This window comes from Triticum urartu, chromosome 2 (genome assembly GCF_003073215.2).
Source record: "Triticum urartu cultivar G1812 chromosome 2, Tu2.1, whole genome shotgun sequence".
Lineage (NCBI taxonomy): Eukaryota > Viridiplantae > Streptophyta > Magnoliopsida > Poales > Poaceae > Triticum > Triticum urartu.
The window spans coordinates 561,764,014-561,836,102 of record NC_053023.1 but is presented as its reverse complement, the minus strand read 5'-3'; positions in this window follow the sequence as shown (position 1 = coordinate 561,836,102).

Below are 72,089 nucleotides of genomic sequence, written 5' to 3'. Positions count from 1 at the left end.
AGGGTCCAACAGTACAAAGGCTTGAGGTAAGCCAGAAGAAAGAAAAAAACTATCTACAGAAAAGAAACAAAATTACAGAACAAGGCTGTCAAGCCAAGTACAGAAAGCCCTAGCATAGCTCTTTTTAATTCTGAATCTTAGCAAGTTAAGCTCTTCAAGGAAAATGACTTTCCACCTCTGAATTGTAGGTTGAATTGCTTGAAAGATCAGATTGTTCCTTGCGATCCAGATAGCCCAGGAGGCTAGAATGATGATTTCCATGAAGAATGGTACATGTAGTTTCTGCTTGAGATCAGCAAAAGCTTTAAGCACAGAAGCATTAGCTTGTCTTGAAGGGCATAATAGATCCCAACACTGGGTTGCAAAAGGGCAGGTCCAAAAGAGATGCTGCAAGGTTTCCCTCTGAGGACAGTTATTGACAGCACAGTTGTAGCTTTCCAGATGGAAGGTTTTCCTGCGTAGAAGGTTCCTAGTATTGAGCCTGTCATTAAGTAATCTCCAAAAAACACCTTGTGTTTGGGCTGGCAGGAGCTATTCCAAATCCAGTTAAACTGCTGGGGCACTATTCTAACTCCCATCATTACTTTATAAGCCTTAGCAACTGAAAATTGACCATTACCCCAAATGTAACTCCAGGTGTCAGTGCAATCCAGGGAGGCAGAGGACCTTATGGCAATACAAATGTCTTCCATACTTTCAAATTCCTGGAAGGCTTGCACAGTGAGGGGAAGGTGGAACAGATCCTCCAGAAATTCAGTATGAATAATGGTGTGCACAGTAGTGTTCTTGTTCTTCACAAAGGAGAAAAGGTGTGGGAACAAGTCCTGTAAACAAGCTGAATGCCATAGATCAGACTAGAATAAAGCACTTTTACCATCCCCAATGTGACATCTGGCCAAAGATCTGAAGTTGTCAATGAGCTTGAGATTTGCCTTCCACCAAAAGGATCCAACCCAATTACTGCAAGGCAACAAATCATTGCTATAGTAAGTTTCCCAAATCAGGTTGACCCATGGAATGTTATGCCTATTATAAAACTTGTGTAGGTTCTTGAGAACCAGAGCTTTGTTCTGAACAAATATATCCTTCACCCCCAGACCTCCTTGATCCTTAGGTCTACAAACAGTGCTCCAAGCAACCATAGCAGGCCTGTGGTCCTCTAGGTCAGGGCCTCTCCAGAGACAGCCTCAAAAACTTGATAGCTTGAGTTTTAATGGTTACAGGGACATCAAGGCATCCCATGAGGTAGATCAACAGAGAGTTTAAGACAGATTTTACTAGTAACAATCTGCCAGCCAGTGTCATGAAAGAAGATAAACCCAGAAGCTTCTTCTGCAGTCTTGTGACAAGAGGAAAGCATTGCTCCACAGTTGGTTTATGAAGACCCTAGGGTGCTCCCAAATACTGAATGGGGAAAGATTCTCTTTTGCAATGGAAAGTATTTGTCAAAATTTCCACCTTGTCTTATGGCACATTGATTGGGATGAGGCTTGATTTATTATAGTTCACTTTAAGGCCAGTAGCATCTGCAAAAGTGTTGAGGAGTGCTTTGAGGCAATGAAGTTGCTTTGCATCAGCTTGGAGGAGAACCAGAGTGTCGTCAGCATACTGGACAATGGGAAAGACAGGGCATGACTCCACTTGCAGAGGTGAGGTAAGCAAACTCAGGTGCATGGCCTTATCAAGAATTGACTGGAGCAAGTCAGTAGCAAGCACAAATAAGAGTGGGGACAGAGGGTCTCCTTGCTTGACCCAACTACATCAACGAATGCCTTCATCCTTGGAGTTCTCTCTACACCACCTCCCGAAGACCAAGCCTGAGAGACGCATAGTGAAAGTGCGTTATATCGACTAGAGGGGGGGTGAATAGGCGATTTTTATGAAAGTCTTCAAAACGTGGAAGTTATGAAGACAAACAGTAGAGATATGCCTATTACTATGCAGCGGAAGGTAGACTACACTAGGCAAGCCATGGTCAAGTATTCAATAGAGTGAAAGCACAATGACAAATAGCTGCAGTGTAGTAAGGATCAGGTAGGAAGATATTGTGAAGCCAAACAGAACACACAGTCACTCAGTGAAGACAAAAGATAGAGCAAACATGCAATGACTTCACAACGAGTAACAGTAAGTAAAGGGAAGTGAAGATGAAACCAGTGACTCGTTGAAGACAATGATTTGTTGGACCAGTTCCAGTTGCTGTGACAACTGTACGTCTGGTTGGAGCGACTAGGTATTTGAACCTTAGGACACACAGTCCCGGACACCCAGTCCTGAACACGCAGCTCAAGACACCCAGTCCTCACCGTATTCTCCTTGAGCTAAGGTCACACAGACCTCGCCCAATCACTCTGGTAAGTCTTCAAGGTAGACTCCCAAACCTTCACAGACTTCGTTCACTGGCAATCCACAATGTCTCTTGGATGCTCAGAACGCGACGCCTAACCGGCTGGAGGATGCACAGTCCTCAAGTGTAATAAGTCTTCAGATCACTCAGACAAGAAGACTTAAGTGATGCCCAATTCTCTCTGGCTCTGGGTGGTTAGGGCTTTATCCTCGCTAGGTATTCTCTCTCAAAGGCTTCGAGGTGGGTTGCTCTCAAACGATAAAAGCCGTGCACTGAATCTGAGCAGCCAACCGTTTATGGTTGTAGGGGGTGGGCTATTTATAGCCACTTGGCAACCCGACCTGATTTGTCCGAAATGACCTTGGGTCACTAAGGAACTGACACGTGTTCCAACGGTCAGATTTCAAACTCACACGGCAACTTTGCTTGGGCTACAAGCAAAGCTAACTTGTCCGACTCTGGACAAGATTAGCTCTCATAGTCTTCACTCGAAGACATAAGTTTTTTTTAATTAGGCATCACTTCAGTCATTCTGACTAGTTCTCTTGGACCCCACTTAACAGTACAGTGGTTCCTATGACTCAACACAAAATGAAAGAGAACTATGAAAAATCTAAGTCTTCGAGTTCCATAGGCTTCACGTGGTGTCTTCTCTTGTCATAGTCTTCAATGTGAATATCTTCATATACCACCATTGACTTCAATGTCTTCGTACATTTTTAGGGGTCATCTCTGGTAGGAAAACCGAATCAATGAGGGACTTCTACCTGTGTTATCCTGCAATTCTCACAAACACATTAGTCCCTCAACTAGGTTTGTCGTCAATACTCCAAAACCAACTAGGGGTGGCACTAGATGCACTTACAATCTCCCCTTTTTGGTGATTGATGACAAACTAGTTGAAGTTTTCAACAGGGAATATAATCTGTGAAATTTTAAAGGATAAGGAATTGTCTTCATAAGTTGCAAGGGCTCCCCCTGAAGATGTGCATATAAGTAATTTGCTTTTGGAATGCAAATGCACATGGCAGGTTGTACTTGTGGAGATCCACTTCACTTTATGATGACATTCCACTATGCATGTGAAAGTATATGAAGATAATGACATGCATAATGAAAAATGGACGTCTGCAGAATGATCTAAGTGCGGAATTTATCATCGCAAAACAAGTTGGCAAATAAGTAGCAGACGACCATCGAGTTTAAGTGTTACAACTCAAAGAACCAAATGTAGCAAAACGAGAGTTGTAAGCACGAAGCAAAATATAGCAAAATATAAAGCACCCGCCCATATGGACCCGCTTGAAGACTATCAACCTCATATGCTTCTCCCCCTTTTGTCAGTGAGGACCAAAAAGGTTTGAAGACATGGAGCATCTACTCGGTCCCATGAGTAGGTGAAGTAGCAGGGTCTTCGGTGGTGTGTGGCGGTGCAGACGAACTTGGAACAGTATCGATGTGTGCTGAAGGAGGTGGCACTGAAGTAGCATCATCTTCATCCTCGATAACTCTAGCAGTCACTGTGGCAACAGAGGAAGAAAACTCAAAGTCTTCAAGGGGTGGTGTTCCTCGCAGCACAACCCTTCTAGGAGGTGTGGAGTCAAACTTGAATCGCTCAGTGAAGCCATCCTCTTGAAGATCAGCTCTAGAACACATCATCGTTAGCCCTTTCCATGTACGGCGACAGGTTTCATGGGTAACGAAAGCATTCTTGGTGGCAAGATTTCGAATGCGATTAACATCCACCAAGAGGCTTTTCATCTGACGCTTCAGCCAGTCATGATGCCTATCCTATTTTTGATGAAGGGCCACAAGAACCTCTCGGTCATTGAGAACACGAGTGCGCTTCTTGGGTCTTGGAGCAGTTGTGCCGTCAGTGGCTTTGGTGGAAGCAGGGCGTGGTGCACGTGTAGTGCCAGCCAACGGATACACCCAAGAGACTACTTCAACTCCTTCAATGTTCTGAGTAAAGCTCTGGTGTTCTGCATTCTGAAGACTTAGAGGTTGCTTGGCAGGCTCAGGATAGATGGCTTCAGCAGAGGTATCCACATTAGGCAAGAAGATACGATGGTTGCGGGCTGAGGGCTGATACGAGATAGCAAAGTGAAGTTTGATCAGCCGCATTACCCAAGGGGCGTAGAACTTCAAACCAAACAGATCAGAGCCTGATGCAGCAAGTTGGCGTATGAAGAAGTCCTGTGCATTGAAGCATTTTCCATGAAGGATACAGAATATCAAAGTCTTCATTGCTCCCTTGATCTTGGCATTTGGAGAGTGGCCTTTAATGGGCCAGAGAGTCCGCCTGATGATGTGATAGATGGTTCTTGGAAGATACTCAAGGTCTTCAACAAAGAACGCTGTGGGATAAGCAGCATCTTGGGGCAATGGTTTCAGCATGCTGAGCATCTGACTCATATCAGGTTCAGGCCTCTAAAAGATGCTCTCAATAGCTTCAATATGCAGCTGACAGCCTTGCTCGAAGAGATCGCCAGGAGTGGGCAAGCCAGTGAGCTCAATGATGTCAAATGCATTGGCTTCGTGATGAACATTGCCGGTCATCCACTCCAGGACCCAAGTCTTCAGATCTCTGTTGTACCCACGGATGTGGAGTGTGGCATAGAATTGGAGCAGCAGCTCTTCATTCCAATGCTCTTGGTCAGTTATGAATGGCAGCAGTCCAACTTGCTTGAAGCAATCCAAAGCTTCTTCTAGGCAGGGCAAACCAGCTATAGCTTCAACGTCAAGGCGCTTGTGTGGGAAGATGCGACCTTGGTTGTATAGTATGCATGAGTAGTAGCTTCGCTTAGGATAGCTCCAGAACCGATCTGATGAAATCCTTTCCCTTGAGTAGGGGTTCTTGGAGCTATTGAAGAATGTATTGTCTGCCCTGAAGCCATTGATGTCGAAGGAGCCAGGTGCTGCAGGACCTGGGAACCTTGGCAGTCTTGGGATTGGCTTCTGTACCTGAGGCCTGTGCTCAACCTGATAGTCGAACTAGGGACCGGCAGCAGACTCAGGAACAGAAGTGTCAGGATCAGTGGCTTCGCTTTCTTCTGATGCTTTTGGTGGGGAGGGCTCCACATTAGCTTCACTGTTAGTTGTGGCAGCCTCACGATTTTCATCCTCCACTTGACGAGCTGGAGGGTCGGACACAGGCACGTTCTCCGTAAGAACTGCTTCTTGGTGAGACGAGGGGACTTGTGGTACTTCTTCGTCTTCGACTGATGCAGCCGGAATGTTTTCAGCAGAGACTTGAGGCCTTGGACCTTTGCGAAGCCTGCGCAACGCGGGCGACGCCTGTGGAGATTGAGTGGGCTGGGCCTCATTGTCTTCTTCCTCTTGTGGGCGATCCGCCCATGAGGCATCCTGGGCAATTGGCGTCAATGGACGACCAATGCTGACGAGTTCGCTATTGTCTTGCTGAGGAAGGACTGCATCATCTTCTACATTGTCATGTTGACCAATGTCTTCAGCAGTGATGGGATCAGCTGCTGGAATGTCTTCAGCTTCATGAGCCTCTGTGGAAGCAGGCTCATGGACAGTCAGTTGGCGTAAGGACCGATGACATTGGGTTCTGCTTCTCGTGTGCCATCTGCCCTTGGTGCTGAGGGACCAGGGTTGAAGTCTAACCCAAATTTCTTCTTGTTCTGCTTCGCTGAGTTTTGGACAAACTGGAAGTTGCGCTTGAACAGATGGTCGTCACGACACCAGAGTAGTGACGACGGATGTGCATCATCAGGCTGTGGCCCACGGACCATGCATGGATAGAAGCTTTGGGCAATGACTTCATCTCTGGACCTGGGTAGAACATTCTTGTATAGAATGTCTCCCCATGGTCTTTTGATGGCACTTTTCTCAGAGTACTCTTGGGTTACGAAGCGGTATTTGAACCATTGTTCTGCCCAATATCGTCGAATCCATTGGATTCGGGTCTTGCGCTGACTGTAATCCTCTTCAGGATCTGTCTTGTACATTTCTGCAAGTTCATCTGGCAGATCTCTGGATGTTCCACCACGACGCTGTCTGCCCCTCTTCCTTGCTACTTTCTCTGAAGCCATAAACTTTAACTTGAAAGGCTTCAAGACGTTCAAAGGCTTCAAAGGCTTTCTCTTGCTGGACCAACAGGAACTGGCTTCAGGAGAATTTATGTGATGCTGTAGAATTCTGCAAATGAATGCAGACTATGAGAACCAAAGGATTCTCCCACAGACATGTACCTGTGACAGCATTAAGGTGCGAGGGAAGGGGAAGAGGTCATATGCATTCTCAGAAGATTTTGAAGATAAATCAGTTTAGAAGACATTGACCTCATCGTGCAAAGACATTCCCTCATAGGTAAGAAGTTGGTTCCAGATTTGTACGAACCCACAGATCAGTACAAGTGAGGAATCTAACTACTTTGTGAAGCACAAGTGAATATACTAGGCATGTTATGAGATGCAGTATGAGGGAGATCTAACTTATCTAACTTGTGTGAATAGAAACTTCTTATGGTAGAAGGTGACAAAGCCATAGGATCAAAAGGGGCCGTAAAAAGAAGTTTTATTTACCACACTGGGAACTGCTAGACGGAGTGGGAGATGAGGCCGAGCAGTTTAATCTTCTGTGCCCTAACTTGGCGACGGAGGACACCTACGGCGACGGCGGAGAGGACGATGCCCGCGATCGGCGTGAAGACGATGTTTTGATGTTTTTCCAAAAGCAACTTTGATGTTAGACGAGGCAAGTTTAGTTCTAAGCATGAGCAATTTTGATGCTAGAAGAATTGCACCAATGTATAAGTGAATTTCGCCGAGTAGCCTCCTACTTAGTTGTGTGCAATAGTGTAATAGGTGGTTACCATGGTTGCTAAGTTGCATACATCAAAAACTAAGTTGTACATATTTCAGTCGCCTACCATAATGTGAAAGTTGCTCACTGTAAAGTGGGAAGTTTTCTAACATGGTTTTCAAATTGTCTACCTCAGAAACCAAGTTGCCTACGTCGCTACGAAGTTGTCTACGGGTGATCCCTAATTGCCTAATATACTATGAAAGTTTTCCATCAGAGGACCTAAGATGCCAACACTACTGAGTGCGCGGTTGTTGGCTAGCCAGGTCACGGGTGTTAGATAAGAAGTTGCATAGGGGGTAACCAGAAGTTGGTAGATCAGACAATTGCCCACAAACCTATGTAAATTCTTAATTTTTAGTTGAGTTGCCTGTAAAAATCATTGAAATCTTCAGATATAATGATGAAAACACACATGAGTTGGCTAGCCAGGTCACGAAAAGCTCTTCAAAACGAAACCACATGGATACGTTTCTTTAAAAAAAATCCAAAGCAACTTTTATGCTAGATGATGCAACTTTAATGCCAAATAGAAGCAACTTCACTCCATTAAAAATAACTAATTACCAAGAATAAGCAACTAACTAATAATGCATAAAAACTTTGAAATAGAGGTAGATAATATCACATCACCGTCATATCAACTTTCCTTCTACAAGAGGCAACTTTAGAGCTAAAAGCAGGCAACTTCACTACATTTTGTGTCCTAGTTAATTTTGTCCATAATTTGGCTGTGTGCATCAAGATGCAGAGGTCGGGTGTATTCCTCCTTTTCAAAAAAGTCAATCCTAACTTCCTCACTGGTACTTCTAACTTGCCTATTGATCATGCTCGTATGCCGTTGTTTCTAAATTGCTATTATACTATGAAGTCATCTACCAGTGATGCTCCCGTGTCTGCTATTGCTAGTTATGGTAGACCAACATGATGGTGAATGTAAACCACTTCAGAGTGTTTTAGGCAACTTATAAAAACAATGATAAATAACTTCATAATATTGTAAGCAACTAATTTGTGTTGTTTCTAAATTGCTATTATACTATGAAGTCATCTACTAGTGATGCTCCTGTGTCTGCTATTGCTAGTTATGGTAGACCAACATGATGGTGAATCTAAACCACTTCAGAGTGTTTGTAGGCAACTTATAAAAACAATGATAAATAACTTCATAATATTGTAAGCAACTAATTTTGTAAAGTTAGGCAACAGAGCAGCAATTGTAGGCAACTAATTACCAATAGCAGTAACTAGGCATCAATAGTAGGCAATTTATAGCATTTATAGGCAATTGAATATCAACTGTAGGCAACTGACCATCAACAATAGGCAATTGAGCAGCCATGACACGCAAATTGGGTCAATCATAGCAAAATTCATAGATACACATAGTGTACCGATGTTGCTTTATATATAGCACTAAAGAAGCCTTAAGTTTTTTTATGATTTTCTCGTTTTTACACAAACCAACCTAATAGTTAGTCCTACTTGGCCAAAAAGAAGAAGTTGCTTTCATATAAAACTATAGTTGCCTACATTGCACCCAAAGTTGCTCTAAGAAAAGTTTGACGAAACCTACTGATATGGGATCTAGTTTTGAAGAACTCGTCGTGAGAAACCTGATAGTGAAAACAGAATTTAATTTCGATGTTTGAATCAAAAGTTATGGCTTTTACTACTTTTTAAACCCCAAATAAATGCACGTGGGGACAAGATCTAGGCTGATTCTAGCAGTATCCATGTGCGCGATGTGGCTAAGCAATTTCCTTTTCTAGTCTAGCAGCTGGACACAAGGACACATACTTACTATATATGGCAGTGTGCTCTAAACAACGAACGAGCGCAGCGGCGCTCCCTAGCCACGTCCAAAATATTAATAACTTCCTGATCAGAGGAGGCAAATAGTATCCTCGCACCTGGTGACATTGTGGAATTTATTTGGTTGGCACCTTTTTCCTACAAATCACAACCGTTGCTTTGGTTCTTTTCCTATTGTTGTATCTCAACCGTTATTTTTTTATCGTTTTAATAATATAATAGTATCTCAACTGTTCGTTTTCTATCATTTTAATAATATAATAGATCCCAATTTACCTCAAATAAATACAGAAATTTGATTATTAATAATTATTAAAAACTCATGATATCAATCTGATGTAGTTTAACAGAAAAATCTAAGAAAAAATACAGCACTATCAATTTTTTAGTTGTACAACCAAATTTGTTGATGCATTATATCTGGCTTGAATATCACATATTTTCTGATAGAACATGGTGCATGGGTCTGCTCATTATCACCAGTAAACACATGGATATTTGCATCTACTCCACACAAAAAATGCATTTATGTTTTATGTAAATAGTAATGAATGCTCACAAAAAATAGTAATGAATTATTCAATTCTAAATAATCGTAACACCTAAAATATAGTTTAAAATGTACGAAACTCCCATTGCAGGAAAAGCTTTTATGCCGAGTGTGCAAACCACTCGGCGAAGTCTAGATTCATCTCGGCAACGGCAACGACGACTGTGACACTTGGCGACTCGCCGCCAGCATGTACCCAGTCGATGTATGGACATAAGCCGTGGGTACTTTTTCGAGGACTCGACAACACTACAAGTCGACCTAAAACGAGTAGCCCGCAGAAAAATAAGGCACCTGACGGCCAGCCCACGTTAACGACACTTCATAAATCAAGTGGGGAGCTCTCGGCCTACATCTGGGTCACGGGTCGAGCTGAGAGTGCCACGTGGCAACCCTATAAGCCGAGCCCGGTTGTAGTTGTCGGCGGACACATACGCCGAGCGCAAATGTAAACCGAGTGGCAGGTTGTTGTTGTGAGCAAAGACGTGACGAGCACGACTGTAACCCGAGCATGTTATCTGTTGAGCGTGACTATAAGCTGAACATCTTATTTCTGTGAAAAGAACGACACAACATACATTCACCGAATTTTGAATTTCCACCAGTATAACCCACGAATACATCCACAAGCTTTTGAAAATTAATATATTACATATTTTATATAAGTTTGCGGTTCTCAGGCATGACACAAAATGAATATCACACATTTGTGACACAATCGACTATTCAAAAAGTGTATGCATGCAAACAATACAAAGAAATGAACCAGAGCTATTAAAGTCAATCATTTTTCCTAATAGCTAACCACAATGTTTAACACTAATCATTCAAACTAGGACTGTGCTAACGACCAGTCGACTGGTCGTTAGGCGACAGATCCGCACGACTCGCTATCTTCCCACGCTCGTTTTCCACTGATTTTTTTCCTTCTCTCAAAAACCGTGGTAAATCGCTAGTGGTTTTTTCTGGTTTTTCACCGCATAATATGAAAATAAAATAAAAGTGCTTGAAAGAGGATTCGAACCTAGGTCTATGCAATACCTATTGAGCCTAATAACCAACTAAGGCACCTTTTGTTGTTGTCTATTGTAGATAAACAATGTTATTTGAACGTTTCTTATTTCTGCCATATCAGGAAAAAAAGTTTGGCTTGGTAACTTTGGCATGACCAGCGTGATACTATGGTATGAGCAACATGATAAGTATACCATGATAAGGCTGATAACTACAGTACGAGAAGGTTAAGGCAAGAGGAAGTAAGGTAATTTAACACATAAATTACCGATGAAAATGTTTAAAAAACTTTTTTCCCTTGGATGAAAGATACCATGGTGTTTAAAATGTAAGATATTAGTTATCAAATCTGTGATGTATACATTATCATGTTTTTTACATAGAAATTACCAGGTGTATATTTTTCAACAAAAAAAATTCAGGTCAAAAAATTATAATGACATTTGTATGTGAGTTATTAGCTTAGTATGTGTCTATTAACAAGCTATTTACACATAAATTACCAGGGTTGCCCCCCCCCTCGCCACAGTCGCCACATTTACCAGGGTCGGGTACATAAATTATCAAGTATGCGATGTGTGAGCTATCATGTTATTTGCATAAGAGTTATCGTGGTATGATTCAACAACTCCTCCCACCCTACCCCCGCCGATAAACTTATCAGGATTGGGTACATAATTTATCATTTCTACGATGTGTGACTTATCATGTTATTTGCATACAAGTTACCGTGGTATGTTTCAATGACCCCCCCCCCAACCCCAACCCCACCGACAAAGTTACCAGGACTGGGTACATAATTTAATGTCTATGATGTGTGAGTTATCATATTATTTGCATAGAAATTGTCGTGGTATGTTTGTTTCAACGACTCCCCCACGCCGACCCCTCCGACAAAGTTACCAGGACTGGTACATAATTTATCATGTTTATGATGTGTGAGTTATCATGTTATTTGCATAGAAGTTACCGTCATACGTTTCAACGACACCCCCACCCCGACCCCTCCGACAAAGTTATCAGGTCTACCATGTACGAGTTATCATGTTATTTGCACATAAGTTACCGTGGCATGTTTCAGCGACTTGCCCCACCCCATCCTCGCCGACCAAGTTATCAGGACCGGGGTACATAAGTTATCAGGTCCGCCATATTTGAGTTATCTTGTGATTTGCACAGAAGTGACCATGGCATGTTTCAGCGACTTGCCCCACCCCCACCCTCGCCGACCAAGTTATCAAGACCGGGGTACATAAGTTATCAGGTCCGCCGTGTTTGAGTTATCATGTCATTTGCACAGAAGTTACCGTGGTATGTTTCAACAACTCCACCACCCCCACCCTCGCCGACAAAGTTTTTAGGACCGGGGTACATAAGTTATCAGGTCTATGAATTTTGAGTTAAATAGCCCATTTACTTTCTTTTGTTCAAGAAAGGGATTGTAGGTCAGGTGGTGGCTAGTTGAGTTGGCTCACTAGTGGTGTAAGGATTGAATCCTCTCTTGTTCACGCCAATTTTTGCGTGAAAAAATCTCGAACAAAAAAAGATCTGGAGAGGGAAAAATGGATCGGGAGGAGAGCAAGAAAATTGGATCTGCCGAACAAAAGGATCTGGAGAGGGAAAAAGATGATAAATTATGTTTGCCAGATTTGCACTATAGATGGAGAGCTGCACTATAGCAGTGGCCTACTCGCGGTAATCAAGTATCTACAAAATTATCCCACCTCCAAACATAAACATGCGGCTGGCTGAGATGGTCACCAGGTATAGTCAAAGTCTGTAGCGAGTTTGTAGGTGTGGGGTTCGATTCCTATTGCTGCTACTTTTTTGAAAAAAATGAGACAACAACCGACGATAATGGAAGCGTGCGTGCCTGTCGCTAACCACCAGTCGGCAGGTACTTAGCTTTCTCGTTCAAAATATTATCATATGTGTGCCCTGAATTTGAACACACATTTTTTCTAGTCCTTGTAGGCACACGGGTTTGATGACTAGTTTTCTATAAACTTGATCAAACATTGTAAAATTTGACTTACCACAAAGCTAATAGGCAGAAGAAGTAAAAATAAAAAAGGCAGCGGCGGCGCCAGGGGTATTCACCTGTATTCATGTGAATACCCAAGATTTGGCCCAAACAAATTAGTAGATGTCTTCATTCAATGGCCCACAAGCCGACAGCCCACACAGCATGCCGGCTACAGGCCTATAGGCCTACAGCCCAGCCGACCACCTCGTTACATTGATTCGTTCAACCCCAATCCATTCCCCAACCTAACCTAGCGCGAGCGGCGGCGGCGTTGGCGGTGTGGCCAGTACTGCAAGCAGCGGCCAAGGGCCAACGGAGTCGGCGACGGGCGACCAGGTTCCATTCTCCTTGTCGATGTCTTCTCTTAGTTCTCTAATTCTCTTCCCCTAAGGCCCTAGGTCCCAGTCAGTTCCTAACTTCCTATGGCATACAGATTAGAACGATCCAAACACTAGTTTGCTAGATTACAATTTTGGTATTTTAATGTAGTTTGCTGGAACAATCAGGTTGCTACTTGCTAGTACATCTAGTTTGCTAGAACGACTAGGTTGCTAGCAGTACTAGTTTGCTAGATTGCAATTTTGGTATTTTAATCTATCAATTTTCAGAGGGTATAACAGTTTTGGTAGATTGCTGATCTATTTTTTTCTGACCTTGTATCATAGATGAAGAAGGGTGTTAGCATATTTGCATTGTGGGAAAGAGCTTCGAAGGCAAAGAAAACAGGTTCCACATCTACTGATCTACATCAAATCCTTTGCTGGTTTGTAATCTTTCTTAAATGCTAGAGATATTGCCGCAATGCCATTTTGTTACTATTATGCATATATGGCAGCAGTACTGGCATATGGTCATTGGCTCGTTGTCGTCGGTATTGATTCTGCCAGTAGCTACTGCTAGTGTTGAAAGTGTTGTGTTGTTTGGTTCATATACTACATTTAGAGCAAAAAAAAATATTTGGATGAATACCCAGTCTTCATTTCCTGGCGCCGCCACTGAAAAAAGGGTGTCTTGGAAGTTAGAGCTTTTTAAAGAGAGAGCTAGAGAGAGGCTCCTTGCGACCAAGGCACGTACCCAACCCAAGTGACAGACACTTTAGGAACACTAGAAGAACGCCCGTGCGTTGCAACGGGGCCACATTAACTTTAAGAGTTCAATATTAATCATGTTAATAATACATTTAATATTCTCATACATATCAAGTGACATATGAAAATATGGTAAGAGTTCAATATTAATCATGTTAACTTTAAGAGTTCAATATTAATCATGTTAATATTCTCATACATTTAATAATCATGTTAATAATACATTTAATATTCTCATACAACTACAAACATGAAAAATGATAGCACCCTATGAAATATGGTAAGATTATGTGTTTTTGCACGCAATTGTTGTGATTTATGTGTGATTTTTTTAATGTGATTTCGTACAAACAATTATAGTGAATATATACTACTACCACTACCAACTACAACTTGTGACCAATCACATAAAGATATATATTTAGAAAGATGTGCATTGCTACGACTTCTAAATTGATTTATCATACTGTATTTTGTCTCTTTTCACTTCTTTCCTCTCCTCATCTCGTTGGCTAGTCTTCTCTGATTATTTGTTGTCAATCCTTTTATCAAGGTTATGCAAAAAGAAAGTTCAAAATGTTCAGATCAAAGATAAATCTCTATGAAAACTAATTATTCAAGAGCGACGATGCAAATTAAAAGATGAGACAACACCTTGATGAAAAAATGCAGATCCACTTGTATGGCGTCCAAATATGTTACCCAGTGGGTTTCTTGTTCACTGAGCAAATTTCAGCACTTTCATGGAATTAATTAGTAGAATTATTGTAACACCAAGCATGTACAAGTATCCCAAGATGACCACGAGTGAAATTTCTACTGTAGTGCATACTAAACATACCTGACCTTTTTCTTCTTGAATCCATCAAATTTTCATTTCATTTAGAGCATCATGATGTCGTGAATACAACTTCAAAACTATTTAGAGCATCATGACCTCAACACTACTAAGTCTGAAATCATCTCTATAAATGATCTATGGAGCAATTCATAAACTGCAGTCAGTAGACAAATTAATTAGATTGTGCATGCATGAGACGATGGATTGTGTAGATGATCCCTAAGCTGTGGAACAGTACAACCAGAGAAAATAGCAGTCAAAGGGAGGAATTAGCTAGTTAGATTGTAGATGCATGCATGAGTTAGCCGGCGCAAGGGAAGTCGCGCGGAGCGCCATGACGAACTCGGAGTCTGGGCCCGAGCCGTTACACCTCGGCAGCAAACAGCGGCCAGCACAGCCGCTGCCCGCTGGGTCGCTACTCGCTAGTGCCCACCGCGCTGTTGAATCCACCGCCGATTGTAGCCACTGCATACAGTGTTCGCGCCGCCACGATGGTGCCCGACGAGGACGGCACAGGGCGGCGGAGTCGTGCATATCCAGCGGTGAGATCGAACAGCGAGGCGAGGTGACCGGCAGTGAACGGGCAGGGCCTGCGGCGTCGGCTGCAGATCTCTTGGAACAGAGAAAAGGAGAGAGAGGTAGAGACTGAGGAAGGAGAGGTAGGGCGCAGGAAGAGGAGAGGGATACTGGTGTCCATGGCGAGGCCTCCGTTGTCCACCGGCAAACCTCCATGGCTAAGGTAAGGTGCACCTACACCCGTAACACACCAGCATGACCTGACGGTGAACAGGTTCACGTGACGAGCGCGGGACTGGCAATCAACGTTTCCTGGTCTCCTCGCTGATGCATAACGGGCACCTATCGCTGCCTGGGTCGCTCACCATGAAGAAGAAGATAGGGTGGAGGAATTGAGCGAGGGAGGAGGAATCAAGCGGCTTGTACGACGGGGGGCCAAACCATGATAAAAATCAGTACAACCCGTGCGAGGTGGAGAACGAAATGACTTACCTATAGCTCATGATTCGATTGAGATGATAGGGAAGGAAGGAAAATTGTGATTTAGTCAGACAAAGTTTTATAAAGTTCTGATTCAGCTGAGAAATAGATGGAAATAATGCCTCAGGATGAGGAGGTCACGATTAGGGTATGGCAAGAAGAACTTTTTTGGAAAGCTTTGATTCTGGTGATAATTACCATATTCGAAATTTCCTTAGTTATAGCCTTACCATACATGGATTGATTTATTACTATAATTATCATATTTGAGATTTCTAAGTTTATAGCCTTACCATACATGGGTTAATTGTGATTGATTACCATAAATACGTTGGGTATTGTCGGCCAGACGAGAAAGAGAAAAACCGGTGGGAGGGGGGTGGTGGGAGGTGGGACGAAGAAAAACCGGTTGAAAATAAACCGGTTGAAAGTGGGGGGACTATTCAACCAAGTCGTCCATTAGGAGTAGAGATTAATTAATAACCATGCAAAATAATGGGTACGTACGGTGTCCTCTCACACATCATACACATGCATGAGTCATTACCAACTGCATTAGTTGCACTCAAATAATTACTCAAATATACAACTTCATCTCAGGACACACATCCTCGTACAATCATCGGCATAATTCTTGAGAGAGTTGAATCTAGTTTTTGTACTCTATCTTTTGTCATATTTTATGAGAGTTCCTCCATTTAAGATGTTTTATTTGTTTTATCTCATTTAATTAAACATGCATCACAAATTACCCTTTTTTAATTATTTCCGAGTGCATTTTGTCAAGCCGGTCTAACCTGTAAACACTACAGGAATTAAACCCTACACCGAGTGCCAGAAATACTCAGTAAAGGGCCTAAAACACTTGACAAAGTCTTTGTCGAGAATTGTTCTCGGCAAAGACCACCCGACGAACACCTCTCAAACAAACAAAACTTTGCCGAGAACCAAACGCCGGGTACTTGACAAACAATACCCATCGGCAAAATAAAGCTGACTTACGGACAACAGACAGAGATGGCGGCTGCCACATGGCGCAACTTTGCCGAGAGCCGCTCTCAAACCTAACGAATAGAAAACTGGCATGTGTGATGTGTCGACCACCTGATAGGCGGGTCCCATGACCTAAGCCGAGCCTATGTGTTGCCGAGATACACTCTCAGCAAAGCTAACGAATAGCAAACAACCATGTGTCGATCACCTGTCAGGCTGGTCCCACCCCCTATGTCGAGTGCCATTCTTTTCCGAGCGCAGTTGTGTCTCTGTAAAAGTACCACTGCCATGTGGGACACATGGGCCCACAGGTCAGGTTTGAAATGTTTTAGTCAATGGTGGGATGCCGAGCAGTACTAGATAGCTCTCGGTAAAGAAAACGTGCCATATTATTCTTTTTAAAAATTCAACAAACAATTTGAATGATTCACTGACAGGTGGCCTAAGGTCAGAATGTTTCGATGGCAGGTGGTTTGCCGAGTGGTCTTTCATGTCTCTCGGTATAGATAACAACAAGTCACGGAACCGTCAGTTGCAAACGGAGATGCCACGTGGCTAGTCTTTGCCGTGTGGAGCTCTCGGCGTCTGTTGCGTTTGCCGACTATGCTTTGTTCACCGTGATGCATTGTCGGCAACATTACCTTGTTGCCGTGAACCCGTGGTTTTTCGAGAGTTGCTCTCAGCATATATGCGTTTGCCGAGTGCCCGTGGTTTGGCGCTCGGCGAAGAGCCAGACACACGGAGTATAAGGAAATTCCAATAGTGAAGGGTATATGTCGTGTGCCATGTTAATTGGTTTTTGTCAGCAGTTGGTTTCTGCTCAGCGCTCGTGCGTGGTTTGCAAGCATTCTTCGTGCTTCACTTTAGCTCTACACGCGTCCGGTCCCGACCGATGTGTGACATTGAGGATATGTTGGGACCGGTTGGTCAACCAATGAACCCTGGGGTTCAGCTGGACAGGCCTCATCAAATTTTGTTTTCTCCGTTTCACGGCGTTTCCTATGGCAATCCTACTGAATTCGGTGTGCGTGTGTGCGCATTGCTATCGATAAAAATGTTGTCTTTCACTCAAAGAATATTCTGACCTTATGAGACACAGGTGTCAAGCCCAAGGTTCGACCGCTAATGGACGGTGGGTATAACCACTCTCCTAACTATTCAAACTATAGGGTGGTTTTAGGGTGTGTTGTATTTTCGGCCCATCGCAGAATCAATTAACCAAGCTATGTACTCCCTTTGTTCCGATTTACTCGTCGTTATTTGAACTAAAACCACAATGAGTAAATCGAAACGGAGGGAGTACGTGCATGTGAACCAATCATGGCCAAGATAAATCTATGCACGTGCTTCGCGCAGGGTTGCATCCACAAGTAGTGGGATGTCGTTGGCTTCTCTTCTTCAGGCTTTTGTTCGATACAATTACTGAACTCATCCACAAGTAGTGAGATGGCACTTGAAAACTTGTACAGATATCTATCAGTTGGATAGTTCAGGCTATGGAAGAAGACATGAAGCCATTTCTCTTATCAATACAGGAAAATGAGCTATTAGTAGAAACTACCTGATCTCACCAGAAGCCTTGGTGCCGACCGTTTGTTGTCGTAGTCCATGTCATGGCCGGCGTCGTCGCCATGGGCACCAGAGAATTGCGTCTATTAGAGCATCTCCAGCCGCGCCACCAACAAGCCCTCCAGACGACTTTTTGCGCACCGTCGCCGAAAAAACGCCCCAGTCGCATCTCCAGGACGCCGAAATCTGCCGGCTCGGCCTGTTTTTGGGCCGGGCGATCGCAGGCCAAACCTGGCGCACTGTGTGGGGGGGGGGGGGGTGGTTCTCGGGGGCTCCGACGCAAACGAAAAGTATGTCTGGCCCACACCGTCAGGCGAAAAGTCAAGCCTTTTTTCCAGATTCGCCTCCCACCCCCCGCACGCTCAGCCGCCAACCGGCTGATCCCGGCGCCGCCCACCGCCCACCACCGCTAGATTGCCCATTCCCCGCTGAAAAAAGAGCAGAGGTTTCGCCGAGGCAGCCTCCCCACCATCGGCTCGGCGATTTTTCCAGCGTTCCGGCCACGGAGAGGCAGTGTAGCGGCCGGTGCGCTCCCACTACGCCCGCAAGGTGTTCGGTGATTTGCCTGCCTCGGCAATGGACTCGGACGACGAGGAGGCACTCGTCGCGCTGCTGGAGGAGGAAGCCGAGGCTGACGTCCAGCAAGAGGAACATCTGATGGTCCTCGCCGCCCTCGCCGGTCTGCTGGCGAGCACTGAAAAGCCGCGGCGAGGTGGCTCGGCGCCGAGGCGGATCAAAGCAAAGAACCGGCATCGTCTCGAAGGCTACTGCATGCTCTACTCTGACTACTTCGCCGACGCTCCACTGCATGGCGACAAAGTATTTCGGTGCCGTTATCGGATGAGCCGAAAAATTTTCCTCGGGATTGTGAATTTCATCCGGGAATTCGACAGCTACTTCATGTGCAAGAAGGATTGCACCGCCAAACTTGGATTCACCTCAATCCAGAAGTGCACGACAGCGATGAGGATGCTTGCATACGGAGCTCCCGGTGATTCACTCGACGATTATGGGCGCATGGCCGTGTCCACCATCATTGAGTATTTCTAAAATTTCTGTCGGGCAGTGGTGGCAGTGTTTGGACTGCAATACTTGCGAACACCCAATGCGGCAGACACTGCTCGGATCCTAGCACAGAATGCAGCAAGAGGATTTTCTGGGATGCTTGGAAGCATCAACTGCATGCATTGAAAATGGAAGAACTGCCCATTTGCTTGGCAGGGGATGTACAATACAACCAAAGGCGGTTTCAGTGTGGTACTTGAGGCGGTGGCCACATAGGACCTCTGGATTTGGCACTCCTTCTTTGGTATGCCAGGAACTCACAATGACATCAACGTGCTGCAGTGCTCCCCTGTCTTTGCCAAGCTTGTTGAAGGTCATTCTCCTCCGGTGAACTTCGAGGTCAATGGGCGGCAGTACAACAAGAGGTACTACCTAGCTGATGGCATCTATCCGAGATGGTCGACATTTGTGAAGACTATCTCAAACGCTGTGCCGGGAGGCAAGAAGTCCCACTTTGCGAAGGTGCAGGAGGCTTGCAGGAAGGATGCCGAGCGGGCATTTGGTGTGCTCCAATCTTGATTTGCTATAGTCCGGTACCCTGCTCAGACCTGGTCGAAAGATCAAATGTGGGAGATCATGACTTGCTGTGTCATCTTGCACACCATGATCATCGAGAGCGAGCAGGAAGAGCCAGTGTTTGACACTAAACCATATTACAGGCAGGGTCCTCTAGCCGAAGTTGATCACCAGCTACCGGCAACCGGACTGCCTACCTCAGTATGCGTCAGGAGATCCGAGACCCACAGGTGCATCATCAACTACAGCAGGATCTGGTGGAGCACCTATGGAGGATCAAGGGCGACGCCTAGCTCGACGTGTGATGAAATATGAGTTTTTATTTTTTGAACTATATAATTTCTATTGAATTATTTTTTGTTGCACTATTTTGTTGAACTATTTGATTCTCTGTGATGAACAATGTGATAAAAAATTTATCTTGAGAATTCAACGCCGAACACACCGAACCACGCTGAATATGGGCCGTTCCTCGCCGAGATCAGGCAATTTTTTGCCGAAATTTGGCCGAAAAGCGGCCAGGAGTGGGCCGATATCGGCGTCTGGGGGCAACCTGGGAGCGACGGCTAGATGCCCAACCGCCCCAGCGCCGATACTACCACCGGCTCGCCCCCAAACGTCAATTTTTATGCCTTTTGAGGGGCCAACGGCAGGAAATGCTCTTAGGGGCTGAGTGCGCCAGGTTGACGAGGGCGTTAGCGAATTTACTGGAATATAGGACAAAGCGGTCGGTGCTCTCGGACCGTGTCCCTTTGTCGTCGGGCCGGAGGAGACCAACGGGGTTCGGCACGTGAAGCCAAACCGTAGGACCGACTAAGGAGGTGTTTGGTTCCAGGGATTTTTTGGTGTTGGGACTAAAAAAAGTCCCTAGCAAACCAAACAGAATGGGACTTTTTTGGAACTTTTTGCTAAAAGTTCTTAAAAGTACCTCCTTGAGAGTCTTTTTTCAAAAAGTCCTAGGGACTAGAAAAAGTCATAGGACTAGATAACCAAACACCACCTAAGCGTGCAATCCAGTAGGTGGAGAAACCAGCCGCAGGACAAAAGTCCTTGACTTCCCGGCCACAAGTGCAATGAGCCAATGACGGGTGGGTTCAGTTACCGTGCTAAAAAATTAAGTTCCGTCCGTCCCAAAATTCTTATCTTAGATTTGTCTAGATATGGATGTATCTAACACTAAACCGTAACTAGATACATCCGTATTTAGACAAATCTAAGACACGAATTTTGGGACAGAGGGAGTACAAGGGTAAGATATACTGAAAATTGCTTTTGGAGGCTGAGCTCCATAAAGGCCTCCAAATGCAAAAATTCGAAAATTTTCAAAATTAATATTTTTTACATTTCAAAAAATTCTGAAAAAATACAGAGATAGACGAAGGCATAGTGCACAAGTATGTAAATTGTCAGGATGAAACACGTTGAAACGAGGGTTGTGCAAATAAGACAAATCTGGTTTTTTTAACACGTGATACTATTCATCATCTCAGACCATGAATTTGTCTTTTTTTGTACAGGTCGCATTTTAACGCATTTCATCCTGAAATTTTTCACACATAAGCCACACATCATTGTTTACTTCTACAAAAAAAAATCAGATTATTTTGAAACTGAAGTTTTTGAATTAAAAAGAAAAGGCCTCCATCGAGGCCGTGAGCCAGAACGCCATTCTCAAGATATGCATCAAGTTAAATTTAATAGAGTAAAAGGGATTGAATTATGTTCAATGGGATAGTCATTGTCGAAAATGATAAAAGAGGGGGTGAAAACGGAACTAACTGAAAAGTCATCTTGCTCGCGAGCTCCAAGCACACTAAGATAAATAGAAAATAAAAAATGCTCAAAAAACCCTGAACTTTTTTGGTGCAAATATTGACAAAATTTTTATGTCTCACATGTGGAAAAAAAATCAAAACTCCAAAATGCTTTCGAAAATAACACTTTTGGAGCATCAATTGTTTTTTGCCACGACTTCCAAAAATATGATTTCAGGATGAAATTTTATGAGAAGGTAAAACTTTTGTCAATGTTTTCACAAAGAACAATTAAGAATTTTTTTTTATTTTTTTCGTTTTTTCTGGTTTTACTGTCCACCGAGCTCATTTGAGGTAATAGGCCAGCATATAACCGGGTTGTTGCTCGACGTGTCTCTGCCCCCGCCGACGCTGCTTGAGGTAATTGGTCAACGTGTAGCTGGGACGCTGCACGTCGTGTCTCAGTCACCACATTGGTCAAATAAAACAACAATGATGTTGAATTAACTTGACACGTGTTGTTAAAGAATGCAAAATTGACATGTCCTTTTCATGCCGATAGCGCTATGCGCATCGATGGCGATTTTGCTATGTGCATTATGAGAAAGTATCTAGTGCTTTCAGGCCTAGGGTGCTTTCGGTGCTCCGATGCGAAAATCATTTTTTAAAATGCTTAAAAAATAATGAAAAAATGCAGCGCATCGACGGAACATCGATGTCTCTTGTCATAAAATTTCAAATCAAAATTTGAAACATTGCTCGAGATACAAAAATGACAAATTTGACATCAATGTGATAATGGGCCAAAACTAAATCCCAACTTATGTTATGTACAAAAGTTAGTCATTTTTGTATCTCGAGCAATGTTTCGAATTTTGATTTGAAATTTTATGACAAGAGACATATTTTTTTCAGAATTTTTTGAACATTTTAAAAATGTTTTCGGACATTTGGAGCACCGGAAGCATCCAAAGCCTGGGAGCACTAGATACTTTCCCTGTGCATTACACTGATGCAGAGGCAAGAGGTACAGATTGATTGTACGAAAGCTGTAACGATACTATCATCTAGCAACATGGATTTTCGAACCGGGACACATTGTGGAGGACGTGAAGGACTTGGTGAGAGGAGACCGGGAACATAGGGTCCGTTCGGATTTTGTCCAGCTTCATGAAATAGCCAGCTTCCTGAGAAGCCAGCCGCCGCCGGCTTCTGACTGGAGAAGAATGCGTTCGCCCCACCACCAGCTCCTCCTCTCCGTCATCATGGGCTGGCAGCCCAGGAGTCGAGTTTGTCGCCCAGTTTGGTTGCTCGTAACAAGGAAAACAGTTTGAGCGAAAGAAAACGGTTCGAACCGAGGCACCTCGGAAGGGCATTTCCCAGTAATTCCTAGCAACTTCTCCTCCTCCTTTACGTTTTTTTTTGAGACAAACTGCAAAGCTTTATTAGATCGTCACAATGTTTACAGGGACGAAATCAAGTTCATTGGGCTGGCCTAACCAAGCATGGCGGCCAGTCCCGAGAGATAAAGCGTGCTTTGCCAGTTTGTAAGTCTCGATATTCGAGCTCCTAAACTCATGAATAATATTACACGTTTCAAAAGACGATCTATATTGCAAAATCTCCTGCACAATTGCACCGTAGCTCCCTTTGTAATGCTGATGGATATCGTCGACGACCACCTTGCAATCCGATGCCACATGGATCCTTCGAACGTAGAGATCATCAGATAAAGCCAGTGCCTCCCAGATGGCAAGCGTCTCCAGAATGCCAGGATCTGGTAAGTTGGGAAAAACCACCGCCGATGCTCCCAAGAAAACACCATCACGATCTCTGCAAACGGCTGCCACGACTCCACGCGATCGTCCCACTACTGCGTCTACATTGAGTTTAACTAGCCCATCCGGAGATGCAATCCAATGGTTTGGGCGGCGTTGGGGCGGCCCCCTTCCGACCACTCCAGGCTGCTGTAGAGATTTTAGTTCTGCTATGTATGATGTAACAAAGCTGTTGATGGTAAAGGGTGTCTGAAAAATATCCTCGTACATGGCCTTTCTTCGTGAACTCCACAACGCCCATAGGGTCACCATAAAAGCAAGGAAATCCTCCTGGTTGAGAGCTTCATACATTACGAACAACCACCTCTTTGGATTTTCCTCTCTGCAAGTACTCAATTTATCCAAAACAGTTTCCTTTGAGAGTGCCCAAGTGCTCCTCGAGACCGAGCAGTCCACCAAGGCATGTCGCCAAGTATCGACCGCCCCGCAAAGGCAACAAGCCCTGGAAGATGACATGTTTCTATGGTGGAGAAGTGCAGCTGTGGGAATAGAGTTTCTAGTGAGCCTCCACAGGAAAAACTTCAGCTTGGAGGGAACCCTGATCCGCCAAAGATCAGTCCAGCCTTGGTCGGCACCCTGGGAATCGGAGGAGCCTCCTTGCTCGTACAGCCCTGCCTCCTGGCCCAGCTTTGTCCGTTGAATCATCCGATACGCCGAACGCACAGAAAAAATACCCTTTCGATCCTCGGACCAAGCCCAAAAGTCATCTATCTGTCTTGTGCATAGAGGAATTTGTAAGATGGCCTCAGCGTCTATCGGTATAAACACCGAGCGCACCAAGTTCTCGTTCCAGGTGGACGAGGTATGGTCGATCAGCTCTGCCACCTTCCTCGATGGATCAGGGATCAAGGAAGCAATCGGCCTTCTCGCTTGTGATCTCAGCAGCCAGTTGTCCTCCCAGATATTGGTTGATTCCCCATCTCCGATCCTGCGCACCAAGCCCTGGACCATAATGTCCCGGCCATCCAGAATGGCTCGCCAAATCTGCGAGGGGTGTGATCCCAAGGCTGCACCGAAGATATCTGTATCAGGATGGTACACTGCTTTCAGGATCCTCGCGCTCAAAGACAAGGGGTTTTGCAACATGCGCCAGGACTGCCGAGCTAAGAGGGCCAAGTTAAAGATCTCCATGTCTCGAAAACCAAGGCCTCCAAGGTTCTTTGGTAATGTCATCACGTCCCAAGCCACCCAGCTAGGTTTCCTCTTGCCCTGTTTGCTCCCCCATCAGAATTGTCTGAATAGCGAAGTAACACTCTCGCATAGGCCTCGAGGAAGATGGAAGCATGCCATAGAATATACTGGAATTGCTTGAGCAACCGCCTTGATTAGTACTTCTTTCCCTGCGGAGGATAAAAGTTTCTCCATCCAACCTTTCACCTTTTCCCAAACACGATCCCGCAAGTACTTAAAACAGGATCCTCCTCCTTTACGTGAAGCTACACTTCTGCTGCTCTAGTCCTGGCCATGAGCAGCCCGGCCCGGCCCGACGCCGCTCCTGGGCCAGGCTCGGGCCTAGATTTTTGAGCCCGAAGGCCGGGCTGGGCCGGGCCCGGGCCCATCGTTTTCATGTTTTTCTGAAGGACGGGCTGGGCCGGCCCGAAGCCCGACGGCCTTTTACGTGTTCGGGCCAGGCTCGGGCCCAGAAAATAGGCCCGACGGCCGGGCCGGGCTCGGGCCTAGGTTTTTTGTGTCGGGCTTGGCTAGGCCCGGCCCGAACCCTGGCCCGGCCAAAGGTATGGCCAGGTATATGCTGCTCCATGGATTTACACTGAGGGCCGCTCGGTCTCCTCGAGCGGGATTCTCGGAGGTGAACCATTCGAGTCGCTTCTCGCTGGCTTCTCGAGAAGCTGGATCGTGGATGAGATCCGAACGGGCCCTTAATCTAGAAGAGATTTGTCGTACTTAAAATAGGGTTGCAGATTTCGTAGCTAAATACTCGAGGAGGGAGCATCAAACCAACTTGTGGTTACATGATGTCCGAAGTGATGTTGCAGTTTTAATAGATGTGGACTGTAACCCTATTCTCTAACTAATAAAATTTATCAGCTTTTTGCGCAAAAAGAGAGAGGCTAAAACCTCATGTTCGAAGAAAAAATCTTCACGAGTTGTGTGACTACTAGCGGACACGGAATATCCGATCCTGAGCTCAAATACAATCTAATGAACTATAAAAAAACAGGCAAAACAGAAAATTCTGATTTTTTTTTTACAAACATATGTTTTAAGAGCTTGCAAATTTATCATGAAATGACATTTGTGGAAGTTATGGTAAAAATAACAAATTCGATGCTCTAAAAATACTTTTTTTGAAAGCATTTTGGAGCGCTGGTTTTTTTTGGCATGACTTCCATGAATGTCATTTCATGGTGAAAATTTCAAGCACTCAAAACATTTGTCAATTTTTGCCAAAAAACCTGAATTTTTAACTTTTTAGCATGCTTAGGCTGCATACTATAGATCCAAAGTGGTCAGACCCTTTTTCAGACCCTGCGCAAGCGGGAGCTACATGCACCGGGCTGCCCTTTTTTTATCTCTTTCAAAAATAAGATTGCTGCATGTACTCGGTGTTTGTATGCGAAATATTTGTACTTTAGTCCCATAATAACTCTAAAAATGTTGTGAAGCTGTCACAAGACTCGGTTTATGTCCAAACAAACAGGCCACAAAGTAGAATCATGAGTTGAGGTACCCGGCTGACAGGCCAGTTTTTTTCTTCTTTTTTTGTTACAAAAATAGCCTTGGTGATAGTTTTGGACGTGTCTTCTTTGCGAAACACCACGTCCACATGAGTGCCTACCTGTAACATTTCCTCATACAGGTTATGGTTATGGGTCATCTCTCCCACACCCCTCTCATGCCGCCACCCGACAATGGCGCCGCGGCCGTGCGAGGGTTGGACCGAGTTCACCAGAGGACAGCGCGACTCGTGGGACAGGAGACATTTTAGAGCGATGCAGCGGAACCTCGTAGTTTTGGCGACAAGCTACCATTGTGCGTGGCTTGTGGCATCCGGGGTGGACGCTGCATAGAGCTGCCATTGCCACGAGAGCAAGAAGCAAAGAGTTACAAGGGGGCATACACAGGGGGAGCGATGCAGCTGGCCGACCGATGGAGGCACCATCAGTGGGGATGCGCAGGTTGGCCCAGAACGGCACGGCGAAGGGGCATCTGCAGATGAGGTATCCGCCGACTCCAACCATGCATGGCAAGCGGGGCACCCAACGGCGGCTGCGTCCACTATCGTGTTTGGAATTGATGGCATCGATTAGCGGGGAGTATAGGGTGTTCTGACGCGATTAACTGGATTGAAACCCACCGGAGCTGCTGGTATTTAACAAATACCAGCGGCGGCCACCTCGAAACGTGTCGCCGTCGACTCCCCGCAATCAGGCCTTGTCCTCATGCGCTCTAGCACCGCCTAGACCTTCTCCTCACGCGCTCCCGGCTTGCCGTACATCATCAGGAGCCACTCCCGCGGCCACGGGGACGAGGCTCTGACGCCGCCGCGGGATGAGTAGACCCGGAGCGCCATGGCGGGTCGCAGCGGTTGCCATGGAGGCTGGCGGCGGCTCTTCCGCTACAACAATGCGAGATCATGCGCGGCCAGACGGAACAAGCAAGCGTGTAGCAAACTAGCAATGCAGTTCATGAATCAAGGCATAACGACAAGGTAGATTGTAGATCAACCCAAAGATCATCAATCAATCCAGAAACAAGAAGAATGAAGGCTAAGACGAGATCATAAATGAAACCCAAGACCGGTAGCTCTATCATATCACATCTCCGTCGCATCACAGCGCAGCGCGGGTAGCAGTATCATAACAAGAACAAAGCCAAACCAAAGATGGATCCATCGGCATCATCACCCGAGCGCATAATTCCCGTGCGTCGTGGAGCGCAAGTCGTGCCAGCGGCCCTGGTCTTCTAGCTATTTATACTAAACTTTTTTACTTTGGCATAGCTAATGTTATAATTAAATATAGTCTAAAGTTTTTTTTGATACATCTTTTGTTATACTATCTTAAATATTGTTTTAGGTATAATTAGTAAAAGTAATAATGCAGTCATGTTTTTTATATAAACATACATATTTTTAATGCATTTGTAATATTTATCCATAAAAATGCATTTTTATGGTAAATTAAAAGTGCATTTTGTCACAACAGCTATTTTTATTTTATTAATTCAGTTTAAGTTGTTTAATAAAGTATTTTTGGCAATGAACTTTATTATAAACCTAATCTAATCAACCAAATGAATCAAATTGATTCACAATAATTATAGTGTGTTTATACATTTCCTTATCTATGGTTTTGTTAAATATCAACATAACTTGATGGAGTGTTCTAGAGTGCTTAGACCTTTATAAAAAATCTTAGATGATTGCAATAAGATTGGAACATCGGCGCAACAACGGAAGTTCATTATTACAACATCGAAAGGTGTGCTCTTGCAAATGCAGCAAAATCAGAAAAAAAAAGGTGTTTGCAAAAAATGTAAAAATGCAACATACAATATTTATGATTTCTACTGGATTTTTCGTGGTCACACGACTTAAAATTATCAGTAGGCAAACACATATGATTGCCATGGGTCCCAACAAAATCCACATCTTCTAGCAAGAAAACACATGTTTTAATTTTCTAAGAAGAAAACACTTCTGAATTTCTATCTAGTTAAACTCCAAGGAATGTGTTGAAATTTTTATTTTTGGGGAAAATAAACTTGTTTTACACAATAAGGCTTTGTTTCGTGACCGGGGGGAGAACGCCCAGGTTAATTACTAAATCCCGTCAGGGGAATTTCAAGAGCATATATGATTCCCTGTCTTCAACAGGGGAGGTCTCCTCCTTGCTGATGCTCATTTGGTGGTATAGGGAAGGGGAAGAGGTCAAGAGGAGTGGGACGGACGACAACAGGCGAGGCAGGGAGCGCAAGGCAGCCGAGTTCAAATTGTGCGAGGGAAACGATGGTAAGATTTTCCACGAGAGTCGAGGCGTGGGACCTCTTCCCGGGGAAAGAGCAGGTTTCGGACAAGCACATTCCGTTGAATGGGTCGTCCAAATGACGCGCTAGTTTTCCCCGGCAAGCATCTCCACGTAGGTTTCAGACCCTGGAAAAAACATAGGGATCCAAGAGAGGGAGGGGGGAGCCTGGCAACCAAATGACCCCTAAGGCCTTGTACAATGGGAGATACTTAGGAGAGGTGCTTAGAAAAATAAATCAAGATTTTTTAAGCACCGGTGCTTATTTGTACAGGGTAGACGCTTAACTAAGCGTCTCTTCTATAGAAATAGGCACCGGTGCTTCAAGAAAATCCGATTTATTTTTCTAAGCACCTTCCTAAGCATCTCCCATTGTATAAAGCCTAAAAAGGATTAGAAAGAACCACCTGAACGTGTGGTTAGCAAACTCAAAGTTCACAAGAAGATTAGAATCTAGTTGACATAGCTCAATACACACGGTTCGTTTGGGCTTCTATTAAGGGCAATGCTAGCCGCCGGTCGACCAACGCGTCACACAAATCGGTCACCTGCCGTTAGATCTTGTTTTCCCTTCGTCCACCACCTAATATATGAGGGGCACATCACTCAATCCCCGCTTTCACAGAAATTACCAAGGAATTAACTACACCATCAGTGCTTAAACTTGGCAAGAGAAGTCACTTTAATGCCAAAACTTGTGGCATATATTGAATTAGTGTCACAACTTGGCTAGAAAGTGCAAATACGGTGCAAAACTCGTTTGAATACGCATGCGACGCCGACGAAGCGTGACAGTGTGGCGTGGGGCCCATTGTCAGTGACCTCCCAGTGTAGAGTAGGCGCGTGTGGGATGTTGTTTTTGCAAAAACAACCTCGGAATTTTATTTCTTTGCACGAGAAAGCCTCTGATAGGTGCGAAACCCAGCTGTAGCACAAATTTTATATTGAAATGAAAAAATAACATAAATTAAGACGAAGAAACGAACTGGCCATTTGGACCATCCAGTCGCTCGGCTAGCCACCCAATGGCTACACCATTTGACGGCTTGGTGGATACACATATCTTATATCTTTTGCTTAAACAACATAAATTGATAATTTTATTAATTCAGAAAATATGCTGCCGTGGGGTTCGAACCTTCAACTTAGGGCAAAATTTAAGACGAGTCGGTCACTGCATCGACATTCATTTGGTCTCTACTGGGAATGTTATCCTTTTTGTCAAATGAGCTACGACATATTGTGCTTTTTTTCATTTTTTACAATTTGTGAAAAATATGTAAATCCTAATTATAAACAATATATTTATACATACAATAAATTACACAAAAAGATGCTCATCTAATTCAAAAAATGGCCACCTATTAATTTTAAAGAATCCATAAAATTAGATTAAGAATTATACAAATGTTTGTATAATTTTGAAAATTGTTTGCATATTAAATAGAATATTAAATTAATTTTATAATATACATGGAAATAAATTTACTTACAAGTTCAAACTTTCACAAGTTTGTAAATAAAATATTAATGTAGGATATAAAAGAGTTCATGCTTGAATTGTTTTAATGTTGCTTTACAAGTTTTTTATGTGTTTTGATAAAGTTTATGTGTGTTAAAAAATAAAATAAATTAATACAAATATATTTATGGAAAAAATATATGAGCTAAATGTGTCACCTGCAGATCCTCAAAGGAATATGCATCTACAATTATATGTATAATATTTATAACCAGGTTTCACATATATTTTTTACAATTTTAAAAATGAAAATAAAAACAAAACACATGTTAAAAATAGGCCGCACTAACTGCAGTCCATTTTTCGCCATGACCGCGGTTGGTTGTAAAAATAAAATGTAACAATCGTATGCAAAGAAAAAATGCCTGCCTTTGTTGGGGTGGCATGCCCGTCAGATTGTGTCCCGCAGGTCCCGTGTTCTAACTCTCATGTCCACATCTTTTTGTTGGAATTAAAATTCTTAGTTTATGTTGTTAAAAGCAACGATATAATGACAGGGTAACCTTGTAGGACATGAAGTGTATCCTTGTGTGTTTGTTAGCTGCGCGGTTAGGTTAGCGGGCGGTCGCAGTTTGATTCCTCGAGCATGCAATATTTTTTTAGGGTGCTTGCAATATTTTTAATCTAACATAATTTGTGATTTTCGCTGACAATGGGTCCCGCACATATAAGGTTTTTTATGCGAAAAAAATAAAATTCGAGGGTGTTTTGGCAAAAATTACATGCCACACGCTTGGTCTACTGCCTGGTCACTGACAATGGGCCTTGACGCCATGTTGGCATGCTTCATCAGCGTCGCATGTGTATACAAACGAGTTATGCATCGTATTTGCACGATGAGCCAAGTTGTGACACCATCTTTTTGTTGGAATTAAAATTCTTAGTTTATGTTGTTAGAAGCAACGATATAATGACAGGGTATCCTTGTAGGACATGAAGTGTATCCTTGTGTGTTTGTTAGCTGCGCGGTTAGGTTAGCGGGCGGTCGCGGTTTGATTCCTCGAGCTTGCAATATTTTTTTAGGGTGCTTGCAATATTTTTAATCTAACATAATTTGTGATTTTTCGCTGACAATGGGTCCCGCACATATAAGGTTTTTTATGCGAAAAAAATAAAATTCGAGGGTGTTTTGGCAAAAATTACATGCCACACGCTTGGTCTACTGCCTGGTCACTGACAATGGGCCTTGACGCCATGTTGGCATGCTTCATCAGCGTCGCATGTGTATACAAACGAGTTATGCATCGTATTTGCACGATGAGCCAAGTTGTGACACCATCTTTTTGTTGGAATTAAAATTCTTAGTTTATGTTGTTAGAAGCAACGATATAATGACAGGGTATCCTTGTAGGACATGAAGTGTATCCTTGTGTGTTTGTTAGCTGCGCGGTTAGGTTAGCGGGCGGTCGCGGTTTGATTCCTCGAGCTTGCAATATTTTTTTAGGGTGCTTGCAATATTTTTAATCTAACATAATTTGTGATTTTTCGCTGACAATGGGTCCCGCACATATAAGGTTTTTTATGCGAAAAAATAAAATTCGAGGGTGTTTTGGCAAAAATTACATGCCACACGCCTGGTCTACTGCCTGGTCACTGACAATGGGCCCCGACGCTATGTTGTCATGCTTCATCAGCGTCGCATGCGTATACAAACGAGTTATGCACCGTATTTGCACGATGAGCCAAGTTGTGACACCAGTTCAATGTATGCCGCAAGTTTTGATACTAAAGTTATTTTTCTCGCCAAGTTTAAGTACCGATGGTGTAATTGACTCATTACCGAGCCACAGGTCCGCGCGCGTCTCCTTCTCTTGCACCCTATGCTCTGGAAGTGACGCTTTGACGTATTCTTTTTCAGGTCCATAAATTCCTGCAAAGATAAAGACATAAACATACAACCAAACTTTTGGACACTTCGTCAATAGTTTAGTCCAGATAAATTAAAAACCTTGCATATTTGGACAAAAATATTCCATGAAAACTTCCAATATTATAGACTATAAGAAATATCATGGTAAGATAGTCATCCTCTGCAACGTTATATCAGAAACATATTGAAGTTCTACCTAATAGATTGATACTCCATTGATTCGTTTTGTTGAAATTTAAATCTTATGAGAAAGATAGATTTTTTTTTGAAAAGTAGGATATCATCCGGCCTCTGCATCAGAGTGATGCATGCAGCCAATTTATTAAAAAAAGTACGGAAATAAGGTCTCAAGTTTGGTACTGGCTCATAAAAAGAGCCCAGAAATAATAAAAAGTAAAAAAGATGTCACGGCTGGCAAAAAATATAGGCTACGATGACTAACCACCTAACCTATTATTAGCTCGCCATCCAAATCGGTTGAAGACCCGTGCTACCGTCTCCCACCTTTTGCACCCAATAACTAAAAGCTCCCTGGAGTCTGCATGAGTGAGTAACGACCACGTACGGATCCAAGGAGTGGTTCTGTAGATAACCTGTAGTTAATTCGACATCTCGAAGCTTGACTGCCCTCATAGCACACCCTAGTTGCAGGTCGTCTGCATCAGGTTGGGCCTGATTCCGGTGACTAATGCGCCTATCACCAGACCTCGAGTCCTGGATCCCCTCGAAGGTGGTCACATCCTTGGTGGTGATCTTAGCCGGTGTATGGCCTCCTGCCATACTCCCAGCTGTAGTAGAAGGTGGGGGGGCCACGCCAAGTGCTCAGGCCGACCCCCAGCTACGCCATCCACATCAACTAGCGGTGAAGCGAACCCCACCATCATCTGGGAGGAAACCTCCTGCTGAGGTGATGACTGTCGAGCAGGCAGAGAGTGTGGTGAAGATGAAGAAGATCGGCGGGCCTCCTGCCCACATTTCCCCACTGCCTCAACCTATGAAGAAGAGCACACCCTCCGTGGTGCGGCCGGAGAAGCTGACCCAAAGACCTCCTGTCCCTGGGGCTTCTCCAACCGTCCCTCCTCAGAGCTCGGTCCTCTCAACTCGGTCAAGAGAGCTGGTGGAGTCAGTTATCCATCCATGTCCTTAGTATCAACCCGGTCTCCCCAAAGACGGCTCGGCGTAGACGCCGCCTGGAAAGAACCAAATCTAAGAGAAGCCATCAGGGCGGACGAAGGGGCTGTCTCCTTATGTGTCGGCACCACTGCGGTCTGAGTAGTCTGTCCCATAGGTACTGATGTTTTATCACGAGCCTCACGAGACCCATCGTGCTCCTGGTTCCTATCCCCATCTCCGCCCTCGGTCATATCAGCATCCTTCATCGTGGCAGTGACATCCTCATAAGGGTAGTCCTCTATCTCCACCTCGAGATCATAAGTGATGCCCTCATAAGTCCATTGCATAAAATCTAGCACAAGATCCACATCAAGCACACTGACAAACAACCTGGCAATACCATGAGTGTGTGTGAAAGGCATATCCAATTTCTCTGTTTTCCCTACCAGAGATCCCAGACTCCATACTATGAGGAACTCATTATGCGATATCTCTGGTACCCCTGAGAATCTGATCCAGGCCTTTTGTAGAGGCTTTCCCTTCGGCACTGGTTTTTTACACTCGACATACTCAAGCACATTAACTACCAGTAACCTTGTTGAAGCCAAATTTTAGGAGGCGGTCAAGATCTTCCCTCCTAGGGAATGAAGGAAATATGCCCTAGAGGCAATAAAGTAGTTATTATTTATTTCCTTATATCATGATAAATATTTATTATTCATGCTAGAATTGTATTAACCGGAAACATAATACATGTGTGAATACATCGACAAACAGTATTTCACTAGTATGCCTCTACTTGACTAGCTCATTGAATCAAAGATGGTTAAGTTTCCTAGCCATAGGCATAAGTTGTCATTTGATTAACGGGGTCACATCATTAGAAAATGATGTGATTGACATGACCCATTCCGTTAGCATAGCACTTGATCGTTTAGTTTGTTGCCATTGCTTTCTTCATGACTTATATATGTTCCTATGACTATGAGATTATGCAACTCCCGTTTACCGGAGGAACACTTTGTGTGCTACCAAACGTCACAACGTAACTGGGTGATTATAAAGGTGCTCTACAGGTGTCTCTGAAGGTACTTGTTGGGTTGGCGTATTTCGAGATTAGGATTTGTCACTCCGATTGTCGGAGAGGTATCTCTGGGCCCACTCGGTAATGCACATCACTATAAGCCCTGCAAGCATTGCAACTAATGAGTTAGTTGCGGGATGATGTGTTACGGAACGAGTAAAGAGACTTGTCGGTAACGAGATTGAACTAGGTATTGAGATACCGACGATCGAATCTCGGGCAAGTAACATACCGATGACAAAGGGAACAACGTATGTTGTTATGCGGTTTGACCGATAAAGATCTTCGTGGAATATGTAGCAGCCAATATGAGCATCCAGGTTCCGCTATTGGTTATTGATAGGAGAGTGTCTCGGTCATGTCTACATAGTTCTCGAACCCATAGGGTCCGCACGCTTAAAGTTCGATGACGGTTATATTATGAGTTTATGTGTTTTGATGTACCGAAGGAGTTCGGAGTCCCGGATGAGATCGGGGACATGACGAGGAGTCTCGAAATGGTCGAGAGGTAAAGATCGATATATTGGATGACTATATTCGGACATCGGAAAGGTTCCGAGTGATTCAGATATTTTCGGGAGTACCGGGGAGTTACGGGAATTCGTATTGGGCCTTAACGGGCCATACGGGAAAGGAGAGAAAGGCCTCAAAGGGTGGCCGCACCCCTCCCCATGGGCTGGTCCGAATTGGACTAGGGAGGGGGGGCGCCCCCTTCCTTCCTTCTTATTTTCCCTTCCCTTTCCTTCCCTCCAACTCCTACTACATGGAAGGGCTCCTAGTTCTACTAGGAAAGGGGGAATCCTACTCCCGGTGGGAGTAGGACTCCCCTAGGGCGCGCCATAGAGAGGGCCGGCCCTCCCCCTCCTCCACTCCCTTATATACGGAGGCAGGGGCACCCCAAAGACACAACAATTGATCTCTTGATCTCTTAGCCGTGTGCGGTGCCCTCCTCCACCATAATCCACCTCGATCATATCATGGCGGTGCTTAGGCGAAGCCCTGCGTCGGTAGAACATCATCATCGTCACCACGCTGTCGTGCTGACGAAACTCTCCCTCAACACTTGGCTGGATCGGAGTTCGAGGGACGTCATCGAGTTGAACGTGTGCAGAACTCGGAGGTGCCGTGCGTTCGGTACTTGATCGGTCGGATCGTGAAGACGTACGACTACATCAACCGCGTTGTGCTAACGCTTCCGCTTTCGTTCTACGAGGGTACGTGGACAACACTCTCCCCTCTCGTTGCTATGCATCACCATGATCTTGCATGTGTGTAGGATTTTTTTTGAAATTACTACGTTCCCCAACAGTGGCATCCGAGCCTAGGTTTTATGCGTTGATGTAATATGCACGAGTAGAACACAAGTGAGTTGTGGGCGATATAAGTCATACTGCTTACCAGCATGTCACACTTTGGTTCGGCGGTATTGTTAGATGAAGCGGCCCGGACCGACATTACGCATACGCTTACGCGAGACTGGTTTTACCGCCGTGCTATGCACACAGGTGACTAGCGGGTGTCAGTTTCTCCAACTTTAGTTGAACCGAGTGTGGCTACGCCCGGTCCTTGCGAAGGTTAAAACAACACCAACTTGACAAACTATCGTTGTGGTTTTGATGCGTAGGTAAGAACGGTTCTTGCTAAGCCCAGTAGCAGCCACGTAAAACTTGCAACAACAAAGTAGAGGACGTCTAACTTGTTTTTGCAGGGCATGTTGTGATGTGATATGGTCAAGACATGATGCTAAATTTTATTGTATGAGATGATCATGTTTTGTAACCGAGTTATCGGCAACTTGCAGGAGCCATATGGTTGTCGATTTATTGTATGCAATGCAATCGCCCTGTCATGCTTTACTTTATCACTAAGCGGTAGCGATAGTCGTGGAAGCATAAGATTGGCGAGACGACAACGATGCTACGATGGAGATCAAGGTGTCGCGCCGGTGACGATGGTGATCATGACGGTGCTTCGGAGATGGAAATCACAAGCACAAGATGATGATGGCCATATCATATCACTTATATTGATTGCATGTGATGTTTATCTTTTATGCATCTTATCTTGCTTTGGTTGACGGTAGCATTATAAGATGATCTCTCACTAAATTTTAAGATAAAAGTGTTCTCCCTGAGTATGCACCGTTGCCAAAGTTTGTCGTGCCCAGACACCACGTGATGATCGGGTGTGATAAGCTCTACGTCCATCTACAACGGGTGCAAGCCAGTTTTGCACATGCAGAATACTCAGGTTAAACTTGACGAGCCTAGCATATGCAGATATGGCCTCGGAACACTGAGACCGAAAGGTCGAGCATGAATCATATAGTAGATATGATCAACATAATGATGTTCACCATTGAAAGCTACTCCATTTCACGTGATGATCGATTATGGTTTAGTTGATTTGGATCACGTGATCACTTAGATGATTAGAGGGATGTCTATCTAAGTGGGAGTGAAAGTGCGTTATATCGACTAGAGGGGGGGTGAATAGGCGATTTTTATGAAAGTCTTCAAAACGTGGAAGTTATGAAGACAAACAGTGAAGATATGCCTATCACTATGCAGCGGAAGTTAGATTACACAAGCAAGCTATGGTCAAGTATTCAATAGAGTGAAAGCACAGTAACAATAGCTTCAGTGTAATGAGGATCAGATGGGAAGAAGTTATGAAGCCAAACAGATTATGTAGTCACGTTGTGAAGACAGAAGATATAGCAAGCATGCAATGACTTCACAATGAGTACAATAAGTAAAAGGAGGTGAAGATGAAACCAGTGACACGTTGAAGACAATGATTTGTTGGACCAGTTCCAGTTGCTGTGACAACTGTACGTCTGGTTGGAGCGGCTAGGTATTTAAACCAAAGGACACACAGTCCCGGACACCCAGTCAACGACACTTAGTCCAAGACACCCAGTCCTCACCGTATTCTCCTTGAGCTAAGGTCACACAGACCTCGCCCAATCACTCTGGTAAGTCTTCAAGGTAGACTCCCAAACCTTCACAGACTTCGTTCACGGCAATCCACAATTTCTCTTGGATGCTCAGAACGCGACGCCTAACCGTCTGGAGGATGCACAGTCCTCAAGTGTAATAAGTCTTCAGATCACACAGAAGAAGACTTAAGTGATGCCCAATTTACTCTGGCTCTGGGTGGTTAGGGCTTTTCTCCTCGCTAGGGATTTTCTCTCAAAGGCTTCGAGGTGGGTTGCTCTCAAACGACAAAAGCCGTGCACTGAAATCTGAGCAGCCAACCGTTTATGGTTGTGGGTGGACTATTTATAGCCACATGGCAACCCGACCTGATTTGTCCGAAATGACCCTGGGGTCACTAAGGAACTTACACGTGTACCAACGGTCGGATTTCGAACTCACACGGCAACTTTACTTGGGCTACAAGTAAAGCTGACTTGTCTGACTCTGGACAAGATTTTCTCTCATAGTCTTCGCTCGAAGACATAGGATTTGAATTAGGCATCACTTCAGTCATCCTGACTGGTTCTCTTGGACCCCACTTAACAGTACGGTGGTTCCTATGACACAACATAAATAAGATAAAACTATGAAGGATCTAAGTCTTCGAGTTCCATCAGCTTCATAGGGAGTCTTCTTATGTCATTGTCTTCAATATGAATATCTTCATACACCACCATTGTCTTCAATGTCTTCGTACATTTTTAGGGGTCATCTCTGGTAGTGAAACCGAATCAATGAGGGACTTCTACCTGTGTTATCCTGCAATTCTCACAAACACATTAGTCCCTCAACTAGGTTTGTCGTCAATACTCCAAAACCAACTAGGGGTGGCACTAGATGCACTTACAATCTCCCCCTTTTTGGTGATTGATGACAAACTAGTCGAAGTTTTCAACGGGGAACATAAATTGTGAAATTGTATGTGAATTGTCTTCATAAGCTGCAAGGGCTCCCCCTGAAGATGTGCATATAAGTAATTTGCTTCTTGAATGCAAATGCACATGGCAGGCTGTACTTGTGGAGATCCACTTCAACTTATGATGACAATCCACTATGCATGTTAGAATATACGAAGATATGACATGCATAATGAAAATGGACGTCTGCAGAATGATCTAAGTGCGGAATTTATCGTCGCACATGCGGAATTTATCTTCGCATAAAGAGTGATAAACAGGTAGCAGACGACCATCAGGGCGACGTGTTACAACTCAAAGAAGCAAATGTAGCAAAACGGGAGTTGTAAGCACGAAGCAAAATGTAGCAAAAGTTAAGAGGCACCCGCCCATTGTGACCCGCTTGAAGACTATGAACTTCATATGCTTCTCCCCCTTTTGTCAGTGATGACCAAAAAGGTTTGAAGACATAGAGTTTTCTACGCGTTCCCGGGCGCAGCAGGGTCGGTGGAGTCGAGTGGCGGTGCAGACGAGCTTGGTGCAGATTCGACGCGAGCTGATGCGGGTGGAGGTGATGTAGCATCGTCTTCGTCTTCGATAATTCTGGCAGACACGGTGGCAGCTGAGGAAGAGAACTCTGAATCTTCAAGTGATGGTGTGCTTCGCATCACAGCTCTTCTCGGAGGTGTGGAGTCAAACTTGAATCTCTCTTTGAAGCCATCCTCTTGAAGTTCAGCTTCAGTGCACATCTTGGTGAGGCCTTTCCAAGTGCGGCGACAGGTTTCGTGTGCGACGAATGCATTCTTGGTTGCCAGATTTCTGATGCGATTGACGTCTTGCATGATGCTGCTCATCTGCCTCTTGAGCCAGTCGTGATGCCTATCTTGCTTTTGGTGAAGAGCCACAAGAAGTTCTCGGTCATTGAGTGCACAAGCGCGCTTCTTAGGTCTCGGTTCAGCTGTGCTGTCAGTGGCTTCAATTGATGTAGGGGCACATGTGATGCCAGCCATTGGATACACTCTTGAGATGGCTTCAACACCTTCAACATTTTGAGTGAAGCTCTGGTGTTCTGCATTCTGAAGACTTAGGGGTTGCTTGGCAGGCTCTGGATATATTGCTTCAGCTGATGTGTCCACATCTGGCAAAAAGATCCTATGGTTGCGGGCTGAGGGCTGATAGGAGATCGCAGAGTGAAGCTTGATCAGCCTCATAACCCAAGGAGCATAAAACTTCAAACCAAAGAGATCTGAGCCAGACGCTGCAAGTTGGCGTATAAAGAGATCCTGTGCGTTGAAGCATTTGCCATGCATAATACAGAAGATGAGAGTCTTCATTGCACCTTCAACCTTGGCATATCGAGAGTGTCCCTTAATGGGCCAGAGAGTCCGCCTTATGATATGATATATGGTTTTGGGCAGGTACTCTAAGTCTTCAACGAAGAACTCAGTCGGATAAGGTGCATTATGTGCCAATGGCTTCATCATTGAGAGCATCTGACTCATATTTGGCTCAGGACGCTGAAATATGCTCTCAATAGCTTCAGCATGGAGTTGGCAGCCTTCTTCGAAGAATTCGCCAGGAGTGGGAAGGCCGGTAAGCTCAATGATATCGAATGCATTGGCTTCATGATGGACATTTCCGGTCATCCACTCCAGGACCCAAGTCTTCGGATCTCTGTTATGGCCTTTGATATGCAGGGTGGCATAGAACTGGAGCAGAAGCTCTTCATTCCAGTGCTCTTCATCGGTGATAAACGGCAGCAGACCCACTTGCCTGAAGCAATCTAGTGCTTCTTCCAGACCAGGCAGACCAGCAACAGCTTCAACCTCAAGGCGCTGGTGAGGAAAGATGCGGCCTTGGTTGTATAGGATGCATGAATAGTAGCTGCGTTGTGGGTAGCTCCAGAACCTATCTGATGCAATCCGTTCCCTTGAATAAGGGTTCGTGGAGCTGTTGAAGAATGTATTATCTGCCTTGAAGCTATTGATATTGAAGGAGGCAGGAGCTGATACAGGACCTGGGAACCTTGGCAGTCGTGGGATTGGCTTCTGAACCTGAGGCCTGTGCGCAATGTGATAGTTGAATTGTGGACCGGCAGCAGACTCAGGTGCAGAAGGTTCAGGGACAGTAACTTCAGTGTCTTCTGAAGCTGTTCTAGGGGAGGGCTCCACATTTGCTTCATTGTTGTTTGTGGCAGCCGCAATGTTTTCAGCCTCAACACGTGTAGTGAGAGGAACGGATTCAGGTACGTTCTTCTGGGGAACTGCCTCTTGTTGGAGCGGTGGAGTTGGAGCTTGGGGTTCTGGTGGTGCTTCTTCATTGTCTTCGGCTGATGCAGCCGGAATGTCGTCAGCAGCTTGAGCCCTTGGACCTTTGCGAAGCCTACGGAATGTAGGCGACGCCTGTGGAGTTGCAGTGGGCTGGGGCTCATTATCTTCCTCCTGTGGGCGATCTGCCCACGATGCATCTTGTGTGATTGGCGTCAATGGACGACCAATGCTAATCAGTTCGCTTGTCTCAAGCTGAGGAAGGGCTGCATCACCGTGTACATTGTCTTGGAGACCAATGTCTTCAGCAGCGTTGTGGTCGGCTGCTGGAATGTCTTCAGCGTGCGGAGCCTCTGTGAAAGCAGGCTCATACACTGTCAACTGACGATCTTCGTCAGGATAGCGGACGGAGAGGGGTTCAACTATCAAGGGCTCTGTGGGAGCAGCCCGAGATTTCTTGGTCTTGCGCTTCTTGATGGTGGGGTCAGAAGGAGAGGCTTCTGAGTGTTTTCTCTTTCTCGCTTCAGCTTCAGCTTTCCTTGTCTTCTTGAGCTCGGAGGCATTGGACCGGCTCTTTGGCTTCGAGCCAGTTGGAGCAGTCGGGAAGACAATCGGAGCAGCTTCTTGCCTTGGCGCCTCTGGTTCAGCGGTGACAGTCTTCTTCTTTTTCTTGGCGGCCATCTTGGGGTCGATGCCTGGACGCCCAAGTGCCTTGCGCTTTTTGGCCTCATTGTAGGCCTGCACGCAGCGATCAGCCAAAGTCTTCATCCGCTCTCGTGAACCTTGAGCTTCGGCACGCTTCTTCAAAAAGTTTTCTTTCAGCTCGTGCAGCATGATCTTGAAGTTTCTTACTTCTTGCACGCTGAGCTTGGCCACATGCTTCTTGAACTGAGCCTTTTCGAAATCAATTTTCTGCTTCAGTTCCACAATGCACTGGGCTATTGCAAGTTTTGAAGCAATTGCGCCTAGAAAGGCAACACTGAGGCCTATGGGCAGCTGCAGGTCATCGAAGCTGATGTCCGGTGAGGAAAACCATTCATCGATGAAGTTGTGGATGATGGCGACATCAAACAGAGGCAGATTGTTGAAGATTTCAGCCTCCTCCTTGCTCTTGATGAGCTGCTCAAGGGCATCATCTCCAAGATCTTCATCGCTTGAAAGATCAATGGTTTCGCAGCGCAGAATAGCAGCAGCGGTGAGTTCTTTCCCTGTGTCTGGCTGAGGCTTCTTGGCTTCTTGGGGCTTGGAGACTCGTGATAAGTCTTCAGACTGCACACTGGCTTCAGGAGGTGCAGTTGCCAATGGCTTCGCTCTTGAGATTTTGGGAGAGCCGACTGGCTTTGAAGCTTTTGGCTTCTTCGTTTGCTTCGGCTTCAGTGCAGCAGGTGCGTCATCAGACTCAGTGTCTGCTGGAGGGTCGTTCACGGCAGTCCCTTGGACTAGAATGCGGGTGATGAGGCCAGCGAGATTGGCATACGGCCCGATGATATTGGGATCGGCGTCGCGTGTGCCATCCGCCCTTGGCGCAGATGGGCCAGGGTTGAAGTCTAACCCCAGCTCCTTCTTGTTTTGCTTCGCAGAGTTCTGAGCAAACTGAAAGTTGCGCTTGAATAAATTGTCATCGCGACACCAGAGGAGTGATGACGGATGTGCTTCAGCTGGCTGCGGTCCTCGGACCATGCATGGGTAAAAGCCTTTAGCAATGGCTTCGTCTCTGGTCTTGGGTACAAGATTTTTGTACAACACGTCTCCCCAAGGTTGCTTTATGGCGTACTTCTCCGCATACTCCTGGGTGATGAAGCGGTATTGGAACCATTGCTCTGCCCAGTATCTTCGAATCCATTGGATTCGTGTTTTGCGCTGACCATAGTTCTCTTCAGGGTCTGTTTTGTACATCTCTGCCAGTTCATCAGGCAGATCCTTTGAAGTGCCACCACGGTGCTGTCTGCCTCCCTTCCTTGCTGCTGCTTCTGAAGCCATGAATCTTAACTTGGAAGGCTTCAAGATGTTCAAAGGCTTCAAAGGCTTCCTTTTGCTTAACAAACAAGAACTGGCTTCAGGAGAGTTAACGTGATGCTGTAAGAATTCTGCAAATGAATGGAGACTATGAGAACCAAAGGATTCTCCCACGGACATGTACCTGTGACAGCATTAAGGTGCGAGGGAAGGGGAAGAGGTCATATGCATTCTCAGAAGATTTTGAAGATAAATCAGTTTAGAAGACATTGACCTCATCGTGCGAAGATATTCACTTAGAGAAAAGAAGTTGGTTCCAAGTGAGGAATCTAACTACTTCATGAATTACAAGTGAATATACTAGGCATGTTGTGAGATGCAGATTGAAAGAGAACTAGCTTGTGTGAAGAGAAACTTCTTATGGAAGAAAATGACTGAACTATAGGATCAAAAGAGGCTGTAAAAAGGGGTTTTAATTACCACACTTGGAACTGCTAGACGAAGTGGGATTTGAGGCCGAGCAGTTCGATCCTCCGTGCCCTAACTTGGCGACGGAAGACACCTACGGCGACGGCGGAGAGGTTGAAGTCCGCGGTCGGCGTGAAAACGGCGTCGGAGAGGTCGCGGCAGTGAAGCGCTTCGTCGCCGGCGTCGTCGAGGGCTAGCGGTGGCGCTAGGGTTCGTGCGAGCGAGGGTGGAAGAAGAGATAGTGACCGCAGTGAATCGTGTATTTATAGGGATAGAGGCGGCATGGCGCTATTACTCAGGTGCCCCTGGCGGTTCGCATCTGAGCAGCACGTGGCCATCATGCGGTATTTTGGGGGCAGTTCCACATCCCACGCACGCCTTGATTGTCGGGGGTCGTTCCTACTTCTCCGGATTTCTTGTGGATGAATGAGCATTGAACACGGTTTTAAAGTTTGTCTCTGTGTCTTCTGCTAACAAGGATGCAGTGAAGACATTCGACAGTTTCAATAGAATGCATACGACTTGGAGAGATAGAGTTTGAGGTAGAAAGCATAGAGAGGTTAGGGTCCGATCACATTCACTTAGTTCAAAAGATTCAAACAAGAAGACATAGCTATAAGTGAATGCTGTAGAGGACAGAACACTAGTACTTATATATCAATGTAGTGAAGATAATCATGAAGACATATTGAGATTGAAGCCAAACCAAATGTGAAGACATTGCGAGGTAACGCCATGAGTGAAACACTTCAAAATAGAACGTTTGGTGGTGGCGTTACCCACCGTATAGGAAGTATTAGACCCAGACACGGCGCACAATTATCGTGGCGCTCCGAAGTCAATTTCCGCATTAATGTATTCACACTTAGAGTGTATGTCTTCATTGATTGAAGATATACGTTACTTCGTGTGTTGCACACCTAAGTCATCAATATGCATAAGTGTTAGGATGTGTGCCTGATCACAGGACATTTGAGGATTCCAAGATATTTAGCTCACACCGTAACTTGCAAAATCTCTTCTCATCCAAGGGCTTGGTGAAGATATCTGCCAATTGCTCTTCAGTGTTGACGTGTATGATATCAATATCTTCCTTTGCAACATGATCTCTGAGAAAATGATGACGAATTTCAATGTGCTTTGTCTTCGAGTGCTGTACTGGGTTGTTGGCGATCTTGATGGCGCTTTCGTTGTCGCAGTAAAGTGGCACTTGCTTCAGATGAATGCCATAATCCTTGAGGGTTTGCTTCATCCATAGAAGCTGAGCGCAGCAGGATCCAGCAGCAATGTATTCAGATTCAGCAGTGGAGAGGGATACACAGTTCTGCTTCTTTGAAGACCAACATACAAGTGATCGTCCCAGAAAGTGACATGTGCCTGATGTGGACTTTCGATCAACCTTGTCACCAGCATAATCAGCATCCGAGAATCCAACCAGATCAAACTCTGAGCCCTTTGGATACCACAATCCCAAGGTTGGTGTGTGAGCCAAATATCGAAGAATTCGCTTCACAGCTAGGTGATGCGACTCCTTTGGTGCCGCTTGGAATCGAGCACACATGCAAACACTAAGCATAATATCTGGCCTAGATGCACATAAATAAAGCAAAGAACCAATCATGGAGCGGTATACCTTTTGATCGAACTCTTTACCATTGTCGTCGGGACCGAGATGATGTTTGGCTGGCATTGGTGTTGTGAAGCCTTTGCAGTCTTGCATACCGAACTTCTTCAGGCACTCTTTAAGATATTTCTCTTGAGATATGAAAATGCCGTTGCGTTGTTGCCGTATTTGAAGACCGAGGAAGAACTTCAGCTCCCCCATCATGGACATCTGATATTGCTCTTGCATCATATAGCCAAACTCTTCACTGTACTTCTGATTTGTGCAGCCGAAGATAATGTCATCCACATATATTTGGCACACAAACAGTTCACCATCATATGTCTTCGTGAAGAGAGTGGGATCTAGGGAACCAGGTATGAAGCCTTTGCTCTTCAGGAAGTATTTGAGTGTGTCATACCAGGCCCGAGGGGCTTGTTTGAGGCCATACAGTGCCTTATTGAGCTTGTATACCATGTCAGGATGTTTTGGATCTTCAAACCCTGGTGGTTGTGCAACATACACTTCTTCTTCAATCTTGCCATTGAGAAAGGCACTCTTCACATCCATTTGATACAGAATTATGTTGTGATGATTTGCATAGGCCAGCAGTATACGTATGGCTTCAAGTCTGGCCACAGGAGCAAATGTTTCATCGAAGTCAATGCCTTCCACTTGAGTGTATCCTTGAGCAACAAGGCGAGCTTTGTTTCTGATGATCTGTCCATGCTCATCTTGCTTGTTGCGGTATATCCATTTTGTGCCTATTACGTTATGCTTCCGTGGATCAGGACGCTTAACCAGTTCCCATACATTGTTCAGCTCAAACTGTTGAAGCTCTTCTTGCATAGCTTGAATCCATTCAGGTTCCATAAAGGCTTCTTCAACTTTCTTGGGTTCTGAAATTGAGACAAATGCGAAGTGCCCACAGAAATTTGCCAGTTGAGTTGCCCTTGAACGAGTCAGTGGACCAGGTGCATTGATGCTATCAATTATTCTGTCAATCTGCACTTCATTGGCAACACGAGGATGTACAGGGCGAAGACTTTGCTCTTGCTGATCTGTGTTGTCGTTGGGAGGAATGTCTTCAGACTGAGCATTGTCTTCATGTGGATCAGGTGCTGAGATGATAAGTTCTTCTTCAGGATGAGCTTCAGAGGGTATCTCTCCAGTTCCCATAAGCTTGATTGATTCACTAGCTGGAACTTCATCTAGCACATTTGGCAGTTGCTCTCTTTGTGATCCATTGGTTTCATCGAACCTCACATCCACTGTTTCAACCACTTTGTAGTGAAAGAGATTGAAGACTCTGTAGGAGTGCGAATCCTTTCCATATCCAAGCATGAAGCCCTCATGTGCTTTTGGTGCAAACTTAGAGGTATGGTGTGGGTCCTTGATCCAGCATCTTGTGCCAAATACTCTGAAGTAACTGACATTTGGCTTCTTGCCAGTTAGGAGTTCATAAGATGTCTTGTTCAGAAGCTTGTGAAGATAAACACGGTTGATTGTATGGCATGCAGTGTCAATAGCTTCAGTCCTGAATTTTCTTGGAGTCTTGTATTCATCTAGCATTGTTCTGGCCATCTCAATGAGTGTTCTGTTCTTGCGTTCGACGATGCCATTTTGCTGTGGCGTGTACGGAGCTGAGAATTCATGAGTGATGCCCAATGTATCAAGATATGAGTCAAGGCCAGTGTTCTTGAATTCAGTGCCATTGTCACTTCTGATGTGCTTTATCTTGGCGCCATAATTGTTCATGGCTCGATTTGCGAAGCGTCTGAAGACATCCTGCACTTCAGTCTTGAAAAGGATTATGTGCACCCAAGTATATCTAGAATAATCATCAACAATAACGAAGCCATAGAGGCATGCAGTAGTGTTGAAAGTTGAGTAGTGAGTAGGACCAAAAAGATCCATATGAAGCAGTTCGAAGGGTCGAGTAGTGGTCATGATTGTCTTCGAAGGATGTTTTGCCCTTGTCATCTTCCCTGCTTCACAGGCACCGCATAAGTGATCTTTCTTGAACTTGACGCCCTCGATGCCTATGACATGCTTCTTCTTTGCAAGGGTGTGAAGATTCCTCATGCCAGCATGTCCAAGCCTCCGATGCCAAAGCCAGCATTCTGAAGCCTTTGCCAGAAGGCACACTGCAAGTTGTGGCCCTGCTGAGAAATCTACCACATACATATCATCTTTTCGATACCCTTCAAACACTAGAGACTTGTCAGATTCCATTAGTACCAGGCAACGATATTTTCCAAATATTACGACCATATTCAAATCGCAAAGCATTGAAACAGACATTAAGTTGAAGCCAAGGGATTCAACAAGCATGACATTGTCCATGTGTTGATCCTTTGAGATTGCAACTCTACCTAGACCCAATACCTTACTTTTACCAGTGTCAGCAAATGTGATGTGGCTCTTGTTGGCTGGACGTAAGGTTGAGTCCATAAAGAGGCTTCTTTTGCCAGTCATGTGATTTGTACACCCACTGACAATAATCCATTCTGAAGAATCTGAAGACGCTTGTGTCGTACCCTACAGTGCAGTTAGGGGGATAGGCTTCACGAAGAGAATTGTGAAGCAAAAACATTTGACGAACCAGTGGGTTATGAAAACTTAGATCCAGATTCGGACTAATAGGGAGATTAGCATGCGATTCAGGAACGAAATACATAGTGATGCCATTAGGGCATTCTATCTTGCGCCCTGCAAGATTTTTAAGGTCCCCAGCAATAGCGTCAGAAGATTTAGGTTTTCTGCTGGAGACCTTTCCCTGCAAAAGAAAGTTAAGCTTCCTTAACCACCCACATCTTCAAGGGTGGCTTAGAAGCAATAAGTCTGAGTGCAGCATCTGAGAATCTTGGCTTTGGAGCCCTAGCAAACAGTCTAGCAGGAGAACAATAGTACTCATAAGAATAGGCAGAATAGTTCTTGGTCATATGAACATGACAGTTTGATGAACCGCTCTCATATTCATATGCCTGAGTATGGTTTCCCTGCAAAACATTTGCGTTAGTGCGACTCAGATGAGTCCTTTGTCTGTATGAAGCCTTTGGACCGTATGACGCCTTTGGTCTGAGGTTTGTCTTCTTCAAGTGAGGTGTCAAGACATTCACAGGAAGATTCTCCAGACACGTTTTTGGAACCCAGATCCTCTTCGTAGGCGGTCCATTCCTGCAGTTAGTACCAATGTACCTGGCAAACACTTCACCATTCTGATTCTTAAACAGTTTATAGTTTGCATCAAAGGATTCATCAATAATAATGGGGTTAGCACAAGTGAAGCCAGATAAATTGGATGGATCTGCTGAGGATTCCTTTGCTGCAACCCATGTGGTTTTGGGGTACTGCTCAGGTTTCCAGTAAGAGCCATCTGCATTTATTTTCCTTGTGAACCCAACACCCTCTTTCCTAGGGTTTCGGTTCAGAATCTGCTTCTTGAGGACATCACATAATGTCTGATGACCTTTGAGACTTTTGTACATCCCTGTTTCAAGCAATGTCTTCAACCTAGCATTTTCATCAGCAATAGCAGTGGTATCCTCAGCAGAGGGGTTAGTTACCACTTCAACAGTTGAAGATATTGCAACAGCAGTAGCAGTGGAACATTCAGCAACAGAAGTAGCATTATCACGCTCAATGCATTTAAGGCATGGTGGTTCAAATCCTTCCTGAGCGGAACTGATCTGTTCGGTGCGAAGTGACTCGTTTTCCTTTTGAAGATCTTCATGATTTGCTTTCAACTTCTCAAGTTCTTGCTTCCTTTGAAGATAATCATAGGAAAGCTTTTCATGAGTAGTTGAGAGAGTCTCAAGACGATCTTCAAGTTCCTGGTACTTAACGTGAAGATTTTTTATGTCTTCAATTAAGGATTCAGAACGAGTCATTTCAGCACCCAACAGATCATCGCTTCTTTCTAACAGTTTTTGAATATGTTTCATATCCTTTTGTTGTTCAGTTGCAATTTTAGCAAGTGTTTTGTAGCTGGGTTTTGAATCACAATCAGAGTCATCGTCACTGGATGTTTGATAGTGAGTAGTGCGTTTGGTTACCTTGGCACCATGGGCCATGAAGCAGTAGGTAGGAGTGGAGTCGTCCTCGTCATTAGCGTCGTTGTTGGTGATGAAGTCATTGTCTTCAGTGTTGAAGATGGACTTGGCAACATATGCAGTAGCCAGACTCGCAATGCCCGAATCAGATTCCTCCTCAGACTCCACCTCTGCCTCCTCAGATGCAGACTCCTCCTCAGAATCCATTTCCTTGCCAACAAACGCACGTGCCTTGCTAGATGAGCTCTTATTGTGTGATGAAGACTTTGAAGAAGACTTGGAAGAAGACTTCGAATATTTCTTCTTCTTCTTGTCATCAGAGTCATATTCCTTGCTCTTCTTCTTCCTTCTGCTCTCATTATCCCACTGTGGACACTCAGAGATGAAGTGTCCAGTTTTCTTGCACTTGTGGCATGTTTTCTTCTTGTAGTCATGAGCAGAAGCTTCATCATCTCTTGAGCTTGATCGTGAAGATTTTCTGAAGCCTTTCTTCTTGGTGAATTTTTGGAACTTCTTCACTAGCATTGCAAGTTCCCTTCCAATGTCTTCAGGATCATCAGAACTGCTGTCAGATTCTTCTTCAGATGAGGAAACAGCTTTTGCCTTCAAGGCACGAGTTCGCCCATAGTTTGGACCGTAGATCTCTCTTTTCTCAGAAAGCTGAAACTCATGTGTGTTGAGCCTCTCAAGTATGTCAGATGGATCGAGTGTCTTGAAATCAGGACGTTCTTGAATCATCAGGGCTAGGATGTCAAATGAACTGTCAAGTGATCTCAGCAGCGTCTTTGACGATTTCATGTTTGGTGATCTCAGTGGCGCCGAGGGCTTGAAGCTCATTTGTGATGTCAGTGAGTCGGTCAAATGTGTGCTGGACATTCTCATTGTCATTTCGCTTGAAGCGGTTGAAGAGGTTGCAAAGAACACTGATTCTTTGATCTCTCTGGGTTGAGATACCTTCATTGACCTTGGAGAGCCAGTCCCAGACCAGCTTGGATGTCTTCAAGGCACTCACACGGCCGTACTGTCCCTTGGTCAGATGACCACAGATAATATTCTTGGCAGTAGAGTCCAGTTGAGTGAACTTCTTGACATCAGCAGCAGTGACACCTTCTCCAGCCTTGGGAACGCCGTTTTCGACGACATACCATAGGTCAACGTCAATGGCTTCAAGATGCATGCGCGTCTTATTCTTCCAGTAGGGATATTCAGTTCCATCGAAGACGGGGCACGCAGCGGAGACTTTGATTATCCCTGTAGTCGACATAGCTAAAACTCCAGGTGATTAAACCGAATCACACAGAACAAGGGGGCACCTTGCTCTGATACCAATTAAAAGTGCGTTATATCGACTAGAGGGGGGTGAATAGGCGATTTTTATGAAAGTCTTCAAAACGTGGAAGTTATGAAGACAAACAGTGAAGATATGCCTATCACTATGCAGCGGAAGTTAGATTACACAAGCAAGCTATGGTCAAGTATTCAATAGAGTGAAAGCACAGTAACAATAGCTTCAGTGTAATGAGGATCAGATGGGAAGAAGTTATGAAGCCAAACAGATTATGTAGTCACGTTGTGAAGACAGAAGATATAGCAAGCATGCAATGACTTCACAATGAGTACAATAAGTAAAAGGAGGTGAAGATGAAACCAGTGACACGTTGAAGACAATGATTTGTTGGACCAGTTCCAGTTGCTGTGACAACTGTACGTCTGGTTGGAGCGGCTAGGTATTTAAACCAAAGGACACACAGTCCCGGACACCCAGTCAACGACACTTAGTCCAAGACACCCAGTCCTCACCGTATTCTCCTTGAGCTAAGGTCACACAGACCTCGCCCAATCACTCTGGTAAGTCTTCAAGGTAGACTCCCAAACCTTCACAGACTTCGTTCACCGGCAATCCACAATTTCTCTTGGATGCTCAGAACGCGACGCCTAACCGTCTGGAGGATGCACAGTCCTCAAGTGTAATAAGTCTTCAGATCACACAGATAGGAAGACTTAAGTGATGCCCAATTTACTCTGGCTCTGGGTGGTTAGGGCTTTTCTCCTCGCTAGGGATTTTCTCTCAAAGGCTTCGAGGTGGGTTGCTCTCAAACGACAAAAGCCGTGCACTGAAATCTGAGCAGCCAACCGTTTATGGTTGTAGGGGTGGACTATTTATAGCCACATGGCAACCCGACCTGATTTGTCCGAAATGACCCTGGGTCACTAAGGAACTTACACGTGTACCAACGGTCGGATTTCGAACTCACACGGCAACTTTACTTGGGCTACAAGTAAAGCTGACTTGTCTGACTCTGGAAAAGATTTTCTCTCATAGTCTTCGCTCGAAGACATAGGATTTGAATTAGGCATCACTTCAGTCATCCTGACTGGTTCTCTTGGACCCCACTTAACAGTACGGTGGTTCCTATGACACAACATAAATAAGATAAAACTACGAAGGATCTAAGTCTTCGAGTTCCATAAGCTTCATAGGGAGTCTTCTTATGTCATTGTCTTCAATATGAATATCTTCATACACCACCATTGTCTTCAATGTCTTCGTACATTTTTAGGGGTCATCTCTGGTAGTGAAACCGAATCAATGAGGGACTTCTACCTGTGTTATCCTGCAATTCTCACAAACACATTAGTCCCTCAACTAGGTTTGTCGTCAATACTCCAAAACCAACTAGGGGTGGCACTAGATGCACTTACAGGGAGTTCTTAAGTAATATGATTAATTGAACTTTAATTTATCATGAACTTAGTCCTGGTAGTATTAGCATATCTATGTTGTAGATCAATTGCTCGCGTTTAGCTCTCCTGTTTTATTTTGATATGTTCCTAGAGAAAACTAAGTTGAAAGATGATAGTAGCAATGATGCGGACTGGGTCCGTGATCTGTGGTTTATCCTCATTGCTGCACAGAAGAATTATGTCCTTGATGCACCGCTAGGTGACTGACCTATTGCAGCAGCAGATGCAGACGTTATGAATGTTTGGCTAGCTCAATATGATGGCTACTTGATAGTTTAGTGCACCATGCTTAACGGCTTAGAATCGGGGTTTCAAAGACGTTTTGAATGTCATGGAGCATATAAGATGTTCCAAGAGTTGAAATTGGTATTTCATACTCATGCCCGTGTCGAGAGGTATGAGACCTCTAACAGTACTTTGCCTACAAGTTGGAGGAGAATAGCTCAACTAGTGAGCATGTACTCAGATTGTCTGAGTACTACAATTGCTTGAATCAAGTGGGAGTTAATCTTCCAGATAAGATAGTGATTGACAGAATTCTCTAGTCACCATCACCAAGTTAGTAGAACTTCGTGATGAACTATGATATGCAAGGGATAACGGAAACGATTCCCAAGCTCTTCGTAATGCTGAAATCAACGAAGGTAAAAATCAAGAAAAATATCAAGTGTTGATGGTAGACAAGACCACTAGTTTCAAGAAAAGGGCAAAGGGAAGAAGGGGAACTTCAAGAAGAACGGCAAGCAAGTTGCTGCTCAAGTGAAGAAGCCCAAGTCTGGTCCTAAGCCTGAGACTAAGTGCTTCTACTGCAAAGGGACTGGTCAATGGAAGCGGAACTGCCCCAAGTATTTGGCGGATAAGAAGGATGGCAAAGTGAACAAGGGTATATTTGATATACGGATTATTGATGTGTATTTTACTAGTGTTCGTAGCAACCCCCCGGTATTTGATACTGGTTCAGTTGCTAAGAGTAGTAACTCGAAACGGGAGTTGCAGAATGAACAAAGACTAGTTAAGGGTGAAGTGAAGATGTGTATTGGAAATGGTTCCAAGATTGATATGATCATCATCGCACACTCCCTATAATTTTGGGATTAGTGTTAAACCTAAAATAAATGTTATTTAGTGTTTGCGTTGAGCATGAATATGATTGGATCATGTTTATTGCAATACAGTTATTCATGTAAGTTAGAGAATAATTGTTGTTCTGTTTACATGAATAAAACCTTCTATGGTCATACACCCAATGAAAATGGTTTGTTGGATCTCGATCGTGGTGATACACATTTTCATAATATTGAAGCCAAAAGATTCAAAGTTAATAATGATAGTGCAACTTATTTGTGGCACTGCCGTTTAGGTCATATTGGTGTAAAGCGCAGAAGAAACTCCATGCTGATGGACTTTTGGAATCACTTGATTATGAATCAGTTGATGCTTGCGAACCATGCCTCATGGGCAAGATGACTAAGACTCCGTTCTCCGGAACAATGCAGCAAGCAAAAGATTTGTTGGAAATCAGGCATACTGATGTATGTGGTCCGATGAATATTGAAGCTCGCGGCAGGTATCATTATTTTCTGATCTTCACAGATGATTTGAGCAGATATGAGTATATCTACTTGATGAAACACAAGTCTGAAACATTTGAAAAGTTCAAAGAATTTTAGAGTGAAGTGGAGAATCATCATAACAAAATAAAAGTTTCTACGATATGATCGCAGAAGTAAAATATTTGAGTTACGAGTTTGGCCTTCAGTTAAAACAATGTGAAATAGTTTCACTACTCACGCCACCTGGAACACCACAGTGTAATGGTGTGTCCGAACGTCGTAACCGTGCTTTATTAGATATGGTGTGATCTATGACGTCTCTTACTGATTTACCGCTATTGTTTTGGGGTTATGCATTAGAGACAGCTACATTCACGTTAAATAGGGCACCATCTAAATCCGTTGAGACGACACCGTATGAACTATGGTTTGGCAAGAAACCTAAGCTGTCGTTTCTTAAAGTTTGAGGTTGCAATGCTTATGTGAAAAAGTTTCAACCTGATAAGCTCAAACCCAAATCAGAGAAGTGCGTCTTCATAGGATACCCAAAAGAAAATGTTGGGTACACCTTCTATCACGGATCCAAAGGCAAGTTGTTCATTGCTGAGAATGGATCCTTTCTAGAGAAGGAGTTTCTCTCGAAAGAAGTGAGTGGGAGGAAAGTAGAACTTGATGAGGTAACTATACCTGCTCCCTTATTGGAAAGTAGTTCATCACAGAAATCTGTTCCTGTGACTACTACACCAATTAGTGAGGAAGCTAATGATGATGATCATGTAACTTCAGATCAAGTTACTACCGAACCTCATAGGTAAACCAGAGTGAGATCCGTACCAGAGTGGTACGATAATCCTGTTCTGCAGGTCATGTTACTTGACCATGACGAGCCTACGAACTATGAGGAAACGATGATGAGCCCAGATTCCGTGAAATGGCTTGAGGCCATGAAATCTGAGATAAGATCCATGTATAAGAACAAAGTATGGACTTTGATTAACTTGCCCAAAGATCGGCGAGCCATTGAGATTAAATGGATCTTCAAGAGGAAGACGGACGCTGATAGTAATGTTACTATCTACAAAGCTAGAATTGTCGCAAAAAGGTTTTCGACAAGTTCAAGGTGTTGACCATGATGAGAATTTCTCACTCGTATCTATGCTTAAGTCTGTCCGAATCATGTTAGCTATAGCCGCATTTTATGAAATCTGGCAAATGGATAAACAAAACTGCATTCCTTAATATGATTTATTAAGGAAGAGTTGTATATGATGCAACCAGAAGGTTTTGTCGATCCTAAAAGTACTAACAAAATATGCAAGCTCCAACGATGCATCTATGGACTGGTGCAAGCATCTCGCAGTTGGAATATACACTTTGATAAGTTGATCAAAACATATAGTTTTATACAGACTTGCGGTGAAGCCTGTATTTACAAGAAAGTGAGTGGGAGCACTACAGCATTTCTGATAAATATATGTATGACATATTGTTGATCGGAGATGATGTAGAATTATTCTGAAAAGCATAAAGGAATGTTTGAAAGCAGTTTTTTCAAAGAAAGACCTCGGTGAAGCTGATTACATATTGAGCATCAAGATCTATAGAGATAGATCAAGACGCTTGATAAGTTTTTCAATGAGTACATACCTTGACAATATTTTGAAGTAGTTCAAAATGGAACAGTCAAAGAAGGAGTTCTTGCCTGTGTTACAAGGTGTGAAGTTGAGTAAGACTCAAAACCCGACCACGACAGAAGATAGAGAGAGAATGAAAGTCATTCCCTATGCCTTAGCCATAGGTTCTATAAAGTATGCCATGCTGTGTACCAGACCTATTGTATACCCTGCCCTGAGTTTGGCAAGGGAGTACAATAGTGATCTAGGAGTAGATCACTGGACATTGGTCAAAATTATCCTTAGTGGAATAAGGATATGTTTCTCGATTATGGAGGTGACAAAAGGTTCGTCGTAAAGGGTTACGTCAATGCAAGTTTTGACACTGATCCAGATGACTCAAAGTCTCAATCTGGATACATATTTAAAGTGGGAGCAATTAGCTAGAGTAGCTCCGTGCAGAGCATTGTTGACATAGAAATTTGCAAAATACATACGGATCTGAATGTGGCAGACCCGTTGACTAAACTTCCCTCACAAGCAAAACATGATCACACCTTAGTACTCTTTGGGCATTAGTCACATAGCGATGTGAAGTAGATTATTGACTCTAGTAAGCCCTTTGGGTGTTGGTCACATGACGATGTGAACTATGGGTGTTAATCACATGGTAATGTGAACTATTGATGTTAAATCACGTGGCGATGTGAACTAGATTATTGACTCTAGTGCAAGTGGGAGACTGGAGGAAATATGCCCTAGAGGCAATAATAAAGTTATTATTTATTTCCTTATATCATGATAAATGTTTATTATTCATGCTAGAATTGTATTAACCGGAAACATAATACATGTGTGAATACATAGACAAACAGTATGCCACTAGTATGCCTCTACTTGACTAGCTCGTTGAATCAAAGATGGTTAAGTTTCCTAGCCATAGACATGAGTTGTCATTTGATTAATGGGGTCACATCATTAGAGAATGATGTGATTGACTTGACCCATTCCGTTAGCATAGCACTTGATCATTTAGTTTGTTGCTATTGCTTTCTTCATGACTTATACATGTTCCTATGACTATGAGATTATGCAACTCCCATTTACCGGAGGAACACTTTGTGTGCTACCAAACGTCACAACGTAACTGGGTGATTATAAAGGTGCTCTACTGGTGTCTCCGAAGGTACTTGTTGGGTTGGCGTATTTCGATATTAGGATTTGTCACTCCGATTGACGGAGAGGTATCTCTGGGCCCACTCGGTAATGCACATCACTATAAGCCTTGCAAGCATTGCAACTAATGAGTTAGTTGCGGGATGATGTGTTACGGAACGAGTAAAGAGACTTGCCGGTAACGAGATTGAACTAGGTATTGAGATACCGACGATCGAATCTCGGGGAAGTAACATACCGATGACAAAGGGAACAACGTATGTTGTTATGCGGTTTGACCGATAAAGATCTTCGTGGAATATGTAGGAGCCAATATGAGCATCCAGGTTCCGCTATTGGTTATTGACAGGAGAGTGTCTCGGTCATGTCTACATAGTTCTCGAACCCGTAGGGTCCGCACGCTTAAAGTTCGATGACGGTTATATTATGAGTTTATGTGTTTTGATGTACCGAAGGAGTTCGGAGTCCCGGATAAGATCGGGGACATGACGAGGAGTCTCGAAATGGTCAAGACATAAAGATCGATATATTGGACGACTATATTCGGACATCGGAAAGGTTTCGAGTGATTCGGGTATTTTCGAGAGTACCGGGGAGTTACGGGAATTCGTATTGGGCCTTAATGGGCCATACGGGAAAGGAGAGAAAGGCCTCAAAGGGTGGCCGCACCCCTCCCCATGGGCTGGTCCGAATTGGACTAGGGAGGGGGGCGCCCCCTTCCTTCCTTCTCCTTTTCCCTTCCCTTTCCTTCCCTCCAACTCCTACTACATGGAAGGGCTCCTAGTTCTACTAGGAAAGGGGGAATCCTACTCCCGGTGGGAGTAGGACTCCCCTAGGGCGCGCCATAGAGAGGGCCGGCCCTCCCCCTCCTCCACTCCTTTATATACGGGGGCAGGGGACACCCCAAAGACACAACAATTGATCTCTTGATCTTTTAGCCGTGTGCGGTGCCCCCCTCCACCATAATCCACCTCGATCATATTGTAGCGGTGCTTAGGCGAAGCCCTGTGTCGGTAGGACATCATCATCTTCACCACGCCATCGTGCTGATGAAACTCTCCCTCAACACTCAGCTGGATCGGAGTTCGAGGGACGTCATCGAGTTGAACATGTGCAGAACTCGGAGGTGTCGTGCGTTCGGTACTTGATCGGTCGGATCGTGAAGACGTACGACTACATCAACCGCGTTGTGCTAACGCTTCCGCTTTCGGTCTATGAGGGTACATGGACAACACTCTCCCCTCTCGTTCCTATGCATCAGCATGATCTTGCATGTGTGTAGGATTTTTTTTGAAATTACTACGTTCCCCAACAGGGAATTCCACATGGTAAACCTGATCGTCCACTCTTACAGGATCCCAATGGAAAGATTCTGACACAAGCTGCCAGAGCTGTTGAATCACCTGCTCCACAGACAAAGTTCCTTGTGTAACCTTCCCTAAGCGAGTCCTCGAGCCCTCCAAGCGAGGTATCTCCGAAACCGCATGAAGCATCTAAAAGAACATAAGTTTATCACTACTCACTCCGTATACCACCACAACAGACTTAGGCACCGATAGCGACGGACATCCGGCTGAAGGGTGGCCTGGTTTGAGACAATTGTCACACAACTCTGCAGTGCAGTCAATCGCAAAATGACTCGGCTCGCCACACCTATAGCAACACATTTTTTCCTTCTTGCGAGCCCCCTTGTTTGCCCGCACATTATCAGATTTGTCGCTCCCTTTGTCGGAAACCATGTCACCGGTGTCAGCCGAACCAGATGTAGGAACCATCACCGCCGCCAGGGCCTCCACCACCGCAGCTCCAGATAAAGTAACCCTAGACATGGCAATTTTATTGCAGGATCTAACTTGTACTTTTGGATAGTCATCCTCCATGTTACTGTCAGTTGCAGCCTGGTTCTGGTATATTCAGCAACTTATGCATGATCTGGTTTGCTAACTTCCGCAGAGGGCATTCGAGCTGATCTCTTTCCTTTGGTTATGATTACCACTTCTTACACTCTCACTTTTAACAACACCACTAGTGGGAAATTCAGCTAGAAGTGCTAAGAGCTTGTCAGTAAGCATGCATTTAGATCATTTTGCTGCAGTAGCAATTTGGTTATGATCCATGCTTCCTAAAAAGCCACCTATTAGTTTCTGCCACCTTGTATTTGTTGGGGAACGTAGCAGAATTTAAAATTTTCTACGCATCACCAAGATCAATCTATGGAGTTATCTAGCAACGAGGGAAAGGGGAGTGCATCTACATACCCTTGTAGATCGCGAGCGGAAGCGTTCAAGAGAACGGGGTTGATGGTGTCGTACTCGTCATGATCCAAATCACCGATGACCGAGCGCCGAACGGACGGCACCTCCGTGTTCAACACACGTACGGTTGGGGAAGACGTCTCCTCCTTCTTGATCCAGCAAGGGGGAAGGAGAGGTTGATGGAGATCCAGCAGCACGACGGCGTGGTGGTTGAAGCAGCGGTGATCTCGGCAGGGCTTCGCCAAGCTCAGCGAGAGGGAGAGGTGTCACGGGAGGGAGAGGGAGGCGCCAGGGGCTAGGGTGCGCAGTCCTCCCTCACCTCCTCTTTATATAGGGGTCCAGGGGGGCGCCGGCCCCTCTAGATCCCATCTAGATGGGGGAGCGGCGGCCAAGGGGGGTGGCTTGCCCCCCAAGCCAAGTGGGGCGCCCCCTACCCCTAGGGTTTCCAACCCTAGGCGTAGGGGGAGGCCCAAGGGGGGTGCACCAGCCCACCAGGGGCTGGTTCCCCTCCCAATTCAGCCCATGGGGCCCTCCGGGATAGGTGGCCCCACCCGGTGGACCCCCGGGACCCTTCCGGTGGTCCCGGTACAATACCAGTGACCCCCGAAACTTTCCCGATGGCCGAAACTGGACTTCCTATATACAATTCTTCACCTCCGGACCATTCCGGGACTCCTCGTGACGTCCGGGATCTCATCCGGGACTCCGAAAAACTTTCGGGTTACCGCATACTAATATCTCAACAACCCTAGCGTCACCGAACCTTAAGTGTGTAGACCCTACGGGTTCGGGAGACACGCAGACATGACCGAGACGACTCTCCGGTCAATAACCAACAGCGGGATCTGGATACCCATGTTGGCTCCCACATGCTCCTCGATGATCTCATCGGATGAACCACGATGTCGAGGATTCAATCAATCCCGTATACAATTCCCTTTGGCAATCGGTACGTTACTCGCCCGAGACTCGATCGTCGGTATCCCAATACCTCGTTCAATCTCGTTACCGGCAAGTCACTTTACTCGTACCGTAATGCATGATCCCGTGATCAACCACTTGGTCACATTGAGCTCATTATGATGATGCATTACCGAGTGGGCCCAGAGATACCTCTCCGTCATATGGAGTGACAAATCCCAGTCTCGATTCGTACCAACCCAACAGACACTTTCGAAGATACCCGTAGTGCACCTTTATAGTCACCTAGTTACGTTGTGACATTTGGCACACCCAAAGCACTCCTACGGTATCCGGGAGTTGCACAATCTCATGGTCTAAGGAAATGATACTTGACATTCGGAAAAGTTCTAGCAAACGAACTACACGATCTTGTGCTATGCTTAGGATTGGGTCTTGTCCATCACATCATTATCCTAATGATGTGATCCCGTTATCAATGACATCTAATGTCCATAGTCAGGAAACCATGACTATCTTTTGATCAACGAGCTAGTCAACTAGAGGCTCAGTAGGGACGTGTTGTGGTCTATGTATTCACACATGTATTACGATTTCCGGATAACACAATTATAGCATGAACAATAGACAATTATCATGAACGAGGAAATATAATAATAACCATTTTATTATTGCCTCTAGGGCATATTTCCAACAGTATTTTCTGGGGGATCTCTCTAAGTCTCTAGCAACTCGAAGGAGGAGGAGATATACATGCCTCGCACGGCCGCCAGAGGCGCTCACCAGGACGTGTACTACGCTGCACGCCTGTCCACCCACGACGTAAACCATCTTGTTAATCTTTCCTTTTTCCTATGCAAAAATTATTGTACTCCCTCCGATCCAGATTAATTATCAGTGCTTTGGTAAAATATTAATTTGGATCGGAGGGAGTGATTTTTCCTTTTCTTTAAAAGTTGAATTTATTGTATGAACAACAAATATTCTCCAGATTTAGGAGAATGTTTTTACACGCCAAGGCTCCTGACCCGCGTTTCCTTGCTCGGGTGACACGGGGAGAACCAGCGCCGCCACCGCAAGGCCGCCACTCCCCGCTCCCACATCGCCGTCGCCAGAGGGGCCGCCGGCTAAGCCCGCGCGTGCCCTAGAGAAGGTGGTGACAGGGTGTTTTCTGTCCGCGGCAGCAGCGAGCACACAAACAGCTTCAACGCAGCGCTGCTGGCACCCCGGCAAAGCTTCACTGCAGCACAACGCGATGCGATTGTAGCTCCAACACAACACAGACGGCGTGCGACAAAGCTCCATTGCAGCCTCGGTGGAGCTCCAACGCAGCACCACCGGCGTCCATCGAAGCTCCATTGCAGCGCCAGCTATGCTTCCGGTGGCCTGGCGTTGCTCCATTGTAACACCGACAGTGCTTCGGACAGCTTCAAGGCAACATCATGGGAGTTGCAATGCTTCCGTCAGCCACTCGTTGGGTCACCGTCTCAGCTCCCGCACGACGCTCCATTGCAGCTCGCAGAGACGGCCATGGCAGGCGGTGGTCGACATAGTAGCTATTGTCGATTCGTGGTCTCCGGTGCGGCGGTTCTCCATCGCAGCACCGGCTACCTCCTTCACGGATCTATCGCAGACGACCATGGCAGATGCTCCATTGATGCTTCGCTATAGCGCAAACACTCCTCTCTCCTCACGATGGCTTTTGGAGGCTGGGCTTGCAGCATCCCTTAAACGCGACAGGGAAGGGGAGGGGTAGGGGGAGTAAGTCTGCCGTAGTGGCGACGACCGGCTCTGCTTCGCCCTGGCGGTCTGCAGCAGAGGAGAGATGAGAGGGAGACGACCCGCGGCTAGATGAGGGTAAGGTGGAGAGGATTAGGCTGGGAGGATGCATGGAGGGCCCCATGGGGGGCACATGTCGATCGCAGGAGCCGGTTAGAGAGAGAGAGAGTCCAGTTGATTGTAAACATTTTCCATTTAAAAAAAATCAAGAATCTGTTTCACCCGTAGGTTGTATATAAGTTGTAATAGGTCGGGTTCTCTTCGATCTTTCCTCCTGGTTGGCTGCTTCGGCTCCCTCAAACCGTCGGAGGCGCCACGCGCCATGAAGGCACCCCACCTACATTGACTCACTTGAGAAACATAGGGGGTGTTTGGTTAGCTGTGTTGCACCTGGCTCACACATGGCATGCAAATTTCAGCGCGTTTGGTAGCCTGTATGGCCTGCTAAGCCTGGCCCGGCCAATGCAAAAGCAGCCCTCCAGGCTGAGGGAAACGCAAGAATTGGGCGTTTCCGGGAGCCAGGCCCGCGCTTGCACCCGCGCCTTGACTTAAACGAAACGGTATATGAGATCGCTCCTGATGTTTTCTGAAATTACGTTGAAACACCGCAACCTTCCCTGCCTCTCTTTCCTCTCTCTCTCACCATGCATCAGATTTCAGATCAGATCGAGCACACCAGCCCACCGCCGGCGCCGCCGCCGGACGAGCTCCCTCTTGCACCGTCGGTGCGAGCTCCCTCGTTCACAGCTGGTCGAAACTCCCTCGTGGTGCACGGCTGTCCAATAGGGGAAGCTTTGAGACAGCACGGACACAGAGGAGGAGGCAACGAGGGGCTTGGCCGCCGGGCTGGGGAGGCGTCGAGGCCCACGGGAGGGGAGCGTCATCCTGCTATAAGGAAAGGCGTCGACACGCGCGGCCGTCGGGCACGGGAGGCCGACGAGCTTCCATACGTGAGAGCACCACCACAATGCTCGGCCTCGTCAATGGCCTCACGGCCAGCCACCACCTGAACACCGCCACACTGCCTAGTGCCTTGCATGGAAACCTTCCATCCTCCCTCTTCACCAATACGGCTGCACGACGGTGAGACACGGCTGCTGCTGCTTCCTTGCCGGAGCCTGGCATGGTAGGCACGGCTGCTCATGGATTTCTCATACAACCTACCAAACACCATCTCAGGTCAACCTGTCCCACGGCTTACAGGCAACCAAACACACGTCTCAGCCCCTCGTTGCACTAGATCAGCCAGGCCAGACTCAGCCAGCATAGCAGATATGATGCATCTTGTCTTGACCCAAGTAACCAAACACGCCCGTAGTGTACCGGCAGCCAGAGGTGCTGTCGGTGACATGCATGGTGAAGTCAGAGAACCCCACGTTAATTTCTATCACGTATGGTTTTTTAGTAGTACCACTATCAATGGCATTTATTCATTCAGCCATTGTACATATCTTCTGATTGCACCACAACATTCAGAAAGTCAGGGATTACATCGAAGGACACGCTATTAATAACTAAAAATAGTGCATGCTTTTACACATTTGTGGGCTCCATCATTTTCCTGTCTCCCAACAAATCATAGCTCAAACCCCTGAAAGTTTGGGGGATAGGTGCACATCTCTCGAATAATATGCCCACCAACGGCCCAGTCATTCCTTTGATGTCGGTCGTCCTCCAGGACTTTACAATCTGATTCAGTGATGATCTTTCTCCAACGCAGTTCAGCAGCCAACACCATGGCATGCCGGGAGGCCAAGACTTCGCCTTCAAAGGCTAGCACATCCCTTATTTCAATGCACAAGTTTACGTGCAACAATGAACTTAATATTTGTTTCCTCGGTTAGAGAATATCTTTTTAGACCATATAACCGGTGCATATCACCCAAGAAAACTTCAATAACCATGAGCAGTATACTTATACTACAAACAAATAAATGCATAGAGTAAAAGGAGAGTGAAACATTATATTGTGTCTATGTTGTGACTGGACAATACTGTGGCACAACTAGTTCAAATTATGTCACCGCCAGCGCCTGAAAATAAATCTTCGCGTTATAGGCCAGTAGTACTTATCAACATTTGTGTCTTGCAACCCCTAAAATACAACAACAGCCAACATCAGTAACTTATATTTATACTGAAGTTATCTAAAGCTTAAAATTAAATTAAATCCATTGAGGCTTTGTATTATGATATGATAGGAAAGGTTTAATGGAAATATGCAGAGGGCAAATTGAAGGAAATTTCAGAGCGTGTGGTACAAATTGTAAGAAATAGAAATATAATATTTCGTGCATGATCAGACAACCTGAAAAAACATTTAAACACATGAATATAACTGAAACTCAAGAGATATCAAAAGCACAGTAGCAATAGTCTAGAGTCAGAGTACACCACTAACTAGTCCACAAAAAATTCTAGCAAACTAGTAAATCTCTACACCCAGATTGTAACCTCATTCTTAAGACTGTCACACAACGTAACGAGATGGTGGTTAAATTGTTCTCTACGACAAAGGGTCAACCCTGTTTCAAGAAAGAACGGGTGAAGTCTATTCATGCCCCGATGACCTATGTGTTGCCATAAGAAAAGAAAAAAAGATCATCAAGAGTTAATTGGCAGCTGGTGTTTCTTGAACATAGCAGACTTCACCTTCACACTTCATAAAGCGCATAGACAGATCAACTAACAAGATCTAAAATATTCAAAGCACTGATTTTTGTTTTACCATGTGAAGCATGCTGTCTTAATCCTTTTCTTCATATATGACACATGACATCTTATGTTGCAAAGTTAGATATCTACACCCCAGTCGATTCACATCTTTCCCAAATTAGATGGATATGACCACCTAACAAGTGCAGACATCAAAGTGATTGTTTTCATCTTCAGGTAGTATACATATTTGAAGTGTTTTACTGTGATAGTAAAATGGAGTTAAAGATCCATGAAATCCAAATTATATGGAATACTCAAGTTATGAGAAAGAATGGATTTGAATGCAATTTTGAATTAACAAAATAAATGAATGAAGAATATTTTTACCTCTTATCTGATAAGCAATCAAAGCATTTGAACTGCTCAATGACCAATATAGAAAGAGCTAACATCTTGACTAAGAAAGAAATAGCTCCATTTAATCACTACACTAAAAAACGCAATAAGATGAGAAATACATAAATAAACCAAAATCACTGTTATGTTGAGGTACCTTAATTTAGAGCCTTTCGAAGAAAACTTGGTTGTCCATCACGAGCTGCTTCTCGCCTCGCAAAGAACTCATGGTCGACAAGGCTTTCTTTGAACCTATACCCAATAATGCTCAAACCCTGTGACTCAGGATTCCATTGGAATTCGTCTAGCAACTTGCCAGTACTGTCACAATGGAACATGTAACGTGCGTACGTACTGTAGACGAGCACATCTCGCTTGTCGGAGAAAATGAAATGTCGTGTATCTGTCAAGTGGCACAAGCTCTCCACAGGGAGCTTAACATGGTACTTGAATGCCCATACCTCCCTCTCATAGTCCTCAAGCACCCAGGTTCTGATGATTGTCCTCCCATCATCGAAGCAACTGAAGCCGATCAAGCCTTCCATGTCGCACAAGCAAGTGCAGGAACTAGTAGCACCGGGCGGGCAGCACATGGATCTGAATGACTCAGCCAGCGTGTTGAAAACGACTATGTCCCCGACATCATAGCAAAGCCAGCTAGGTTCCCAGTGCAGGCAGTTGCGGAACATGACAGGTGGGGCCACATTAATAGTGGTCATCACGTTCGCAGCTATCATAGATTTCTTCATGGCAGGGATCTCTGAAGGAACTTGGATGCACCTCGGCGAGCCTCTCCGCCGCACCCTAAGGATGTAGCAGGAAGCTTCTTTCACTTGTTGATTCCCTTTCCAGTGTCTCTTTTTCCAGTAGAGGACACAGTACTAGCCTGATGTGTGGTGGAGGTACAACGCGGCTATCACAATGTTGATGTGGCCAACGGTGGTGAGGTTTCGGAGGGGAGCGCACTGACGCGTGGCTGGGTTGCAGATGCTGAAGCTCTCGTCAGATCGGCTGAGCAGGAGGAGGCCGTCACAGGAGGCGTGCAGCTTGAAGCCACTGCGGTTGTTGTTGTAGTCGTCGAACTCGACGATGGGCCGGCCACGGCCGCGGATTGGGAGGACATCCGCTCTACTTGTACAGAGTGCGCGGTAGAGCGCGACCAGGGGGAGCGACGGCTGGCGCCGGTGATGGGCGAGGAGGAAATCAGGGGCAGAGGCGAGGCGGAGCCAGTAGCGGCAAACCGCACGGCAGCGAAGGATGTCCCTGGCCGGAAGGCGGACAAGGATCTCACACGCCACGATCTCCTCCGGGAGGCGGTCGAGGGCGGCGGCAGCGGCGTGTCCGCTTCGATACAGGTTCCCCGGTGGCCTCACGCTCGATCGCAACCATGTCGTCGGTGGCTTGCCCTAGCTCGGCCCCGGCGGTGGATATGGGATCTCGTATCGGGAGAGACACGACAAGTATCCGCCGCGGGAACAGCCGGCGGGCGGGGCCCCTTGTCCTGGCCATCGTGATGCCTAGCCAGAGCAGGAGCGACTGCGGCCGATTGGAGGCTTCTGTTAGGTTTTGTGCAGGTGAGACGCCGATGATATTAAGGTTGGTGAATCCCTTCGCGTAGTTTGGGCCTTCTTTGCATGCAATGCTAATATGGCGAATCCAGAAGCCTTTGGGCCGCACCGAATCTTCCACCTCGCCTCTCAAAAATAATAAAAGAGAGACTCGCCGAATCGACCGCCAACCGCAGCAAGTAAATTTTGCATGTATATTTGGGGGAGTTGCCGACACCGCACTTGACCTACTTCCCAAACACCTGGACTCCCACGACTATTACTCCTCCTAGGACTACAGCCCAAGGTGCTAATGTCTTTCAATCTCACATAGATACTGATGGCTTCCACTATATAAAAAAAGTTAAAGATACTGATGACTACAACACATATTCCCTGTCGTAAGGGTATTGATATGGGGAATGCTACTAGCTATGATGAAATGAGAACGGCTTTTCAACACCCGGGTGTCTAGACACACGGCTATCCATCGTCCAGTCAGTACCCATATCTCGTTGGGATATATGCCGGGTCCTGCACCACAGTTTGGATTAGTAGGCTAGGTGAATAGTAAAAAAATCGATAAAGGGTGTTCAGGTGAATAGTAAATGGATGTGAGAACACAACTTTACCAACTAGGAAACTGTTTCCGCTGGTTGAATTGACATAGGCTGTCGCGAAGGAGAGAGAGAGGCTTTGAAGGGAACGGAGAATTACTGTGCACACGACAAACAGTATGCACGACCATCAGACGATGGTCCATCAAGGGGTGTGCTGCCTTTTGTTGCTATACATCGTCTACGCGCCGCCAGCACCCGCACCGACAATCGCCCGCACATGATGGCGTCCTCGAGATGTAACAGTGAACCGGCATCGTGGGAGAGTGGGTCAGCACACTAGTCGTCTGGATGGACACGACATCCGAGGAGGAGGCTTAGCACCTCGACATCTGGAAGGCGCACTGGCTGGTGGAGGAACGGGCCAACACCGAGCGCCAAATGCAGCGGGAGTGCGACGAGGACGAGCGTCGGCTGCGTTCAGGGCGCAAGGAGGAGGAGTAGCGGTAGCAGGAGGACGAGGCGCACTTGTGGCGTCAGGCAGTGCCGCCGCATCAGATGATGCCAGAGGAGACAGCGCTAGTGGCCTACAAAGATGCCTTCTCTTGGGCTGCGCTGCCAGCGTTCTTCAACCTCAGCAGCTCCAACTCCGCAGACGACGCCTAGGGCTGCGGGCTACGACGGGGCGGTTGTGTTTTTTTAGTTTTATTCGTGTTTAATTATGTTTGAAGTGGACTTTGTCTAGCGTTTTAATATATTTAATTATGTTTTGTTAATATGTGTGTTTTAAATTTAAATGCTTTATATGCCTATTTAGTTTTTTTATGACCAAGCGGACTAATGCGTCAGCCGACAGCCGCGTTGGGCGCACTAACGCTCCCATTGCTAAAACTGGACACACTCGTCCTCTCGGCTGATACAAGCGGACAAAAAACTGACAAAATCCACATCCGTTTGCGTCAGCCTATTGGAGTAGCCATGAGAGCCTTTGAAAAAACCTTAGTTGTGTAGCACCTGGCCTTGGGAAGAAACTGTGCTCGATGAGGTTTTCCTTTAACCTGGGTTCAATAATGTTCAAACCATGTGACTCGATTCCCATTGGACTTCCTCTAGCAACTTGCTGGTACTAACACAGTGAAACATGTAAGCTACACATACTGTAGACCAGCACGTCTCCCTTGTAGGATAAAATGAGATAGCGTGTATCTGTATGGCGACACAAGCTCTCCATAGGGAATTCAACATGGTACTTGAATGAATATATACATCCCTTTCGTAGTCCTCCAGCACCCTGATTCTGGCGATTGTCCTCTCATCGTTCAAGCAACTAAAACTAATCAAACCTTCCATCTCGCACAAATAAGTACTCCCTCCGTTTTTATTTAATCCGCATATTAGCTTTGGTCAAAGTCAAACTTTATAAACTTTGACCAAGTTTATAAACAAAAATATTAACATATACAATAATAAATCAATACTATTAGATTTATTATTGAATGTATTTTCACATCGTATAGATTTGTTACGGTAAATGTTTATATTTTTTTCTATAAACTTGGTCAAACTTTACGAAATTTGACTTCAGTCAACTCTAATATGCAGAGTAAATAAAAACGGAGGGAGTACATCAACTGGTAGCACTAGGAGGGCAACACATGGACCTAAATGACTCGATCACCGTGTCAAAAATGACTATGATGTCCACATTGAAGTCAAGCCAGTCAGGTTCCCAATGAAGGCAACTTCTAAACACGGTGCGTGGACCCGCATTAATATGGGTCACTCCATTCTTAGCAATCATAGTTTCCTTGATGACAGGGTTAGGCTCATAGCGGGAGTAATATAGGTAGTAACATGCATGCCACATAGGCAAAAAATATGACGTGGCAAGTAATTAATAAGGAGAGGTACAAATGGAGTAACATAATATGTTACCATCATATAGCAATGTAAAATGAGTCTACAAAGTAATAAATAAAGCTCTCTATGTTACCACATCTATGACAATACCCACTATGGAGGTAGTAACATAGACATAACATACATGTTACTAGTGTAAGTTACTCCCCACTATGAGTAGCCTTATCCAAAGGAAGTCCGATGCACCTCGGCATGCCTTTCCACCCCACTGTAAGGATGTAGTAGGCAGCTGATTCCGCGTGGTGTCTTCCTTTCTTGTACATCACGCGGTAATTTCCGGACGGTTTGTGCAGGTACATGTTGTAACGGCTGTCAAGGGCGAGGCCTCGGAGTGGAGCAGTGCACTAACGTGTGGTCGGGTTGCAGAAGCTGAAATGTCGTCGCACCGGCTGAGCAGGAGGAGTCCGTCACATGAGGCGTGCATCCCAAAGCCATCATAGGGGTCATAGTCTTCGATCCCTACGATGGGCCGGCAGCGGCTGTGCTCCAAGATCGGGAGGCCGACCTCTATACTTGTACCAGCTAGGGCGGTTGCATTGTAGAGCATGACGAGAGGGAGATGTCGCTGGCGCCGGTGGTGGGCAAGGAGGAAATCGGGGGCAGAGGCGAGGCGACGCCAGAAGCGGCAGACCACACGACAGTGGAGGATATCGCTTGCCGGAAGGTAGACAAGAATCGCCCACACCACGATCTCATCCGGGAGGTGGCTGAGGGTGCCAGCGGGGACACCTTGATACAGGCTCCTTCATGGCCTCATGCTCGAATGCGCCGCCACCATCGGTGGCTACCCCATGCAGCCATGCTCAACGCCAACGGGGGATGTAGAGTTTGAAAGGAATGTGTTGGTAAGTCTAATTCCTTGCCAACACTTGGGTTCTCTCCGATGGTCGTCTCCTGTACACCCTTCTCCGCAGTTGCTGCATGCAAGGTACAGCCGCCCAAGTTGATGAACGCCGGCTTCTTGTTGTTTTTCCTTGGTGAGATGTACACCAGTAGCACAGGTGGAAACAGCGGCAGCTCAATACTCGTTCCACCAGGATCTCCATCACCAGGATATAGGACTTTCTCAGCCAGACAATAGGGATGTGGCAGCTGTGCCTTGCATGCATCCTCACCACCATCCAGATCCTCTTTTCGTGCGTCCCGCCGACGAGTCACTGGTAGAAAAAGGGCCTATAGTCCCGGTTTGTAAGGGCCTTTAGTCCCGGTTCCTGAACCGGGACTAAAGTGTCGGTACTAATACCTCCCCCCTTTAGTCCCGGTTCAATCCAGAACCGGGACTAAAGGCCCTCCACGTGGGCAGTGCGCAGAGCCCAGTCAGGAGACCCTTTGGTCCCGGTTGGTGGCACCAACCGGGACCAATAGGCATCCATGCGTCAGCATTTCTGTGGCTGGGGTTTTTTTTGAAAGGGGGGGGGTTGGGGGTTTTGGGGGGTTAATTTAGGTGTTTCATATATTGTGTTAGCTAGCTATAATTAATAGAGAGAAGTGTCCTCTCTTATGTTCGTGCTTGGTCGACGCTACGTACTATACATACGTATAGAGAGGACTAGACACGCTGGCTAGCTAGTAAGCAAACGAAGGAAACAGAAGATCGTGATGAACATATATGCATACAGAGAGAAGTGATATCGACCACCTCTCCTTCTCCGAGAGATTGGTCGAACAACAAGTTCTCGTATATCTATCTGACACTACCGGCTACATATATACAGTAATTATCTCTTACAAATATAATCATACGGACTCAGGGTCAACATAGAATTCTCCGTCTTCAGGGATCACATGGTCAAGAAAGAATGCCGCCAATTCCTCTTGAATTCCTCGCATGCGAGTTGGTGCTAGGAGTTCATCCCGCTTCCGAAACATCTAATTTAAAGAAGGGGGTCAATACATATATATATGAATGAATGAAACTCAACACAAATGATGGTAATAAAATAAAATTGTGAATGTTGTTATTTACGTACTTCATATTGTTCGTCAGTGTAGCACCGCTCACAGGTCGTGTGGCGGATGGACTCGCAAACATAGTATCCACAGAAATCATTCCCTTATTCCTGCCACAACCACTTTACAAGAAATAGAGGTTAATCAAACTGATAAGCAAGAATGCTAAATGGTATTGATGAAATTAGCGCTTGAATGACTAGTAGATGCGCTTAAAATGCTACTATAGCTAGTACTTACTTTCGGGTGTCTAAATTGCAGCTCCTTCGGCAGTCCCGGAGCTTTTCTGGTGAATTTTCTCCAAACCCTGCCGGACAAAGAAAACAATTACTTGATATATCAGGAAATGAACAAAGTTGCTGATATGGTGGATAATGATCGATTTAACTTACTTCTCGAGTATTTGAGTCATGTCTGCATAGTCCTTGGGATCTTTTCGTCTTCAGTCTAAGACGGTTACTAGTCCCTGCTCAAGCTTAATATGTAGGAGAATATAGTGGAAACTGCACACGCATGCATAACTCATCAATTACATTACTATAACCTTGACTAATATATAAGGGAAACCGAATACGCACAAGACAGTAACACTCACTTGAAGTTGTAAGGAAAGAGTATTATATCTTTGTTTTGATTTATTATCAACGATTGTAGCATGCTGGCCTCGGTTTCTGCGGCATGAAATTTAACCTGAGTTGCATCTATGAGATATGTGTTAATGAACCCAATATCACTGACTTGTCTTTTCTTCAATTCGACGATCTTCAATCTGCATAATATAGCGAGGATGATTATAAATACATGCAATGAAAGAGCTAAGCTATATAGAGAAACTTAATGACAGAAGTAGTACTACTTACAGACAGTAGCAGGTGACAGTTGCTTTATCGAGGGCCAATTGATTGAAAAACTGATAGAACTCCTCAAATGAAACAGGCAACAAAAATATTCCAATGAGGTCATGCTCCTTTTTAACTTTCAAATACAAAGTACTCCTCCCCCCAGAGTCTCTGCAGATTTTCAAGTACCAATCATGCAATCTTCGCATCATCGTTGATAGAGATCTTTCATCTTTGACGAGAGGCTTCCCGTACTCGTATCTTTGTATCTGCACATCCATGGGTTCATAATGTACATCGTCGGGCAGGTAATCTGCAAGATTGCTATAACCGGGCACCATCCTCGGATCATTAGCGATGTTGTGGCTAGGCACCTTAAGCGGGGGGCACGATTGCTTCGCTTGTTCGTCGAGCTGGGCAATTTGTTTCCCAGCTCGTCGTTCTTTCAGCCTTTGATCACTGACAGTACTTCCCGACCGCTCCGCTTCGGCAAATTCCTTTCCAATAATGCGGTCATAGTTTCCTTTCGGCGGATCAGACTTCGGTGGTTTTGTCAGGGCAGCCAGAGTGCGCTTCACTTTCACCCGATCTACCTTCTCCTCCGGAGGTGGATGTTTCTTTGCTTTCACCCCTTCAAAGAATTTCCTCACTTCTTCTCGCGCGATCTCGGCGTTCTCCTCCTGGGTCCTCTCGTATGGTAACTTCTCTGGAGTCTTCAGAGAAGGACCGAATCTGTATGTCCGACCGCCTCTGGTTGTACTGCTAGACGCCGACCGAGCAGACGGAGCGGTTGTCTTCTTTACTTGCTTAAGAGGCGGAGGAGAAGGACTACGACGCGCCGGAGCAGCTGGAGCGGCAGCAGGTCTCTTCCTCCCTTGCTGACGAGGCGGAGAAGGAGGAGGCTGGCTGCTCGGGCGCGTCGGCGCAGGCGGAGAAGGAGGCGGAGTGCCGCCACGCGCCGGAGAAGGAGCCAGCCGAGGGCCCTGATCGTCACTCGCCGGAGGAGGAGGCGGTGGAGGAGGCGGAGTGCCCTGACTCGCCGGAGGAGGAGAAGGAGGCGGAGGCGTCCAGTTCGGAAGGTTGATGAGATCCTTCCGCCATAGGCATGGAGTCTTCAAAGCAGACCCCAGCCGAGTCTCCCCTTCACCGGTAGGGTGGTCAAGCTGGAGGTCCTCAAATCCCTCCGTTATCTCATCCACCATCACCCTAGCATATCCTTTTGGAATAGGCTGGCAGTGAAAAGTTGCGCCGGGTTCAGTAGGATAAACAGAGCCAACAGCCGCCTTGGCCTTCAAATTCATCCATTGCGTCATAAGGTGGCAATTTTGAGACTCCGTGATAGCATCCACGGGATAGCTGGCAGGAGCCGTCAAGGCATGCTCCGGCTGAAGCAACTCGGTGGAAGCCACGCTGCTTCTGCGCTGAGATGGCGGGGTAGCTTCGGGGGAGGCTTCGGCAGTACGTTTGCTGCGATTTGCTTCTCGTTCCTCTATCGCGTCTACCCTTGCTTGCAGCGCCTGCATTTGGGTCTGCTGCACTTTTTTCCTCCTCTCATGGGATTTGTAACCGCCTGCGTCTGGAAACCCAACCTTCCACGGAACGGAGCCTGGCGTGCCTCGTGTGCGTCCAGGGTGCTCAGGATTCCCGAGGGCCATTGTGAGCTCTTCGTTCTCTCTGTCTGGAAAGAACGTCCCTTCCTGCGCTGCTTCGATATACTGCTTAAGCTTACTGATTGGTATGTCCATTTGTTCGTTCGTCCAAATGCACTTCCCTGTTTCAGGGTCCAAGGTTCCGCCAGCCCCGAAGAACCAAGTTCGGCAACGGTCTAGCCAGTTATTTGTCTCTGATTCGATCCCTTTAAGAACCAGATCATTCTCAATCTTGGACCACTTAGGCCGGGCTACGAGGTAGCCACCTGACCCCGTGCGATGGTGATGCTTCTTCTTCGCAGCATTTTGCTTGTTTGTTGCCGACATCTTCTTACTCTTTTCCGATGTCTTGTGGGCCACAAATGCGGGCCAGTGATCTCTGATCTTCTCATATCTGCCCTTGAATTCTGGTGTCTCATTATTTTCGACAAACTTATTACTCAGCTCTTTCTTCCACTTCCTGAATAGTTCTGCCATCCTCTTCAGAGC